Below are 72,089 nucleotides of genomic sequence, written 5' to 3' on the forward strand. Positions count from 1 at the left end.
GCATGAAATATTACAGTGGGAAATTTTGAAATCTCGTCAAATTCGTCACGTTCAAATTATGATGTTTAAAGTTTTGAACAATTTAACACCCAGTTATTTGCAAGAAAATATATCATATGTTGAAAAACCCTATCATTTTCGATACAACAATCTTCCTTTACCAAAACCTCGAACAAATAGTTGTAAACGCACATTTTTTTTTATAAAGGTATAAAGTTGCACAATAGTCTTCCCATTTGTATTCGTAACTGCCCAACAATTGTAACATTTAAGCGATTATTGTTAAACAATTAGACTGAATGAGACTCGTGTCTATTTTATGAACAATTCAAAGATTTTGTCATGTATGATGTTTGTATAATTAATGATTATTTTGATTTGTATATCGATTTTTAATTTGAATGAAAAGATAATATTGAATATCATTATTGTTATTACAAGACGATATTACCCCCTTTCCTCCCACTTTTTTTTCTATATTTTTTTCTTCTTCTTTTTCTTCTTCTTCTTCTGGTCCCCATGGAAGACCAGTGACTCTATAACAGTGTCGCTGAATATGGGTTTTCCAGACGTTTTCCACTATCTCATTTATCACTTTGTCTTTGTTATTATTGTTTCGGTTCGGTGTTTGTAAACTCATACTCGTACCGTTTAATGATATTAATTTTCTTTTGTTTGTATAGTTTGTATAACATTGCATTTCTGTAAACTCTGTTTATTTGTAAAGATATTTCATTTGTATGCTTTATATGACGGGAAATAAAACCAAACCAAACCAACCATCTACGGTTTTATGACACTAAATTTTTATCGGAAATTCGTCAATGGATCTCAACGGTTTTGTTTAGCTGCGGAAAGATAAGATAGCAGGATCTTCAATTTCAACTCTTGAGGCCAATTCGATATTTTGTGTGCCAAATGTCAACCGAAATGGTTTCTTTTTCACTGTTGTTGTTTTGTTTAATGCAGAAATTAATATTCAAATTGGAATGCCACGAGGTCAGTGAACACATCGATACGGCTTGCGCTAGGGATTATATTATTCGCCGATTTCTATTTTTTCCCTTGGGGGGGGGGGGTGGTTTGGTTTATTTCTACATTCTCTTTCTCCAAATACAATAACGAATGAAAACAAAGTGATACAGAGTATGCAAAAAAGAGAGTGTAACATACAAATCAACATAAGAAATGTCAATTTCATAACACATCAGTCTGTAATAACATATGAATGAAAGCAACGTAAAAAGGCATACTGTATTCCTATAATAGGCTTATATTATTAACAAAGGAGAAATCAATACAGGGGACCGACATCATAAGCAGAGCTTGACGTGGATGAGACCATATCCATATAATACGATTATATCACAACACCAATGGATTTACACATAAAACTCTTGATCTTAACGTTATATTCCAAACGCATTTTGCTTAAGAAAAAAAAAAACAATGGAAAAGAAAAAAAAAGCGATTTGGCGCTTTAAAGAAGAAGAATTAAAAAAGCACGCAGCACCATTGACTTATACTGGTATGATAGAAGTGTGGGTATGTGCAAGTGACAGTGCGTCGTGTGTGCAGGTGACAGTGCAAGAGAGTATGAATATTTTAGACGTAAGGTATGCGCTTTACTGAAAGCTACATTTATGCAAATAAATGCCCCTGTAAAGTCATTATCAAAGAAAAGAACGGGAGGGAATGGAAGAAATCGGATAAATTTTGTATGGTTCAGGGCTGACTGAGACTTGGAAAAAAAGAAAAAGAAATACATCATGTGTTGTTTGAAGGTTTGCATGGTGAAGTAAATGAGGAAGAAAGATTTGCGGTGCCACCATGTGTATGTAGTCCTTAATCGGATCGCTGTTTGGCAGAAGAGCCTAGAAAGAGGAGAGACGAAGAGGGAAGCGACATATGGGGGTTGTGAGGAGGGCAGAAAGTGAAGAGTGGGAGACAGTAATGGGCTAGAGGTTGAAGTTGCACTAGTGGAGACGGTAGAGAAAGGAACACAGAGAGTGGTAAGGAAGAATAGTGTGAGAATCAAGCAGGATGTTCGGACATCGTTAGAAGGGGAAAAGATGAAATAGAAGGGAAGAGGAAGAGGAAGGAGTTGAATGTTGGAGAATCATGGAGATAGGGGAGAGCAGTAAAGATTCATGAAACCAAGAGAAGAAAAACGAAGTCGGCGAACAGTGTGGCTATGGAATGCGGAATCAATGGAGAAAGGACGAATAATCCCTCGAAGGAAAGGTAAGTAGAGGAGAGATGAGAATATGTTGATAGAAGGGAGAGAGAGAGAGAGAGAGAGAGGCGGGGGGGGGGGGGGACAAACAAAAGAAGTAGAAAAGAACAAATTGAAATTCAAGACGTAAATCAGAGGGAGCTAGTATGGATCCTAGAATGAAATGCTGCTGAGAAGGAAAAAAAAATTGGAAAGGAAAATTGATGACAGTTAAGTCCTGAAAAGGTTCCTGTGGGAGAAAAGCAAAAATAAGAAATCAATGCGAGAGGAGTTATCTTTTTCTTTTCTTTTTATTGAATGACTCTATACTCTTCCGATTTTGCATGCTATGCCAGTTGAGAGTAAAAGAGGTGTTCTTGTGCTGCCATTTTGTTTGAGGGAGGCCTGCTACTTTTTCACAATGGATATTTGAGTAGCTTTCAAGGATTTCACTATGCCATGGTCTGCTGGTTAAAAAAAAAAACAACACTAAGGAATTGTCATGTGGCATGATTAAATAATGTGAAACATCTGTTTTTTTGTCGAATCCATTTCTTGAAGCTTGCGTAGGGCGTGGTAGGACCTGCATTGATAACTGATAACAAAATGATCACTACAACAATGTGTAGTACATCTTTTAAGATTATAAAAGCGTTTGTCCTTCATGCACAATTTAAAATGTTGACTCTTCCTTTTGCTTCATATCCATGACCTCAACGATAACTTTCCAAGTTACATAAATTATTCATAATTATGTATAGGTGACATATTTCCAGTTGATTTTTAAAAGGCTTCAAGACATTCTCCGGGAGAGCCCCATGATAATAGTACTAGTCAGTTTATTTATATGAAATCTTTACCTTGCAACATTTTCAATATAAGGTTGTAGCAAAGGATATTTTTAACGTGTTTCTTTTTTTAATTGTAAGAAAGATTCCCTTTTTTATGCATCTTTTTTATGCATCTTATTTTTCCTATTTCTCTATTCAATATTTGGGAGGGTTTATCAAAATAAGACAGTGATATCTTTCAGAATGTGACATAGGCAATATTTTGTGTCTGTACAAGGTGATACATCATCTCACGTTTCTGTGATTTAATTATCATTCAATGATGATGTATTTTCTGATGTAAAATTGCTCTTCATTTTACATTTTGCTAGTTTAAGGTAAGAGTGTACATTTTATGTCATCACGAACACACACACACACACACCTGCACATGCACACACCCCAACGGTCTCCCTCTCGATGCAGTTGTAATGTGAACCTGACAAGGCTGGGGCGATGAAAACGACAGGACCCAATGAAAGAACAGTGCTAACACTAATGTGGCTACCCTGGGTGAATGGGAGCCCATTGTCATTGTTTGTTCTGATTTCAATTAAATGTCAATTCATACTTTATTTTCATCCAACAAATGGTAATACATGATGGGAAGTATACATTTCACACACACACACGCAAAAAAATGTTTTGTGAAAAGCATATGACAAAAATGTAATACAAACTATAGCGTACAAAATATACATTGTGAGAGGAAAAAACTCAATTCAACACCTACTAATCATATGCTAATGAAACACGTCTTAAATTTGTTTTTCGCAAAACTGACGAATAGTTAATGAAAAAACGGTAAGAATAGTAATCCTCTGGAAAAAAAAAATAATTAACATACAGTGGGCTGTACAAAGGTAATTACATGATTTTTGTTTTTCTGTTTCTTTCGCTTTGCACGTGCTCCGAGCCTGATTTCGACACCATTCTACACATAAATCATATAATTGTAGTTTATCTCATTGTTTTCTTAGGCAAGCATTTAGATTGATCAATATGAATTCAGAATATTGAAAGAAAATGCTCCAAGAATGGTGCTCATAATATGAAATGCAAAGTTAATTAATAATTGAAGTGTATGAACACACAAACACAAGCTGCAGTGCTATATGTACACCTCGACACACAAACACACCAATTGTCGCCCCCTGAAACAGGCAACAAATAATTGCGCATGGAAATTGTCGCTCGCCCTCGAAGCACATTTCAGGGGGTAATATCATTCTTGACATAATCATTGAAATACACATAACCTACATGGCTACATCCATGCAAACAAGTCATGTAAAAAGTCACGGTGAGGTTTCAAGGAAGTGTGTATGTGCGCGCGCACATGATAATTGAGTGTCCGTTCCTCTGTGTGTGTGTGTGTGTGTGTGTGTGTGTTATTACTGAGAATTATGCAGAATTTCATGTTATTTCTCTTATAAAAACAGGGTATGATTTGGTAAAAATCATTTTGTTGGTGGACATTAATTTTATTGTTAATATGGATTTGATATTGAATGAAACTCAAATAAAGAATATTATTAAAAAAAAAAGTTATTGCATATTATGGAAGAATGTGTGTTGAGGTAGTTTATATGCATTATGAGGATTTGTTCGAATGTTTGTTGGTGCTTGTTTATAAATACATATGTATTCGGGGTGTGCATACGGCAGTTCGTTTGTGCTAAAATCAACTAACGATTGAGAAATTATTTACGGCGTGTCGAAATCATTTGCTCATGTATTCTGGGATAAAAAATAGTGATTATGGAAGTTAAAGTTAAGACTGATGGAAGAAAATGAATGCAGTGAAAAAAAAATGAACAAAGACACATAACATTTAGGGAGGGTACCCCAACCACACAATTCATAGTGCATGGCCGACGACAATTTGTGCAGCTACGTTTCATTTTGCCTGCACGAATTGTCGCCATCGAGTTCAGAAATTGGGAACTGCACAAGCAGCACACAGGCGACAAATTATGGAAGGGCGACAATTCGTGCCGTAACAAACTTTATTTCATTTTTTTTTTCTTTTTGTAAATCTTTCTACTCTTTCAGAATTTGTGAAAATCCATGTTGACGACTTTTTGGAGGTTTGATGACTCAGGGTCCCATACAACTGTATATAATTATAATTTACAAAATACGAAATATGGTTTAATAAATACATGGTTTGGTAAAATAGCTGGAATAATACTTCTCTTCTATCAATTGATTAGTTAAGTGACAAAGAATTACGATAATCCCATCAAACAAATCACACCGAAGAATGAAGATCATCCATTGCTAAAAATGCTATTTACTTTTTTCTAGTTACGCGGATTTATCTACGAGTTTATTTATTTATCTATTCATCTATCTGGCAAACATCATCCAATGTTATGAAATGCAGAACAACTACGAAAAAAAAAATCTGAGTTTGAAAATGAGAGTTCCTTTATTCTCCACCATTACTAATAATGGTTGCTTCTTTTCATTACAATGAGGTTGAATGTGTGCCCAATTGGTTAGAACTAGTAGCGACCACCTGCTCGTTTTTGTTCCTATTTCCTTCTGTCTGACCGAATTTATTCCTAGCCAAGTCTTGCCACATTTTTCTGACTCTTCTGTTGAGACCGAATGACCAGAAGACCAGAATTCCTTGGACAGCCACGGCCAGAGTGAAGACGTAAAAGGCGAAAGAAAGCTGGACCGCAGCCGCAATGAAACTTGTTATCCATCCGAATCCCATCAAGCTTGAGATCTAATTGCAACGCATGGAGAAAATCAGAGCGAAAAACAAGACAAGAAGTATTTCCGTACTTTATTGTATTGTGCAGTCTTTTTTTTTAAATACTGTACATATGAATACCTCTTTCTATGTAATCCACGTTGTAATTTAAATCGTTGAAGAAAGAATTGTACAACAGTATTATATGATCTATTTTGTATAAAATTACATTTAAAAGAAATGTAGTTATATTCAAATGTTATTCATAATTATGATGGGACAATGAATGCCGAATTTCAACAGTGCTTAAAGGCTCGCTAAAATCCTCTATTTCGTTTTTTCATATCAAATTTTTGGGTTCGAAACAAAGCTTATTTAAATGATATTCCTGTCTAGCCATTTGGTCGACTGCTTTGAATATAGTCTTAGAAAGTAAAAAAAAAATGTTAAAGAGAGATGTTCTTCTTGTGCAGCTATTGCAGGTTTTACTCTATCGTGTAAGACATATTTAACCCTTAATTGATAAAAGTGAATTTTGTTTTAGTCATCACCTACCTTTGTGTAAGTAATCAATTCGTGTCTTCGCTCCTTCTTATCATGGTTTGAAGTCAGAATTTCAGAGTTGCTCTTCAGCGCTTTGATTTCACGAACAGTAAGAATGAAGAATACGACATTCAGCGTGAGACTCAAGGCAACCGGTATGAGGAAAACAATGACGTTATCTCTGAAAGGATATATCCAACAGCCTCTACCACCGTACCTCAACGAGAAAACGTCACGCCCCTCAAAATGCACAATAAGACAGAGAGAAACAAAGAGAGCCGGTACACCCCAACCTATCACGCAAAAGCGCAATACGACATCTCGTACTTTCTCACGACTTAGCTTCGATTTGAATTCGGTCAGAGAAAAACTACGCCAAAGGTTCCCGGCCAGAACATTCATCCAGCTAAACGCAGCGAGGAGAAAAAAGTGTGCAAGAACACCGACTGTCTGACAAAGTGCTGGCCATGGATGAAGATGAGTGGTTGGATACTCTATCAGCAATTGTCCAATCAGTAAAGCAATGATCATGTTGAGAACAGATATGCCTTGAATGTTTCGTAGTTGCTCGTGAACGGAATACGTCACCATTGTTGCTAAGAGACATAGTGATGATAAACCAATCACAACATGACCAACGATAGTTTGTGCTTTCGTGAGGGGTGAAAAGTACCACAGTCCGCTGTCAGCTAAATCAGAAGACCAGCATACTATGGCACTCCCGTTCGGCAGTAAGGCGTATTCCCCCTGTGGTACTGACACATCATGACCACTGATCTTCAAACCAGTTCTATTTTCCAGAGTGATAATTTCGAATGTGTCAATCAAAACAAACGGGCAGTCCAGAATATCTTCGCGTTTTCCGCACAGATGAAAATGTGCTGTTGCCTCAAATATAGCAGCTTGAGATACACGGGAGTAGGTTGTGGCATTTTTCCATTTTATCGGATTGATGTAAGTCTCGTTAAACAAAACATAGTTTGATCCGTTGATCTGCACAGGCTGGAAATATTTCGGGGGGCCTGTAAACCATTCTCCTTGACAACCAACACCGGCACTCGCGTCTGAAATGAGGCAAGCCTCCTGAAGCTCTATTTCTATCTCGGGACATGTGTTGTTAAATGTGGCAATGCTGTTTACTATCATAATCATAATTTCACTACGAGGAGGCAAATCTTGCCCAACGATATCGTAGATATATAATGTATCGGCTTCAGACGTTGTGTTCTCAATCCTTTCTGTCAATACTGACTGAATTCCGAGACCTGTAAGGCATCCCACTGCGTCACTGTTCTGTAGGACAGCGTAAGATAAGAGGAGAGACTGACAGGATGGCCACTCTGCGTCTTCGGGTATGCACCGATAGTTTTCAAGAAATAATCCGTTAGGGCATAGTTTTCTCACAAATTGTTCTGGAGCATACACAACAACATTTGCGACTATATGAGGTGAGTCACCTGGTATGCTGGGTGCAAAGAATGTGGCAACCTGTGGGCAAAGTAAGGGTTGATTGAATAAATGTTCATTACCAAGAACTTGGTTACACACTGCACAGTGTTGGTTTTTATAGGGTCTACCATCCACATGTACTACCGATGAAAAGCGTCCACAGGCTTCGGCCGCCATCGGCACACTGTCGTTACTCTCGGGGCATGTCGTGACAATCGAGTTGAATGAAAGAGAGCATTCCCTAGGAGGAGAGACTGAATCGTTCTTCGAAAGTAAGCGGTAGCTACGAAATGTCATTGGACCCTGTGAAGTATTTGTTGTAAAGTTGTCGAAGAAGGCATATTCCTGAAGTAACGATGTGTTTCTGGCCCCGTGACAATCCGCGCAATATTCATTCACATAAAAAACGCCTTGATCATCGGTTAGGATTCTGTCATGTCCAACAAATTCACATTGTTCAATAATCGATGCATTTCCGTGGGCAGATGGACATCTGTTCACAAGTAACCAGTTCTTAAGATGAAATTCTAATGGTACTGTAAGGCAAGACCAATACTCCAAGCGCGGGATTGTATCGGAACTTCCGGGGGACAGGTTTGATGAATTGCTGATGAAGTCTTCGCAACAATCCCCCAGGGACGTGCAGATGGAGTCACAATAGCAGAATGTATGTGCGTTTTGTTGGCATGACTCTGGACAAAGTTTTACCGCCGATGGAACAGGGACCAGAGAACCTTGAGCTGAGAAAGCGTGCGACAATAATTTTTGTGTTTTATTCTTCATTGTTGAAGCATATCGATTACATAATACATAGGTATATTAAGGTATGTTTAGGATGTTTTTATACATTTTGCATATGTATGTATATGTACTGTGTATATATATATATATATATATATCATATATACATTATATGCATAATTCATAGGCCTATTGACCGATTCTGTGACGCGCTATGTGTATTTTTGGCATGGGCAGCGCCATTACTGCGGTGTCTCAGCCGACCCCCCCCCCCCTTCCCACTCCCCACCCCTCTCACGCGCGCTTAATGAGAAACTGATGCATGGTTGTTTTAGCCAATGGGCGTCTCGTACTGAGTGCGCGAATGCTTGCTTAGTGCGCGAACCTTTGTTACAAGTGCGCGATAAACATGTTGCTCTTGGGGTGGGGAGAGCAGGGGGGGGGGGGGGGTCGGCTGAGACACCGCAATTTGAGCTCATGGCTGCGCCCAGTGCCATAAAATGTCTGCTGCCCTCAACGAACCCGAATCGGTCAATATGTCTGGCCGTGCATCACAACAGCAAAAAGTCTCTCATTGATTTTGTGTCATAACTCAAAATAGGTGAGATGGATCAACCAAGTCAATCTCGAGTCTTTCATATTATTTTCTCAAAAATACATTATGGTTAAGTTCGGGATCATAAAACTAATGGGAAATTGTGTTTAACGAACGAAAAATTGTGTTTAACTAATGGAAAATAGTGTTTAACGCCCATCCACCCTCCATGGGTGAATGCTCTCCAGCCAGACAGACTAGACAGTGATTAGGACGAGTCACAGAACTGTTCTCTCCGTGATTTTCACAAGTCCAGTCGAACAGATTTAATTTGCACGCTTTTAGCATACTACCGAATCAAAATCTACATCGATTTAGTTTTTTCTGCAACATTTTTTGTAGAATAGTGTGATTAGGTGTGCCTGACAGTCCCCTTTTCATCTAAAAATAAAACCACAAAAAAAAAAAACCTTTACACATTCTACAATTTCAACTCCAATAACGTTTGAAAGGATAATGCCACAGCTTTAAAAGTTGGCACTGCTCATGGATAGAATGTGTTAACAGAGCATGGTCAATACACTTCAGGACCAGACAGGATATAGAATGGTTTTACCTATTGCACTTGTGCACACGACACCTGCGTCTTCGTTGTGGCTACAGTTGTGTCTGCCGTACCCGTTGTGATGACACTCAAAAATGTTTGGTTCATGCCCTTCGCAAGTCACGTTATCCAATAGGATAGAGCCCGTACCAGGTCCGAATTCGGCAGACGCTGTAGCACGAGCTGCGCCGTGATATCCTAGCATTGAACAAATCACCCGTGCATCTGGTAAGTCCCAGCCATCGTCACAGACAGTGGACCAGGTCCCGTTGTAGAATATCTCCACTCTGCCTTCGTTTGGACCGTTCCCACCAATCAGCCGAAGGCTTATTTCTGTATTGGATACTTTGGGAGGGGAAAAAAATAATAATAATAATAATAATAGTGGCTACTTGTATAGCGCACAGGTCCACTTTTCAGTGCTCATGGCGCTTCAAAAATGAAAAAATATATATTTACATGCATATACATATTCAAACATTTCAGCAAAGAAAAAAAATGGTAAACAAAAGCAAATATATACCAAATAAAGAATACAACATATATCAATTAAAAATACAATATTAATCCAATATTAATGACATACAGCAATTACAGTCCTCAGTATGAAAGGAACAGATAAGTTTTAAGTTTGGATTTGAATGACTCTGTAGATGACAGTTCCCTTAACTGAAGAGGTAACTGATTCCACAATTTTGGTCCCATAACGGAAAAAGCACGATCACCATATCCATGTTTTACTCTGGGTGTTTGGAGTAAGAATGCATCTGATGATGAACGTAGCCTTCGTGTCGGATTGTATTTTTGAACAGAATTACTTATGTATATTGGGGAAAAAGAATGAACTGAATGATGTACTAATAACAGAATCTTGAAAATAATCCTTTTTTCTACAGGTAACCAATGTAAGGAACGGAGAACTGGTGACATGGAATCAAACTTATTAGTAAAAGTTAACAATCGGGCAGCTGAATTTTGCAACCGTTGAAGTTTTGTGACATCTTTTTTTGAAAGATTACACAACAATGAATTCGAAAAATCCAACCGAGAAGAAATCAAAGCATGAATAAGTATCTCAGCTGCAGATTTAGACAAATATTTCCTTATGAAACTTAAATTACGCAACTGATATCGAACATTCCGCTGAATATGAGTTACATGACTTCGAAATGACATTTCCTGATCAAATATGACACCTAAATTACGGGCTGTTTTCGACGGAGTAATGCAAGTGCTACCGATGTTGACATGACATGACTGATAATCAACTTTGCTTAACATATGCTTTGATCCCAATAACAGAAACTCAGATTTATCATCATTTAGTTTAAGGCCATTGGATGTAAGCCAAATTTTCAGGTCTTGCAAACATGCTTCGAGTTTTACAATGGCGGATGACAATGAAGACACAGTGGGTTTAAAAGACAAATAAAGTTGTATATCATCCGCATAACAATGATAACTAATACAATGCTTGCGAAATACTTCACTAATTGGTTGCATATACAGAGAAAAAAGCAGCGGGCCTCCAACAGAACCTTGAGGTACACCAAACTTTGTCATAGTTTTACAAGAGGTAGAATCACCAATTCTGACATAATGAGATCGATCACATAAGTAGGATATAAACCAATCAAGAACAGTTCCTTTGATGCCCAAATATCTCAATCGTTGAATCAGAATAGCATGGTCGACTGTGTCAAAAGCTGAGCTCATATCAAGCATGATAAGAGCAGTGATGTTACCACTATCTAATTCTCTGAACACAATATCTGATAAGTTGACTAACAGTGTTTCTACACTATGACCAGGCTTGTACGCAGATTGAAATGAATCAAGCAATTCATTATCTTGCAGATACATTGTCAGTTGTGAGAAAACAACCTTTTCAAGCAATTTACTTAAATAAGGTAAATTTGAAATTGGACGGTAATTTTTTAAACACTCCTGATCTAAGCCTGCTTTTTTCAAAGTTGGATGAATAACTGCTTTTTTACACACCTGTGGAACTACACCTAATCTCAGGCTAGCATTTATGATTCTTGTGATAACGGGTGCTAAAACTCTGCCACACTTCTTAACCAAATCTGTTGGGATTGGATCAAGTTCACATGATTTGTTAGGTGAGTTCTTAATAAGCTTTTCTATCTCATTAACAGTGACAGACTGAAACTCACTCAATTCTGACTTGACTTCACATACAATGTCATTTGGCTGTTCACAACGAGTTGGGAAACTCCGTTGGATTGCCACAATTTTATCAATGAAATATTGATTAAAACAATTGGCTAACTCAACCTGATCACCATGAGTGAGGTGTTCTGGTAAAGGAGATCGCTGTTTTCGGTAAAGTAAAGCATTAGCAACTTTGTACAACTTCTTTGTATCTTTCCCACAATCCGTAACCTTTTTTGAATGATATTGTAACTTAGCATCTTTAATCAAGGCATTTACACATCGCCTTTGTGCATGATACATCTGCTTGTGAATCTCCAGTTTTGTGGACCTTGACTTCCTTTCTAACTGTCTACGAAGCAGTTTTGCTTGAGCTATTTCTGGGGTATACCATTCCGTATTGGGGTGTATTGTGACCTTGATTCGTTTCTCAGGTGCCAACTTATCAAGGGTGGCAGTGAGTAAGGTGTTATACAAATTCACTTCATCATCAACATTATTAACTTGAGGTTCAGCTGATAAAAGAGACTTAACATGAGTATCAGCAACAAACTCTTGTGGGTTTACAGATTTCAAATTCCGTGTCACAACAAATGTTTTTTTGATACAACGTTTAGGAAGGTTCAATTCACACATTATTGCTGAATGATCTGATATACCTTCCACAACACCGGTATTACAAAGTTGTACAGTGTTACCTTTATGAGTTATAAGCAGATCTAATACATGGCCTCGATTATGAGTTGGTTCATTAATATGTTGAATCATATTAAAGGCTGACAATAATTCAGAGAACAACTTCGAATTCGAAGTTGATGAGTCCACAGGTATATTGAAATCACCTGCAATCAACAAGTCAGACGAGCAGAGAAGCTGTCTATCGAGAACATTAGAAAACTCATCCAAGAAAATCTGAAACTGTACTGAACTGGGTGGACGATATACATTGATGAAATGCAACGATTTCTGCATATAATTCAGAGTCATCTGAATCATTTCAAATGTTGTAACATTTGGGGAATCTACAATTCTGATATCTAAATGACTTTTAAACAACACAGCTATTCCTCCTCCTCGTTTGCCAACTCTGGGAATGTGCTTAAATGTGAAGCCATGTGGTGTCAATTGACCAATCGGAGCAGCATCATTAGGCGTAAGCCATGTTTCACAAATAGCAACAATGTCTAATTCATGATCAAGAATATAATCTACAAACTCAGCGGTTTTGTTCTTCAGCGATCTGGCATTTAACATAGCAAATTTCATATTCATACATGAAATATCAGAATTCACAAATTTTCTTTCGTGTAACAACTTCACAGTTTGATCCCTATTTTGTCTTACTACTCTTTTACCTCTGTGAGTCTTTTTCACTCTGTTAATCTGTAGTGCTGTTATTCGTTGCCATGTCACTTCATTAATCCTAAGGCACTTACAAGAAGGTTGAGTGGAGTAAACATTGTAAGGGTTCAGCTGTAAAAGGTCCGAAATACTATATGCACGTCTTGTATTGTTATCAACAGCATGATCTTTAGTAGCTGACACACTAAATGACGGACCTGGGTTGATTTCAACATCTCCACTGGTAAGCAGTGACATGTGAAAAGTAGAGCTTGCATTCTTATAATACAAAATGCATGCTTTTGAGTAGCCTTTTACTCTGATACCGGTACTAGACATGTTCTTATCATTCTTCACAGTTGGTAGTATAGACCTACTAAAAGCGCATGTGGCTGTACAACAATACATACATGGCAAAAGAGTCAGTATTAGACTCACAACAAACATATTCCTCATTCGTTCCATTATACTGATAATCACTGCATTGTGCAAAACGTACATACAAATTTAAAAAAAAATTAAACAAGCTACAGCTCATTCAAGTATACAACAGTTGAGCGCATGAACACATTAGCGCGTATGACTTCTACGCGCTTAACAGCCCTAGGCTCACATGAGCGCATAAACACATACCCTACCTGAATATGAAGGCTGTGGTGTGGCTCCCGTGCAAATGATATCAAACCCCAAATCCAGTTTGCCGATTTTCAGCCAAATCCTCGAATTACTTAACACAAAAATGGTCCAGGAGATTCACAAAGCACATACAATACAGCTGGCACAGTGACACAAAAATAATATCACAGAACAACACAAAAATCATAAACAACTCAGAGCACAGAAAAGAGGCAACCACGCAGGGCGCTCTCTACGACATGGTATATCAGACAACAAATTAATTAAAAATAACAATGACAACTAGAAAAGTACTCTGAGAGCGCAGACCTCCGCCAAGCACCTACTTTCCACCGATGATCTTGCAAAGAGGTTTTTCTCCTCTCCACCACTGGGGAAAAGCTCTTTGGGCTCTTTCATAGAGATCAGTGATTTACACCCATAGGTATACATGCTGAAAAAATCGCCCGATTTCCCAATATAGAAGCCTTTGTTACGTCATAGACTCTCAACTGCGCGGCGCGCCTCGCCCTCGTAGAAAGTGCGTTTGAAAACCTCAACAATGCGCAGCTTGAAATCCCAAGTTCATTGATCCTGTTACGTGTCAAAATATCAAAAAATCCTTCATATATTCCCCCCAAATCCTCGGATCACCAGCAAAAATTCAATCATTTGTTACTAGTGTCATTCTCAACCTTTCCTGTATGGTTTCATCCAAATCCGTTAACTACTTAGACAAGTTATTTTGCACGCGAACAGACAAACAACAAACAAACGGTAACGAAAACATAACCTCTTCCCTTGGCGAAGGTAATAACCTCACAGCATCCTACACCACTGTTCACCAGGAAAGAAAAATACGACACGATACTAAAAAAATAAAAAAATAAAAAAATAAATAAATAAATAAATATAAAAAAAAAATCATAAAGATATAAGCGACGTTTGCATTCCCAGGGAGAGTTTGTCCTGTCATTGTCATAAAAGTGAGAATTTTAATACACCTCTGCTATCAAACTGATTAAAATGCTCAGTTCACATATTGATACGCGATTTTACATAAAACGCAGCAAATTAGAAAATGCATTAAAGCAGAAATTTATAGAGAATCTAGAAATATGACAAGTTTGATATCTACGGAAAGCTAAGAAGCTAGTTAACAAAACTGGATATCTTTTAGACGATGTAACTTTACCGCCAAACTGTTTTTGAGATTGCAAAAACACCCAATTTCCATGACCACGTAGCTCCGTTCGCTACAAGAAACATCAGATTTGAGCGACGTCACCTAATGTGTATGAGCTGATTTGCCGTACGGCTATGAGACCCGCTCTGGCAGAACCCGAAAACAAATGTGATTTCGCGCTACAGCCCGAAAAAGGTAAAAAAAAAAAAATGACCTACCTCAGGGACCAAAGTGACATTTTGGTATCACGTTGTAGGGGAAATTTTCTAGTTTCTGATTGATATCAACAACATTTCGAAATACAACCTACAAAATGTGGAATTTTGAAGAGAAAAGTGGGATGTCAATCTCAAATGTTGGCCAAAATCTTACGTCTAAAGACCAAATCGCCTTCGCTTACGGCGAAATGACTGTTCTTTTGGCGATCGTGTTTTAGATATTCTGCGTTGAACCCTGACACATTTGGTACCTACAGAAAGCTCTACCTCTGCTTATTCGAAATATGGTCATGACATGATGTCATACTACTCACTTTCATTCATAAATTCGTCTGAAACATGCGTAAGTTTATGCAAATCGTCTCCTAGACGCGTAAACAGCCTTGTTGCTTACCAAGACACGTGATCGAAATACGTGTTCACGATTGGTCAACTGCGCCGAGGACCCCCTTGTTTACAAGCAACCTACGTGTTATACTATGGGGATCGCTGCAGCAGCGGTGCATGCTTGCATGCAACATGTGGCGTGACTGCTGCTCAGCACGGAAATGTTGCAGTTTCCCGCTTTGTTAGACTGTTGTTTTTTTTTTTTAGCAAGTTGAGGTAGAAATTAGAATTTAAACCAACACACAAGAGAAAAAGAAGGTCACATTTATCTAACAAACCTTCATCATGCCATTTCGAAGGAATCAAGCTGAAATCACGGCATCAAGGAATACCTCTTCACTGAAGATTCTGCTGGTACTGTTGTGCGTACACCTGATCACGGCAATCGCGAATCTTGAGCTGATTACGGTAGGTTTTGTGCTTTTCAAACGTCGTATTTCCGTAAATTTATGGGTGTAAAAATGATTTCCAATCAATTACAGCTCTTTGCCTTAGTTATCATCCTTCATGAGAATGTAAGATTACCTCAGCTATGTACGCAATTCCCCCACAATGATCGATTTGTTGTGTCAATAATAACAGCAAATTGTGGCTGTACGAAGGAACAGCTGATCACGGCAATCGTGAATCTTGAGCTGACGATAGGTTTTAAAGCTTTGTTTTTCCGTAAATTTATGGGTGTAAAATATGATTCCAATGAACACAAACAAACAAACAAACAATTTCACGACGTGAATATATAGTTTTGGCGGACGATTTATTCTAGATTGACAACAAATTACACACCAATTTCCTGAAAAGTGCACACAGTTTGCCTATAGATAGGTAAATCCCACTGCGTTGCATACACACGTGGTGACGTCACAGATTTGGCACTTTTCTTAGCCGCATCGAACTTCTTCCAGTGCTCAAATTTGATAAAAATAAAGATTCTTATATTCAAAGCAGAGACAACTTTATTGCATGATTTATGTCAGAAATTAATCAAAATAACATTAAATGATGGAAAACAGTCAATTCATACGATATTATTTCCTATAAATTTCTTCTTTAAAGGAAACCCAAACCTTAGAGAAACGTGGACTGAGTGAAAGGAGCAACATTAGTAGAATACACCAGTGAAAGGTTGAGGAAAAACGGACAATCGATGCAAAAGTTATGAATTTGTAAAGTTTTGGTGTTGGAACCTCTGGATGAGGAGACTTCTAGAGATTATGGTGTCATGTGTGGACAACAATATAAAGAAAATATAAAGGGAGTTACACCCAAAAAAATATTTCATGAAAATTTCACATTCCATCAACTTGATACTGACATAATGTTAAGGATAACAATCATTCCCCTGCTTTCTGAAAGCGGTAAGTCAAGTGATCCTTCATTATGCTAGAAAGGTGATTTGTGTGTGTGTGTGTGTGTGTGTGTGTGTGTGGAATTCTCTTTATATTTTCTTTATAATAATGTTGTCCACAGCATTCTGTGACCTATCTATTCCTCAAACTCTTTTGAAACACTTCAGCTGTTTTTTTTGAATCTGCAAATGATAAATAGCTGTTTTTAGTTGTTTTAAAATAATACCGTACATAAAAGCATACCTGTAGCGTTCGAGCACACAACTCCTGCGTCCTCGTGGTGACCGCAGTTATGAACGCCGATGCCTCCATGTGGACAGGCAAAGATGCTTATTTCACTGCCCCTACACATCAAGTCGTCCAGGAGAATTGGTCCGGTCCCAGGACCAAACTCTGCCTGTGATGAAGCTCGGCTTGCTTGTAGATAGCCCAACATTGAACAGACCACGTTGGCATCAAACATGTCCCAGTCATCGTCGCAGATGGTTGACCAGCTGCCGTCAAAGTGCAGTTCCACCCTACCTTCGTTTGGTTCATTGCCACCGACCAATCGCAAGACTTCGTGAACGTTTGCCGCTGACAGTGGATAAAGGAGAAGAAGTATTCTATCGTACTTCATCTCAATGTCAATCCTTTCTCTTGAATATTTTGTCTGATGTGGTGCGACACATCCTTGTCTCGGTATCTCAAACAAACATACTATTTAAGAAATATGAAAAGTGACCCCTCCCCCACTTGAAATACATGTAGTATGTCTTTCCCACATTATTTGCATTTAAAAATGCAGCTTCTCTATTAAAAAAAAATACCCAGCACGCATACGAGGTTTTACTGTACCTTCTACTGAGTTAAGAACCACGATTACAAATCTTTTTGAATCTCCACTTTTGTTTGAACTGAATCATCTCTAGTGCCACATTTTTGTAACTTTTCTATGTAATGAAGCTGAAAAAGGAGGTTATCAACAATTCATAAATCACTCCCCCCCCCCAAAAAAAAAAAACAAAAAAAAAAAACTGCAACGCATTCAATGAAACGCTTCAAACATTGCTGTCTAGGTTTTTTCAAGCCTACACTACAATGTATTGGATATACTTCATGATTATGATAACATCATGATAATGATGACATTATAATGATAATGATGATCACAATGATAACACTTTGATTCAGATTCAATAAACATACAGTGTGCTATTTCATAAGGTTTAACCACATGATTGATTTCAGTGAAGGGGGAATCTTATGTACTACATATCGAGTGGCAGAAGCAAAAATGATTACATTCGAATATGCATATTTCTGCTCGGAAATGTCATTGGGCGACTATTGATAATTGTTAATTAAATTCCAGAAGAAAAAGAAAAACAGTCAGAAATTGAGCGTCGTGGATACATGAATACTGGAACTGTAACTTCTCGTCTCTCAATAAACGAATATTATTATCATACACTATACGTGTAGATAGACATGATATACAAACCAGAAACTTTATGCATACCAGTCATGTTCAAGCAAACGACACCCGCGTCCTCGTGATGTCCACAATTATGAGTACCAAGTCCGTTGTGGGGGCACTGCAATAAATGAATCTCGTCCCCGTCACAGTTCACATCGTCCAGTAGGATCAGTCCAGTACCTGGTCCAAACTCGGCTCCCAGTGTAGCACGTCTCGCCCCAAGATAGCCGAGCATGGCACACACTACTTGAGCGTCTCGGATACCCCAATTATCGTCACAGACTGTCGACCAGTCGCCGTCATAATAAAGCTCCACTCGCCCTTCGTTCAGACTTTCTCCATCGACCAGCCGCACAGGAGTTGTTTGAACTGCAATCAAGTTAATGCAAAAGATCATGAATTCTAAATGATATATACATTACGTTCTTCTGTCTTTTTTTTTTTTTTTTTTTTGGGGGGGGGGTCTATGATATGGAAGAAATTATCTTAGTTTTATTATGAAGTACTCACTCTTCAGAATTTAAATACACAAATTGCGTCTCAATACTGAAACTCTGGACGGCCCCATTGTTTCATTTATGTTTTTATGGAGATTGAACACCTCTTCTTAATCATTTCATACCAGAAATGTTTAGGCAGACGACGCCCGCATCCTCGTGATGTCCACAATTATGAGTACCAAGTCCATTGTGGGGGCACTGTAATATATCAGTCTCGTCCCCGTCACAGTTCACATCGTCCAGTAGGATCAGCCCTGTGCCTGGTCCAAACTCGGCTCCCGATACAACACGTCCAGCCACAAGATAGCCAAGCATGACACACACAACGTTTGCGTCTCGGATATCCCAGTTATCGTCACAGACTGTCGACCATTCGCCGTCATAATACAGCTCCACTCGCCCTTCGGTTAGACTTCCTCCACCGACCAGCCGCACAGGCGTTGTCTCTTCTGCAAAGGAGTTTGCGTCAAGGCGTTTTGTAATCCAATCTTTTATCAAATTTTCTTATCGAAGAAAGGAACTGTGCTAGTTTCAATAAACGTGTAATGGACTCACCTTGTTACCCTTGAAGACAAGGACGTGCTTAAAGAAACTTTCAAAACATGCGTCATTACAACACGTAAGCATGGCAATGAGTGTGATCTTTGGAAGAACATGGACCTATTACACATGGACTAGAAACGAAGGTCTTTTTTTTTTTAATCCCATCATCACCCCCGCCACCTGATTATTTCCATCTTAATGAGCACATTCAGATGTTCGGACAATGACTATTATGCAATCGTGCATCGCCTCACTGACAAAAGTACCATTTCCCTCATTGCGGTCTTATTTTGCTGAGGTGACTTTTCAGACTCAACTGCCTTTGTATAAACACCAATGAAAGGGAGCAGCAAACCCTAAACATTGCAGTTTTCCTGTCACAAAATTGAAAATTATTGAAGTGGACGCTTCTGGACAAGCATGTAACATGGCTTAATGATAGGACATACATGTCATCTACGGTTACTCTCCATGTTTACTCTTGAACAATGTGCGAAAATGGGGAATATTAGATTACAAATCACAACCAACCTGCTAAAATAATTGCTTTCTCTTGTAAAGTACGCGCATTTCGCAAATGAAATTAATTGAGCGATAATTTCCCAATGTACACTACAACCGCTTGCGCAGTTTTCCTGCGCATGTAGCTTTTAGATTTCTAATGAAACTATTAGTATTATTTTTTTCATATACTTAAAATGTGTTATGTCAGACTTTTCAGTTTTACCTGAACCACTTGTTATCTTTTGTAATCTTTCTTGCAGCGTTTCCATCCGGCAACAATGACACATTGCTATAAAACAATGTGCATGATATATATATATATATATATAATATTATATATACATTATAATCATATAAAAAACAGAGAGCAAAAGTATATAAATAACGCTTTGGCAAAATTCCTGCAGTCTTCTCCGGTTTGTTGAATTAATGGTATTCACTGAATCCACATTACATGTACTTTATGGTTCATTCCACTTTAGTAATGGCATAAAGTTGACACCATTCCAGTAAACAACACTGAACATGCTATGTACATATAAGCCTGGTTACTCTCAGGTTCCTGAACGTACACTCTAGATATTGCCATGTATTGCGTTGTCAACTTTCAATGTTTGAAGGCCGGTGATATGATGGTTGTCCCACGTCTAGAAAAGTTCTAACCGAGCAGAACACTCAAACAAAGAATGGAGGCCATCAAATATTCACAGCTTTGTCAAGGTAGAAACTAAAATATAGATTTGGTCAAGCGCAGCAATGAACTTGAAAGCCAAACAATAATGCAATCTGGGGCGAAGAGAATGAAATGTATTGGTTGAAAGGTATGCTGTGGAGGCAATCGTATTTTTTTTTTTTTTTTTTGTGGTTATCATAGGAACACTGATTTTCTTTGCGTCGATGGCCTCAAAAGGAATGTTGGTATCAATCGTAGGTTGAGTGCACTAACAAAGCATACTCAATATCAGCATAATTCGACAATCTCTTCATTGTTGTTGCTATATGGATTTCACGTCCTGTTTTCTTACTCTTTCACTGCAGAGAGCACGGCTTGGAAAAATCAAGTGCTTGAATAGACCCTTTACTTCAGGGCATCCTTTCTCCGTATACACACTCTTCCAGAACGTGCTTTCTTTCCAATATTTAGACTGGTTAGGACAGTCCACTTGAATTGAGTTGTGCGTAATATTTTAAAGCTTAAAATCTTCCTGCAACTAAAATTCCATGTCTGGTAACTTCTTTTTTTTCCGTTTTGTGATGCAAGGAATGACCGTTTTCTAGGATCAGATCATTTTATTATTGATTTCCTTCGACAGGTACATGATTTCTTAGATTTGTGTACTATGATGAGAGTTTCCAAACGATTCTAGTCTGTAACAACAGTAAACAAAACAAAAAAACACACACACACACACACACACACAAAATGACATTCCTGCAAATTTCAAGGGCACATTTTCCTCCCTTTTTTTTTTTTGCAAAACATTCCGTTCTTTCCAAAGAAGAGAACAATACTGCATTTATGTAGGCCTAGTCAGAATTCCTGTCTCTTATCGAATCAACCCATTCTCATTTTTCTGCCCTACAAAGAATCTATATAGACTGGCATTACCGTAATCACGACTTTGTACTTCTTTCACAAAGACTCACCTTTAAACTTAACAAAAACAACTAACAGCAAATTAGAATTCTTCTTTTGTTATCCAATTGTCCAGAAATCACAATAATGGGCAAATGAGATTTGCCCATGCTCAACATCTAACTTGCCATTTGTATGCCACCTCCAAATGTGAAAAAACGGTTTTATGTATAGAAGATTTATATTGCAACGATGAAATTATTCTTGAAGTAAATACTCACCTGATGAAACAACTGGAAGGCGATAAAGAGAAATTGATAGTCCTGCAACCAATAGGATCCACATGATGTTGTTTCTCAGGTGAAAGATTGAACGCTTGTCTCGATCCCAGTTCTGATCACTCTAGCACAGGTCAGGACAATATTGCAGAGTACGTGCCATTGTGTATCTTTCGTGGTCAGCAAACATCATCCATGGTCGACATGGAAAATAAAAATAATACGAATGAAAATGCAAATGGGAGAAATACGAATACAAAAATGCAGAAGGGCTAAAAAAGAACTTGGAACTCTGTCAAATGACTAATCGCTTAAAAAGAGCGTCACGTACATCCTAATTGCTAGCTACTGTGCCTTGTTGCTTGTATGCCTGGTTGGTGAAGGCAATTAGATTGTTCAGACGCTACTTTACTGATATATCAGTTTCCAAGCACTTGACCTAGAGGGTGCATCTATCGCAGTGTTGACGTTTGATTCTGTGCTTGCACCCATCCAGTGCTACTTTCATAATGCCCTTTTAAGAAGCGATGCATAAATTATTAAGAGCCAGCCAGGGGACTGAAAATTGCTGACATCACAGACAATAAATGGAATCTTCTCTCTTTTTTTTTTTTCTTGGGGGGTTGCCCTCAGAGGTGCCCATTTACTGTGCCGCGATGCACTGCCTTTTTTTATTTCCTACAGTAGTGACGTTTGGTCAGGTATTGTCGAGTCAAAGTGAGTGTATGATGAATTGATAGGTGTTCCGAAATTGCTGTTATAATCATTAATTGAAAAATAAAAGCGCCGTCGTTCTGTTTATAGACACACGCACAGTCAATTTGTTTCAAAAGAAATAGATCGGAATCAATATTCGTTGCGTCGATAAAATTGCAATACCTGTAATGGCCAGGCAAAAATAAGTTTTATTGAATGACATTGGATTTATATCTCTTTACAATATGGCAGTATTACTACAAGATGATATGTATTATACATCTTTTATAAAGAAAGGTGAATTTGCGGGTACATATTGTGGTTTCTAGTCGGAAAGGTTTCGAGAAATTCTAAATGACTGTGCACAATATAACCAGCTTGGACTAAATATTAGTTCATTGCTGTGATTCTTATAAAGGAAAATAAAGACAAATTAACCATTGAAATGTTGTTCGTGTTGGGAACTAATTGGTGTGTCTTCACATTGGTCAGGTATTCATCATTACGGTTTGTCATTCCAAAGTTCTGTCTGAAATATGAAAATACAGTTTGTTATCCCGAAGGCTCGTTATTCCAAAAGTCCGTTAGTCAAAAAACAAATCGTTATTCCAAAGTCCGAAAATGAAATACATGGTCCATAGTCAGATAATCGTATAAAATTCTTTAGACCAAAAATTACACGAGGTTCGTTGATTCGGAAATGAATTGGGGTTCGTAATGCTGAAAATTAATCAAATAAACTTCTTTTAACTTCTTTGGGGGTTAGTCATTACGGTTTGTCATTCCGAAGTTCTGTCTGAAATATGAAAATACAGTTTGTTATCCCGAAGGTTCGTTATTCCAAAAGTCCGTTTGTCAAAAAAAAAAAAAAAAATCGTTATTCCAAAGTCCGAAAATGAAATACATGGTCCATAGTCAGAGAATCGTATAAAATTCGTTAGACCAAAAATGACATGAGGTTCGTTGATTCGGAAATGAAATGGGGTTCGTAATTCTGAAAATTAATCAAATACATTCTTTTGGGGTTCTAAATTTTGACGAAATACTGTTTTGTGAAATGAAATATCTGACTTTGCATTCACCGACCTGCTTTTATGTTTGGACTTACTATCCTTCTAAATAACAAACCTCATTTTATACTAAGACAATCGAGCCATAGGTATTACGCCACAAATGCTCGGATTAAAGAACGCCCTTTCATTTTCGGAATAACGAACCTTGGGGATAAAGAACCCTGTTTCACTTCGGATGAACGAACCTTCGAAACACCACCCTATTAAATTATGCAGCTTAAAATTATTAGCGCCATACGTGACCGTATATGCATTTAGTGCTTATAATACTGCGACAACTAACTGACCGCAAATGGTCATGGACCACCCTACTGGCAGCATTACCCCAACATCCTTATTGAAAGAATTGTGCCCTCGAATAACGAAGCCGACATATACACCGGTATATGGCCAAGAGCTACAAAATACAACTGATCGTCTATATCTCTCCTAGAAAGCTTATTGTTTCAGCAGTATGTCAATAATATTGCTGTTTTGTTGTACCCTCACAATCTCACAGTCATATGACATTGAATAGCATTTTTTTTTCGGACCGTGCGTCAATGGGTCTCAAAGGTTTAGTTTAGTTTTGGAGAGATAAAATAGCAGGATCTTCAACTCTTGACGTCAGTTTCCCCCTATTATGTCAACGAAAGCGATTTTGGATGCTGTTGTTTTTAGTAATACAGAAATCAACGTTTGAATTGAAATGCAACGAAGTCGGTGTACAAAGGGGCACCGTTTGGGAATAAAATAAATGAACCGCGAGTATAGTTTTGTTTAATTTACGACGTTACAACTAACAGAAAAGGACATTCAAAAGCAGCCTCAAGCGTACAATGTAATATTTAAACAATTTAGTGTTATATTTTTAATATAGCTTAAGATTCGCCTATTGCTAACATAGCAACTTTAGGCAAGCTCTTCCCACTGAAAACGAATAATGTATCAGACACTCTACCCTCCTGAAATGTAACATGTGAAAAAAGATCGAGTCTGATGATCTTTTTTCCGCAGAGCTATCAAAGAGAAAACAATTTCTGTTAACCCACTTATCAATTCATACGGTCTACCGCAGGTCGGACGGCTCCCCCACCAAAAAACAAACAAATAAACAAACAAACAAACAAACAACCCCCCCCCCAAAAAAAAAGAAAAAAAAATATATATATACACATACGAATGTACTATAAAATGTATATTCCAATATCAAATTACGCACTGGAGAGTATGGTTGTAAAGAATATTTGTGAAGAATAAGTTTTGCTTAAGAGATTAGAGAAACTGCCTATATTTAAATTTAGGACCAGGCAACCCATGATATTATGCGTCCATTCGGTTCAAGGAGAACAAGATATAAGTGAATACTGGGCAGCATACTGTACGTTCATCAACAGATCGTGAGTTGATATCTGTCATGAAAACATTTGTCACAAGCATGATCAACGAAATCTTAAGCAATGAATACAGTTGAAAAAGTATGAATGTTTACAATACCAATATTTCTTTTCAGAACAAGAGCCGTAGAACAACAAAGAAAAACACACAAAACAGGACCCCAGGCTGTGAAGAACGGCCTAAAAAAAAAATACCGCCAGAGCAAGCAAATCAAACAAAAACACAAGACAATTGACACAAACATTATGATAATAAGGAATTCATCAACCACATCCCCTTGGTGGAAAAATTATGCCCCACATTAATTGACTTTCACAAGGCATTTTTTCCTTCGCGTTTGTCTGCTGTAAACGGGGAGAAACTCTCCATTAAACAGATTCACTCAAAAGTGTCAGCGCGCTATTCTTTCTGGAAAAAAAAAAATTCATGAGGAAATCACTCACTGATATAATATAGCCTTGGCATTATGTACCCGTCATTTTCAAATACGGGTCACTGCCGTAAAAGTGGTTGCGATTGTTTGCCGAAGGTAAATTGAGGAAATATTCTGATCGTCCATTTGTTGTTATAGGCATTTTATTCATGTGTATATACTCTCTCTCTCTCTCTGTGGTCGAAATGGAAAATAAAAATAATACGAATGAAAATGCGAATGGGGGAAATACGAATACAAAAATGCACAAGGGCTGAAAACGAACTTGGAGCTCTGTCAAATGACTATTCGCTTAAAAAAAAAGCGTCACGTACATCCCAATTGCTAGCTACTGTGCCTTGTTGCTTGTATGCCTGGTTGGTGAAGGCCATTCGATAGATTGTTCACACGCTACTTTACTGATATATCAGTTTCCAAGTACTTGACCTAGAGGGTGCATCTACCGCAGTGGTGTCGTTTGATTCTGTTCATGCACCCATCCGGTGCTACTTTCATAATGCCCTTTTGAGAAGCGATGCATAAATTATTATGAGCCAGCTAGGGGACTGAAAATGGCTGACATCACGGACGATGAATGGAATCTTCTCTTTTTTAATCTTTTTTCTTGAGGGGAGGGGGTTGCCCACAGAGGTGCCCATTTACTGTGCCGCGATGCACTGCCTTTTTATTTTCTACAATAGTGACGTTTGGTCAGGCATTGTCGAGTCAAAGTGAGTGTATGATGAATTGATAGGTGTTCCGAAATTGCTGTTATAATCATTAATTGAAAAATAAAAGCGCGGTCGTTCTGTTTATAGACACACGCACAGTCAATTTGTTTCAAAAGAAATAGATCGGAATCAATATTCGTTGCGTCGATAAAATTGCAATACCTGTAATGGCCAGGCAAAAATAAGTTTTATTGAATGACATTGGATTTATATCTCTTTACAATATGGCAGTATTACTACAAGATGATATGTATTATACATATTTTATAAAGAAAGGTGAATTTGCGGGTACATATTGTGGTTTCTAGTCGGAAAGATTTCGATAAATTCTAAATGACTGTGCACAATATAACCAGCTTGGACAAAATATTAGTTCACTGCTGTGATTCTTATAAAGGAAAATAAAGACAAATTAACCATTGAAATGTTGTTCGTGTTGGGAGGTATTCGTCATTACGGTTTGTCATTCCGAAGTTCTGTCTGAAATATGAAAATACAGTTTGTTATCTCAAAGGTTGGTTATCCCGAAGGTTCGTTATTCCAAAAGTCCGTTAGTCAAAAAACAAATCGTTATTCCAAAGTCCGAAAATGAAGTACATGGTCCATAGTCAGATAATCGTATAAAATTCTTTAGACCAAAAATTACACGAGATTCGTTGATTCGGAAATGAATTGGGGTTCGTGATTCTGAAAATTAATCAAATAAACTTCTTTTAACTTCTTTGGGGGTTAGTCATTACGGTTTGTCATTCCGAAGTTCTGTCTGAAATATGAAAATACAGTTTGTTATCCCGAAGGTTCGTTATCACGAAGGTTCGTTATTCCAAAAGTCCGTTTGTCAAAAAAAAAAAAAAATCGTTATTCCAAAGTCCGAAAATGAAATACATGGTCCATAGTCAGAGAAGCGTATAAAATTCGTTAGACCAAAAATGGCATGAGGTTCGTTGATTCGGAAATGAAATGGGGTTCGTACTTCTGAAAATTAATCAAAGACATTCTTTAATTTTAAATTTTTTAGTTTTAAATTTTGACGAAATACTGTTTTCTGAAATGAAATATCTGACCTTGCATTCACCGACCTGCTTTTATGTTTGGACTTACTATCCTTCTAAATAACAAACCTCATTTTATACTAAGACAATCGAGCCATAGGTATTACGCCACAAATGATCGGATTAAAGAACGCCATTTCATTTTCGGAATAACGAACCTTCGGGATAAAGAACCCTGTTTCACTTCGGATGAACGAACCTTCGAAACACCACCCTATTAAATTATGCAGCTTACAATTATTAGCGTCATACGTGACCGTATATGCATTTAGTGCTTATAATACTGCGACAACTAACTGACCGCAAATGGTCATGGACCACCCTATGCACTGGCAGCATTACCCCAACATCCTTATTGAAAGAATTGTGCCCTCGAATAACGAAGCCGACATATACACCGGTATATACAAAATACAACTGATCGCCTATATCTTTCCTGGAAAGCTTATTGTTTCAGCAGTATGTCAATAAATGGCATATTGCTGTTTTGTTGTACCCTCACAATCTCACAGTCATATGACATTGAATAGCATTTTTTTTTCGGACCGTGCGTCAATGGGTCTCAAAGGTTTAGTTTAGTTTTGGAGAGATAAAATAACAGGATCTTCAACTCTTGACGTCAGTTTCCCCCTATTATGTCAACGAAAGCGATTTTGGATGCTGTTGTTTTTAGTAATACAGAAATCAACGTTTGAATTGAAATGCAACGAAGTCGGTGTACAAAGGGGCACTGTTTGGGAATAAAATGAATGAACCGCGACTATTGTTTTGTTTAATTTACGACGTTACAACTAACAGAAAAGGACATTCAAAAGCAGCCTCAAGCGTACAATGTAATTTTTAAACAATTGAAAAAGTATGAATTTTACAATACCAATATTTCTTTTTAGAACAAGAGCCGTAGAACAACAAAGACAAACACACAAAACAGGACCCCTGGCTGTGAAGAACGGTCTAAGAATACAAAAAAAAAAAAGATAAAAAAACAACTGTCGGTGGTAAAATACCGCCAGAGCAAGTAAATCAAACAAAAACACAAGACAATTGACACAGACATTATGATGTAAGGAATTCATCAACCACATCCCCTTGGTGGAAAAATTATGCCCCACATTGACTTTAAGAAGGCCTTTTTCCTCACGTTTGTCTGATGTAAACGGGGAGCAGTGGCGTATCTAGGGGGGGGGGGGGGGAGGGGCAAGGGGGCACGTGCCCCAGGCGCCACTCCTTGGGGGCGCAAAAAATCGAAAAAAAAAACGAAGAAGAAGAAGGAAAAAAAAGGGGAAAAAAAAACGAAGAAGAATAAGAAAAAAAAAAAGAAAAGAAAAGGAGAAGAAGACGAAAAAAAAAAAAAAAAAAAACTCGCCCGGAAGGGGGGAGGGAGATTGGTGAGGGGGGGGGGGGGGACAGAAAATCAAATCAAACAAGATAAAAACAAAACATGATGATGACGCGCACAAAATAACAATGTTTATTGTGTTCACACAAAAATTCCATGTTCGGTGAGCTGAAATACAAAAATTTTCGGCTCGCTCGCTGCGCTCGCTCGCCAAAATTTTTATAAAAAAGAAGGTAAGAACAAAACGTGATGATGACAAAATGACAGTGTCTATTGTGTTCACACAAGGGCGCCGGAAGCGGGGGGGGGGGGGGGGGGCAGGGGTGGCACTTGCCCCCCCAAACAAAATGTTGGGGGGGCAAAACGAGTTTTTGCCCCCCCCCCCCAAAGTGCCCCATGTAACAAATAATTAATCACTGATTTAAAGACCAAAATGAACAATAAAGGCATATTTCTTGTCTAAATGTTGTAATTTCCTAACTGAAATTGCAAAATTTTTCGCCCCTAACGGGGCGAAAGTGCACTAACAACATACATTATTGTATCTATACACTAATAGTAACTTATGAGTAAATTTTGTGCATAGATGGTAGCCTCGTGTCCTCGAGTGTGCCCGCTGAAACATACCTTTAGTAAACCTTACATATTTCATTTTCTTCTTTGCTTTCTAGTAGTATAAGAATATTTTTCATTGTTCGAACGATGCGATCACGTTTAAGCTTTTAATGAGTACATTTCAGATAAATTGCAAAGTGAAAGTGGCTCGCTCTATAAAAGCGACTTTTATACTCTGTTTTTACAAAAAGTCCCTACCGTGGAAGGGGGTATCCCCCTCCCACACCCTCCCCCGCTCGGTCGCTTCGCTCCCTCGACGAGGATCTCACAACATCACATAATATACCCCCGTATGTTATTCATTTTCTTCTTTGCTTTCTAGTAGTATAAGAATATTTTTCATTGTTCGAACGATGCGATCACGTTTAAGCTTTTAATGAGTACATTTCAGATAAATTGCAAAGTGAAAGTGGCTCGCTCTATAAAAGCGACTTTTATACTCTGTTTTTACAAAAAGTCCCTGCCGTGGGAGGGGGTATCCCCCTCCCACACCCTCCCCCGCTCGGTCGCTTCGCTCCCTCGACGAGGATCTCACAACATCACATAATATACCCCCGTATGTTAAGATCATGGTCCTTCCAACTGATTTTTTTCAATATGTTAGTTCCATAGAAATTTGCTTTTAAATGTTCTATAAAGGCGACTTTTATACTCTGTTTTTACAAAAAGTCCCTACCGTGGGAGGGGGTATCCCCCCTCCCACACCCTCTCCCCGCTCGGTCGCTTCGCTCCCTCGCCGAAGATCTCGCACCATCACATTATTAATGTACTCCCGTATGTTATGATCATAGTCCTTCCAACTGATTTTTTCAACATGTTAATTCCCCAGAAATTTGCTTTAATTCTCTATAAACGCGACTTTTATACTCTGTTTTTACAAAAAGTCCCCACCGTGGGAGGGGGTATCCCCCCTCCCACACCCTCCCCCTGCTCGGTCACTTCGCTCCCTCGCCGAGGATCTCACACCATCACATTATTATGTACTCCCGTATGTGATAATCACAGTCCTTCGCACTGATTATTTTCACCATGTTTAATTCCTTAGAAATTTGGTCTATAAACGCGACTTTTGTACCCTGTTTTACAAAAGCTCCCTACAGTGGGGGGGGGGGGGGGGGAGGGGGGGGAGGGGTATCCCCCTTTCCACCCCCCCCCCCCCCGCTCATTCGCTTCGCTCACGCGCCGAGGATCTCACATCGTCACAATGTGCCCCCGTTGAGATTTTGCCCCCCCAAAACCAGAAGTGTTCCGGCGCGCTTGTGTTCACACATGTCATTTTATATTTAGCAGGCAAAATGTTTCACGGAGCAGCGGCTGAAATTTCGTTCTGAAGCGATCGCCAATAAGGATTGGATCAAAAGAAGGCGCCAACGGTTTCGAATATACGGGGGGGGGGGGCGCAAAAAACCCCGAATTAAACAAGATAACAACAAAACGTAATGATGACGCGAAAATATACAAATTTCGGCTCACTCGCTCGTACTAATTTAGAGTATTTTTTTCAAGTCCTCATTTTGTTTGTATAAATCGTTATCTATAAGGCCGTCACTATATCTTGATTAGAATTGTAAGATTTAATAAGCAAAAAATGACAAATGAGTTTCATGATTTGTAAGCTGAAATACAAAAATTTTCGGCTCGCTCGCTGCGCTCGCTCGCCAAAATTTGTATAAAAAAAGAGAAGAAGATAAGAACAAAACGTGACGATGACGCGGACAAAATGATAATGTCTATTGTGTTCATTCATGTCATTGTATATTTAGCAGGAAAAATGTTACACGGAGCAGCGACTGCAATTTCATTCGTTCTGAAGCGATCACCGATTGGATCAAAAGAGGACTCGCCAACGGTTTCGAACATACGGGGGAGGGGGGCGCAAAAAAAAAAAAAATCAAAAAAAGATAAGAAAAAAACGTAATGATGACGCAGAAATATACAAATTTCGGCTCACTCGCTCGTACTAATTTAGAGTATTTTTTCAAGTCCTCATTTTGTTGGTATAAATCGTTATCTATAAGGCCGTCACTATATCTTGATTAGAATTGTAAGATTTAATAAGCACAAAATGACAAATGAGTTTCATGATTTGTAAGCTGATATACAAAAATTTTCGGCTCTCTCGCTGCGCTCGCTCGCCAAAATTTGTATAAAAGAAGAGAAGAAGATAAGAACAAAACGTGACGATGACGCGGACAAAATGATAATGTCTATTGTGTTCATTCATGTCATTGTATATTTAGCAGGAAAAATGTTAGACGGAGCAGCGACTGCAATTTCATTCGTTTTGAAGCGATCACCGATTGGATCAAAAGAGGACTCGCCAACGGTTTCGAACATACGGGGGAGGGGGCGCAAAAAAAATCAAAAAAGATAAGAAAAAAACGTAATGATGACGCAGAAATATACAAATTTCGGCTCACTCGCTCGTACTAATTTAGAGTATTTTTTCAAGTCCTCAGTTTGTTGGTATAAATCGTTATCTATAAGGTCGTCACTATAATTGTGAGATTTGATAAGCAAAAAATGACAAGAATTCCATGTTTTGTAAGCTGAAATACAAAAATTTTCGGCTCGCTCGCTGCGCTCGCTCGCCAAAATGTATATAAAAAAGATAAGAAGGATACGTGATGATGACGAGGACATATACAAATTTCAGCTCACTCGCGCGCACTAATTTAGAGTATTTTTTAAAGTCCTCATTTTTTTTTTTTTTTTGGTATAAATCGTTATCTATAAGGCCGTCACTATATCTTGATTAGAATTGTAAGATTTGGTAAGCAAAAAATGACAAGAATTCCATGTTTTTAAGCTGAAATACAAAAATTTTCGGCTCGCTCGCTGCGCTCGCTCGCCAAAATCTATCAAAATTCATTACATTGAAATCACCCTCAAAAGATCCCTTTTAAGTGCTTGAAAAAGCATCATGTGGACTTTGTTTAAAGTCCCTACCGGGATGGTGTTGGGGTTGAACACTTTTTCAGAAATTAGGGGCGCAATTTTCGTGCTTGCCCCGGGCGCCGTTTTTCCTAGATACGCCACTGACGGGGAGAAACTCTCCATTAGACAGATTCACTCAAAAGTGTCAGCGCGCTATTCTTTCTGGAAAAAAAGTTCATGAGGAAATCACTCACTGATACAATATAGCCTTGGCATTATGTATACCCGTCATTTTCAAATTTACTGCCGTAAAAGTGGTTGCGATTGTTTGCCGAAGGTAAATCGAGGAAATGTTCTGATCGTCCATTTGTTGTAGACATTTTATTCATGTGTGTATACTCTCTCTCTCTCTCTGTGTTTATACAGTTCGCTCTCTCCCCTATAGCTCTGTTGCACTTCTACTCGTATGTCTCTATCCAAACAGTAAGAAATATATATATATATGTTGAGGGAATGAGGGGATCGTGTGACACAAGAGGGAGATTTTCGTATTTTCAGACTTTAAATTCAGAGATCTCGTATACCCCTTGAGTAAAACATTTGATTTTTGTTTCCACCCCCCCCCCAGAAAAAGAAAGAAATAACACATATTACATTCAGAGAAATGCGCGGGATGGGGAAGAGTGTTGGAGAGGGAATACCCCTTTTTACAAGAGGGAGATTTTGTACTATCAGACCCGAAATTCTGAGATATAGTGCACCCCTTTGGTAAGATATTTGATTGCTGTTTCTGTCAAAAAGTGTTGAAAATAAAGACTACAAGTATTCAGAGCAATGTGCGGGGAGGATGTGGAATGGGTGATACCACCCTCCCTCCCACACGAGGGATGCGTTTTTAAGATTGCAGTGTTGCTTACTTTTAGTGGAATATCTGGACATAGGTGTATCCTAACTCAGTCATCATCTTTTGCTCATAATTATTCGGGAAATGGGGGGGGGGGAGGTATAAATTCTGGTTTTGTTTTGTTTTGTTTTGTTTTATGTTGTTTTGTTTGTTTTTCACACGTAAATTTGAAGATGGTCCCGAGTGACGTGCGTCATAGCAGGTATACTGGTATGGTATTATGCGTTCTCAACATCTAAACCATATTAAAGTCCTTATATTTGCCAAACAAACGCTTGAGAAAATTATGTAGGGTCTATACAAATTTTTAAAGGCAGAATACTCGCAGCTCAGCTCTATTTAGCTCTCAAAGAAAAAGGGGGTGGAATCCCGGAAAGTCCTAAAGCCTTTAACTCAGTTTCAAGAAACACTTGGGGACGTGTCCAATATAATATGTTGCACACGTCCCCAAGTTTTTCTTGGGGACGTATATATATTCTATATATATATATATATATATATATATATATATATATATATATATATATATATATATTTATATATACAAATATATATATATATATATATATATATATTTGAGACAATGTAGATAACAGAAGATGTCGCATGTCTTCTGTTATCTACATTGTCTCAACTATAATTTCATTTAAGATGACAGAGGCGTACGGTAGGAATATCAGCATCATCACACTATATATATATATATATATATATATATATATAAGATATAGGATATATTGTGACGAGCTCGCCGTGTCGTCATTGTGAGAGTATTTGACTGCCTGTACAAATACCTCCGCGAGCCGTGTCAGGATAGTCGAGTAGGCATTGGTAGGCGGGGCTCGTTTTATTGCAGATTACAACGATCCCTTTAAATTATCAAAACTACCAGTCTGTGTCTGCGAACTGCCATGTAATATGCTGTATCAGAAACAGCTCACCAACACAAGCGGCACACATAAAAAGTTCACCAACACTTAGATTACGTCACTCCCAAGCTTCACTTGCATGTGGTGTTAAATCGGTACACCAAACTTTGTTACCAACTTTTGTTACCAACTTTTGCTACCAACTCAGTCACGCTAATGTTGTACACCTTTCTCAACCATGTGGTGGCACAAAATAATGTCGTTGGTGGGCACGGGGTAAAATGCTAAATCGCCTCTGGCGACGACTGGAACTAGGATCATGAACACGGGGTATATGAGACAAGTCGCATTGCCAGCTATTCTTCGGTGATGACTGGAACTTGGATTGGGCAGGCGGCATATGTGACAAGTCATATTATCAACTTCTCCCGAATCCAACGATTTGCGGAAATTTCCGGCAGACCGTGGCAGAAGTCGCTCAAATAATTTACAATGATGGCGTAAAACCGAATCGGTTCCACCAAATTTCGTTACAATATTATATATATACATATAACATTTTCACATATACCGTGATACACAATGTCATGTCCGATAGCGCTAGTCGCCATGGCCATGTGCCATAAGCAATAACAAGGGTGCTGTTCGATATTCGTTATAACAATAGTATTCAAATTCATGAAATTCTTCCGCCGAGATGTTTTCATTGCAATTGAATCCTGCTCGAGTATGTACGCCCATGATTGTTATCATGGCTACTACTAAGACACTGATCAATTCAGTGCTTATTACGTCGATGTATGGCAATTTGTCAATCAGTTGCAACAAGTATTGTACCGCCTGTAATAGAGATAATTGAAAAATGCAGTGTTTTCCAAGGACTCCATTTTTTTTCTTATTTTGAATCTTTCACACATGCTTTATTGTTTAAGTATTACTCAGTATTTGTTTATCACATTGTTATCAATCTGCAAACGTAAAATTCCAATATTAAGGAAATTTGACGTGATACCTAAATGCACCTATCTAAAACAAGACATCACAGTCCCCACATATTTCTTTATATTGTAACAAAAAGCGCCTTATGTGTTGCCTTTCAAACTCTTGAACAGGTTGTCAGATTTTCCTCAAACTTTCAGTGATGTATTCTGTTAACATTGCTGCATTCTCTCAATTATGTCCATGAAGATGTTCTTGTCCTTTAATTCTTCGAGACTAAAGTCAATACCCATCAATAAACCAATCTGCCAATAGACACCGATAATAACTATGGTTTTGAATCTACAGTGATTCATGCTAAGAATGCGTTTGTACCAAACAAGGAAGTTAATGTAGTACATTTAAGACTTAGAATAGATTGATTAACCCATCAACCATTACATTCCCATCTCTTTCTTTTCAGAGAGACCACTGGTGGTCGGGAAATTCCTTTGACCCTGTTCCAATCGTCTCTTTAGGGCTGATCGAAACAAGTTTATGTATATTGTGCTCTATCGGAGTTTAGTGTATTCTTCAGGTCTGATGTTGGTCATATTGGTTTTACAGTTTTTATTTCCTGTCACGCAATATTCATGATATTGCTGCCTGTCAAAATGTGTCTTGTCACGTTTGTTGCATTGTAATCACTGTGAAATAGTGGTGAGACTCTTGCCTTTGAAAGGGAGGTCCCGCGTTTGAGTCCTCTCTAGTCTGATTCTGGACTCTTCATCGATTTTTTTTTTTCTGTTGTCAACTATTCGCGTTCAGCCGAGTAATGGCGGGTAAGGAAAATATTAACGTCATTTACCTTCTGTTGAGTGTTTGTAACTCTGCAAATGAGGGATCTGAATGAATTTTGGAACATGAGAAAGTGCATGTACGTATCACTTTCTTTTGTATGTTGATATGATGTAATTGTAATTTATGAGGTTGCCAAGACAATGTTGCAATATGAGATGTACGATAGTATCAGGGAGTTATAAAGCATGCATACAACGTTTATTGGAACATAATACAATATACTCTGATGACTTATAAAACATACCTACATTGCGTGAAATTAATTTCACCAAAGATATGTTGCACATGAATGTTCCATTCCAAATTTTCATTCATTCAAATACCAAAAAACCTAATGTTCCCCTGTTCTTCTCAACTGCACCATTATATTGGGGTGTTGCGTATCTCCATTATTCTTTCTATAATGAAAATGAATGAAATTAGTTCCCTTTTTTTTTTTGTAAATTGAGTGATAATCTATTGCTCTTAAACCATGTAGACAATCTCGGTTATTCAGCATTAAGAGTTCGAAGGAGTAACTGAAAGTTTGAATTAGAACAGAAACTTTTTTCTATCTAATAGAGTGTATCTTAAGTAACAAAGTTGAGTTTAAAATGTCAGTGTTGTACACCAAGAATATAATAAGAGGCCTGAAATAGAGTCTTGTGGGACACTGCATTTTAGAGGCAATAATCCAGAGCTGATTTGTTCATAGTAGACATAAACTTATTGCTTTCTATTTGACAAATAATCTTCAACCGCCTTTTGAATTGAATGCACAAACTTCATAGAACTGTAATTTGTGCATGAAGATATTGTGGTCGAGAGTATCGAATGCCTTGCTTAGGTCCATGAACACACTGATGACACGTGTTTGCTCAGCTGAAGCATTCGACACTTTATCGTGTAATCAGGTTAATGTAATATCCGTGGTATGGACTCGAGTTCCTGATACCATAATGATGGTGGTTTGTTATGTCCTTAAGTCTGTTTAATATAGGCAAATCCTATTAATTTAGGACTAGGAAAGTTAGAGATAGTTATAAACAATGCGAGAGGAGTTATTCTTTTTATATAATTTGAATGACTCTTACGATTTTGCATGCTGTGCCAGTTGAGAGTAAAAGGTTACAATATGTATAGAGGTGTCCTTATACTGTCAACAATTTGTTTTGAGAGAAGCGTGCTACTTTTTCACCATGGATATCTGAGTAGCTTTCAAAGACTTAACAATATCATGGATTTCACTATCCCATGGTGTGTTGAAAAACACTGAGGAATTATCATGTGGTATGACTAAATATTGTGAAACATGTTTGTGTCGAATCCATTTCTTGGAGCTTGCGTAGGCATGGTAGGACATGCATTAATAACAAAATGATATCATTACAACAATGTGCTACATCTTTTAAGATTATAAAAGCATTTGTCCTTCATGCACATGTTATTTGAAATGTTGACACTTCCTTTTGCTACATATCCATGACCTCAACGATAACTTTCCAAGTTACATAAATTATTCATAATTATGTATAGGTGACATATTTCCAGTGGATTATTTTAAAGGCTTCAGTACATTCTCCGAGAGAGCCCCATAATAATAGTACTAGTCAGTTTATTTCTATGAAATCTTTACCTTGCAACATTTTCAATATAAGGGTGTAGCAAAGGATATTTTTAACGTGTTTCTTTTTTTAACTGAAAGAAAATTCCCTTTTTTATGCATGATTTTTTTTCTTTTCTATTTCTCTTTTCAATATTTGGGTTTATCAAAATAAGACAGTAATATCTTCCAGAATGTGACATAGGCAATATTTTGTGTCTGCACAAGGTGATACATCATCTCACGTTTCTGTGATTTAATTATCATTCAATGATGATGTATTTTCTGATGTAAAATTGCTCTTCATCTTACATTTTGCTAGTTTAACATAAGAGTGTACATTTATTATGTCATCACGAATTAACACACACACACACACACACACACGCACACACCTGCACATGCACACACCCCAACGGTCTCCCTCTCGATGCAGTTGTTATGTGAACCTGACAAGGCTGGGGCGATGAAAACGACAGGACCCAATGAAAGAACAGTGCTAACACTAATGTGGCTACCCTGGGTGAATAGGAGCCCATTGTCATTGTTTGTTCTTCTTTCAATTAAATGTCAATTCATACTTTATTTTCATCCAACAAATGGTAATACATGATGGGAAGTATACATTTCACACACACACACGCAAAAATGTTTTGTGAAAAGCATATGTCGAAAATGTAAAACAAACTATAGCGTACAAAATATACATTGTGAGAGGAAAAAACTCAATTCAACACCTACTAATCATATGCTAATGAAACATGTCTTAAATTTGTTTTTCGCAAAACTGACGAATAGTTAATGAAAAAACGGTAAGAATAGTAATCCTCTGGAAAAAAAAATAATTAACATACAGTGGGCTGTACAAAGGTAATTACATGATTTTTGTTTTTCTGTTTCTTTCGCTTTGCACGTGCTCCGAGCCTGATTTCGACACCATTCTACACATAAATCATATAATTGTAGTTTATCTCATTGTTTTCTTAGGCAAGCATTTAGATTGATCAAAGTTAATTAATAATTGAAGTGTATGAACACACAAACACAAGCTGCAGTGCTATATGTACACCTCGACACACAAACACACAAATTGTCGCCCCCTGAAACAGGCAACAAATTGCGCATGGAAATTGTCGCTCGCCCTCGAAGCACATTTCAGGGGGTAATATCATTCTTGACATAATCATTGAAATACACATAACCTACATGGCTACATCCATGCAAACAAGTCATGTAAAAAGTCACGGTGAGGTTTCAAGGAAGTATGTATGTGCGCGCGCACATGATAATTGAGTGTCCGTTCCTCTGTGTGTGTGTGTGTGTGTGTGTGTGTGTGTTATTACTGAGAATTATGCAGAATTTCATGTTATTTCTCTTATAAAAACAGGGTATGATTTGGTAAAAATCATTTTGTTGGTGGACATTAATTTTATTGTTAATATGGATTTGATATTGAATGAAACTCAAATAAAGAATATTATTAAAAAAAAGTTATTGCATATTATGGAAGAATGTGTGTTGAGGTAGTTTATATGCATTATGAGGATTTGTTCGAATGTTTGTTGGTGCTTGTTTATAAATACATATGTATTCGGGGTGTGCATACGGCAGTTCGTTTGTGCTAAAATCAACTAACGATTGAGAAATTATTTACGGCGTGTCGAAATCATTTGCTCATGTATTCTGGGATAAAAAATAGTGATTATGGAAGTTAAAGTTAAGACTGATGGAAGAAAATGAATGCAGTGAAAAAAAAAATGAACAAAGACACATAACATTTAGGGAGGGTACCCCAACCACACAATTCATAGTGCATGGCCGACGACAATTTGTGCAGCTACGTTTCATTTTGCCTGCACGAATTGTCGCCATCGAGTTCAGAAATTGGGAACTGCACAAGCAGCACACAGGCGACAAATTATGGAAGGGCGACAATTTGTGCCGGGGCGACAATTCGTGCCGTAACAAACTTTATTTCATTTTTTTTTCTTTTTGTAAATCTTTCTACTCTTTCAGAATTTGTGAAAATCCATGTTGACGACTTTTTGGAGGTTTGATGACTCAGGGTCCCATACAACTGTATATAATTATAATTTACAAAATACGAAATATGGTTTAATAAATACATGGTTTGGTAAAATAGCTGGAATAATACTTCTCTTCTATCAAATGATTAGTTAAGTGACAAAGAATTACGATAATCCCATCAAACAAATCACACCGAAGAATGAAGATCATCCATTGCTAAAAATGCTATTTACTTTTTTCTAGTTACGCGGATTTATCTACGAGTATATTTATTTATCTATTCATCTATCTGGCAAACATCATCCAATGTTATGAAATGCAGAACAACTACGAAAAAAAAAAAATCTGAGTTTGAAAATGAGAGTTCCTTTATTCTCCACCATTACTAATAATGGTTGCTTCTTTTCATTACAATGAGGTTGAATGTGTGCCCAATTGGTTAGAACTAGTAGCGACCACCTGCTCGTTTTTGTTCCTATTTCCTTCTGTCTGACCGAATTTATTCCTAGCCAAGTCTTGCCACATTTTTCTGACTCTTCTGTTGAGACCGAATGACCAGAAGACCAGAATTCCTTGGACAGCCACGGCCAGAGTGAAGACGTAAAAGGCGAAAGAAAGCTGGACCGCAGCCGCAATGAAACTTGTTATCCATCCGAATCCCATCAAGCTTGAGATCTAATTGCAACGCATGGAGAAAATCAGAGCGAAAAACAAGACAAGAAGTATTTCCGTACTTTATTGTATTGTGCAGTCTTTTTTTTTAAATACTGTACATATGAATACCTCTTTCTATGTAATCCACGTTGTAATTTAAATCGTTGAAGAAAGAATTGTACAACAGTATTATATGATCTATTTTGTATAAAATTACATTTAAAAGAAATGTAGTTATATTCAAATGTTATTCATAATTATGATGGGACAATGAATGCCGAATTTCAACAGTGCTTAAAGGCTCGCTAAAATCCTCTATTTCGTTTTTTCATATCAAATTTTTGGGTTCGAAACAAAGCTTATTTAAATGATATTCCTGTCTAGCCATTTGGTCGACTGCTTTGAATATAGTCTTAGAAAGTAAAAAAAAAAAAATGTTAAAGAGAGATGTTCTTCTTGTGCAGCTATTGCAGGTTTTACTCTATCGTGTAAGACATATTTAACCCTTAATTGATAAAAGTGAATTTTGTTTTAGTCATCACCTACCTTTGTGTAAGTAATCAATTCGTGTCTTCGCTCCTTCTTATCATGGTTTGAAGTCAGAATTTCAGAGTTGCTCTTCAGCGCTTTGATTTCACGAACAGTAAGAATGAAGAATACGACATTCAGCGTGAGACTCAAGGCAACCGGTATGAGGAAAACAATGACGTTATCTCTGAAAGGATATATCCAACAGCCTCTACCACCGTACCTCAACGAGAAAACGTCACGCCCCTCAAAATGCACAATAAGACAGAGAGAAACAAAGAGAGCCGGTACACCCCAACCTATCACGCAAAAGCGCAATACGACATCTCGTACTTTCTCACGACTTAGCTTCGATTTGAATTCGGTCAGAGAAAAACTACGCCAAAGGTTCCCGGCCAGAACATTCATCCAGCTGAACGCAGCGAGGAGAAAGAAGTGTGCAAGAACACCGACTGTCTGACAAAGTGCTGGCCATGGATGAAGATAAGTGGTTGGATACTCTATCAGCAATTGTCCAATCAGTAAAGCAATGATCATGTTGAGAACAGATATGCCTTGAATGTTGCGTAGTTGCTCGTGAACGGAATACGTTACCATTGTTGCTAAGAGACATAGTGATGATACACCAATCACAACATGACCAACAATAGTTTGTGTTTTCGTGAGTGGTGAAAAGTACCACAGTCCGCTGTCAGCTAAATCAGAAGACCAGCATACTAGGGCACTTCCGTTCGGCAGTAGGGCGAATTCCCCCGGTGGTATTGGCACATCATGACCAGTCACCTTCAAACCAGATTTATTTTCCAGAGTGATGATTTTGAATGCGTCAATCAAAACAAACGGGCAGTCCAGAATGTCTTCGCGTTTTCCGCACAGATGAAAATGTGCTGTTGCCTCAAATATAGCAGCTTGAGATATTCGGGTGTAGGTTGTGGCGTTTTTCCATTTCACCGGATTGATGTAAGTCTCGTTAAACAAAACATAGTTTGATCCGTTGACCTGCACTGGCTGGAAAAATCTCGGGGGGCCGGTATACCACTTCTCGGGGCAATCAGCACCGTCACTAACGTCTGAAATGAGACAAGTTTCCTGAAGCTCTATCGCTATCTCGGGACATGTGCTGTTAAATGTGGCAATGTCGTTACCTATCATAATCGTGATTTCACTACGAGGAGGCAAATCTAGCCCAACGATATCGTAGATATATAATGTATCGGCTTCAGACGTTGTGTTCTCAATCCTTTCTGTCAATACTGACTGAATTCCGAGACCTGTAAGGCATCCCACTGCGTCACTGTTCTGTAGGACAGCGTAAGATAAGAGGAGAGACTGACAGGATGGCCACTCTGCGTCTTCGGGTATGCACCGATAGTTTTCAAGAAATAATCCGTTAGGGCACCGTGGTCTTACAATAGTTATTGGTTGTGGAGCATCATTAACAACATCTACGAGTTCACTTGTAACATAAGACGGAATGAGCGGTTCAGAGTATGAGAATGTGGCAAACCAAGGGCAAAGTAAGGGCGAAGCAATTAACTTTTCATTATCAAGAACATGGTTGCACACTGCACAGTGCTCGTTTTTATATGGCGTACCATCCACATGCACTACAGCTGAAAAGCGATCACAAGCTTCGATCGCCAATGGCATACTATCATCACTGCCGGGGCATGTTTTGACCATTAAATTGAATGAAAGAGAGCATTCCCTTGGAGGAGTGAGTGAATTGCTCTTTGAAAGTACGCGGTAACTACGAAAAAACAATGGGCTTAAAGACGCGTTTGTAGAGAAGTTGTCAAAGACAGCATACTCCTGAAGTAACGGCGTGTTTCTGATGCCGTGGCAATCCGCGCAGTACCCATTTACATAGAAAATACCCTGACCGTCGGTCAAGATGCTGTCGTGTCCGACAAATTCACACTGTTCAATAATTGATGTATTTTCGTAGGCAGGTGGGCATCTGTTCACAAGTAACCAGTTTTTAAGGTGAAGTCCTACGGGTAGTGTAAGGCAAGACCAATACTCCAAGGGCGGGATCGTATTGGACCTTCCTGAAGACAAGTTTGAGGAATTGCTGATGAAGTCTTCGCAACAATCCCCAAGGAACGGGCAGATCGAGTCACAGTAGCAGAATGTATGTGCGTTTTGTTGGCATGACTCTGGACAAACTTTTTCTATCGATGGAACAGGGGCCAGAGAACCGTGGGCTGAGAAAAACAAATTTGAAACAATAACGTTTCTATTCTACCATCTTCACACATATAATTATGTGACCCTGCATCACAAAAGCGACAAAAAGAGCAGACTCTAAGTTTTAAAATGATATATACTTCAATTCAAATGAACTCTCCTAACCTATCGAAATATTGGAAAGAAAGCTCACAATCTGGAAAAGTGTGAACTGAGAAAAGAGGCTCTGAAGTACAGAGTCTATTCAAGTGCTTAATCTTTACCAAACAGTGCTAGATTTGCAATGAATGAGACGATAAAAAAAAATGTAAACTATGGGAGTAACAACGATGACGGAATTATCAGATTAATCTGAAATTCAGCGTGCTCTGTTAACACATTATGGTCATGATTAATGATATCTTTCAAAGCAGTAGCATTATCCTTTAAAACGTTATTAGAGTTGAAAGTGAAGAGTTTGCAATTTATTTCATTATAATTTGCATTCAAGGAATGTTATCTGAGCTTTGTCTAAGTTCAATTTAAGGCCAGCATTTTTTTTTTAACGTAAACACTTTCTGAATTGTAAGATTGAGTCTAATATAAACAGAGTTTGAAAACAGAGCAGCAGCATCCGCTTTTAACACTGAGAAATCTTTACTTCAAGTGCAAACGCTTCTTTCCATGTGAAATCACTCACTGATGCCATTGATATTCTTTGGCCTTACATGTGATTTGCATTGAGTTTTACATCTTTTTAAACCTTACAGTCTGCTGTTTCAGAATCTGTCCGTCTCTGTCTGGTAGCTATATATCTATACCTATATATATATATATATATATATATATGATTATATGTGACTGTGCATCACAAAACCAACAAAAAGTCGCACCACATGATTTTACGTGAGGACTCAAAAATGACGAAATGGGTCAATGGGTCAACCGATTCCATATTTTCTTAAAGAGCTACCCTTCTCCTACATTATTCTCGAGTTTGGGATCATAACATGAATGTGAAAGTGTGTTTTCAGCAGTTTTTCTGCAACCGGTTTTGGGGGAAGAATAGAATGATCAGGTGTGTCTTAGAGTCCCCTATTCATTTCTTGAAATCCTTTACACACTCTTCACTTTCAAATCTAATAACTTTTGAAAGGACACCTCTACTGCTTTGAAAGTTAACATTAATCATGGACAGAATGTGTTTTGATAATACAACATTCTCAATTTCAGCTTAATCTGATAATTCCTTCATTGTTGTTGTTCCAGTGGTTTACATCCTGTGTTTTGTCTCTTTCATTGCACAGCTAGCATGGCTTGATAAATATTAAACGCTTGACCCTGTATTTCAGTGCCTCTTTTCTCAGGTCACACTTTTCCAGAGTGTGTGCTTTCTTTCTAGTAATTAGATATGTTAGGGGAGTCCATTTGAATTGAGTTATACATTTTAAAACTTAGAATCTGCTCTTTAAGAATCTGCCCTTAACTGAAAATCCATATCTGGCGACTTTCTGTTGGTTTTGTGATGCAGGGTCACATATGCTATTGCATACAATTTTAACCTTCTGTTTCAAAGATTGTCTTTACAAATATTTCTTCTTCGTGATGTTACCAGATGTCTTACATAGACATCGAGAATTGAAATCACATGTTTCATTTCAGTAAATAAGACATGTCATATACTAAATACCGAGTGGCAGAAACGAAATAGATTATTTTTGAATAATTATGCATATTATTGTTTCTTGGACATGCTCCCCAATTGAATTTAACACCTCAAATGCCATTGTGTGATTGTTGCTATTTTAAATACATATCCCGGAAGAACAAAAAAAGTAAGCAATTGAGTATGAATAAAAGAATACGCAAATATAAGTTCTCAATGAACGAAACGCCATAGATCGAAAGTGCTGATAGGCTTGATATATAAACCAGAAACTTCATGCATACCAGTAATGTTCAGGCAGACGACGCCCGCGTCCTCGTGATGTCCACAATTATGAGTACCAAGTCCGCTGTGGGGGCACTGCAATATATCAACCTCGTCTCCGACACAATTGACATCGTCCAGTAGGATGAGCCCAGTACCTGGTCCAAACTCGGCTCCCGATGTAGCACGTTCAGCTCCCAGATAGCCGAGCATAGCACAAACTACTTGAGCGTCTTGGATATCCCAGTTGTCGTCACAGACTGTCGACCAGTCGCCGTCATAGTACAGCTCCACTCGCCCTTCGTGTTTATTTTCCCCACCGACTAGTCGCACAGTCGCTGTTTGAGCTGCAGTCAAGTTCATGTCAAAAGATCATGAATTCATAATGACAAATACATTACCTTCGTCTGTCGAAATTCTTTTTTGTTTTGGTCTATTAACCCTTACTAGGCCGGGCTATTTAGGTAGACCATAGAGTCGGGGGGGGGGGGGGCCTCCCAGGCCCCCCCCCCCCTCCAGATCTCGGCCGTCGATCGTGCGATCGCGACGAAAATTGGCACACACATTGCCTATGATGTAATCTAAAGTACTACGAAGTTAGATTTTAAAAAAAAAAATTCATTTATGCTAAATTATGCTAATTTATGCATAATGATGCATGAAATCGGACAATTTGGTATAAATCACTCAATAAAGCTCGAAATGGGCACAGGTTTTGTGTAAATATTCTTTTTAGTGTCCTAAGCAAATATAAGAAAAAAAATTGAGCTATCCGAAAAAATTTCTTAAGTATTTTATTGTTTTTTAAATTTCTTATGTATTTCTTTGTTTTTTCGACTTTATGTTTTTCATTGTTTTTCCGATGAAACTTGTCCGTGACATTGTTCCGAACAAGAAAATATGTTATTAATTGATTTTAATCAATAAAACCCCAAACTAATCATGCTTTTATGACATTTGACTGTAAGCACAGTTTCAATTGAAATTGTACACGAATTCACGTTTTTGAGCAATTTTTGGTCTGACATGCATGTACATTTTTATGCGAAACTTCGGAACCGCGCGCCCGGGCATCGCAAATTTGGTGTCAAAAGATGCGGGAGACTCAACAGAAAAAAGTCATGAAACGTCGCGGCGATAGCTTTTCACGTTAGCAATACATCGCGCGGAACGTCGGGGGGGGGGGGGGGGGGGCTCGGAGGCCCCCCCCCCCCGGCCTAGTTAGGGTTAAAAAAGCTATCTAATTTTCATTAACAAGTTCTCACTCTTCAGAATTTACATACACAAATCGCGTCTAGGATTGAATACTGAAGTTTTCATTACGCTTTCATAGCGAATGAACGCCCCTTCTTGAAATCAATAAATTAAGAAATCAGTTTTTCATACCAAAAATGTTCAGGCAGACGACGCCCGCGTCCTCGTAGTGTCCACAATTATGAGTACCAAGTCCGCTGTGGGGGCACTGCAATATATCAACCTCGTCTCCGACACAATTGACATCGTCCAGTAGGATGGGCCCAGTACCTGGTCCAAACTCGGCTCCCGATGCAGCACGTTCAGCCCCAAGATAGCCGAGCATAGCACAAACTACTTGAGCGTCTTGGATATCCCAGCTGTCGTCACAGACTGTCGACCAGTCACCGTCATAGTACAGCTCCACTCGCCCTTCGTGTTTATTTTCTCCACCGACCAGTTGCACAGGCGTTGTTTGAGCTGCAGTCAAGTTCATGTCAAAAGATCATGAATTCATAATGACAAATACATTATCTTCGTCTGTCGAAATTCGTTTTTGTTTTGGTCTATTAAAAAAGCTATCTAATTTTCATTATCAAGTTCTCACTCTTCAGAATTTACATACACAAATCGCGTCTAGGATTGAATACTGGAGTTTTCATTACGCTTTCATGGAGAATGAATGCCCCTTCTTGAAATCAATAAATTAAGAAATCAGTTTTTCATACCAAAAATGTTCAGGCAGACGACGCCCGCGTCCTCGTAGTGTCCACAATTATGAGTACCAAGTCCGCTGTGGGGGCACTGCAATATATCAACCTCGTCTCCGACACAATTGACATCGTCCAGTAGGATGAGCCCTGTACCTGGTCCAAACTCGGCTCCCGATGAAGCACGTTTAGCCTCAAGATAGCCGAGCATAGCACAAACTACTTGAGCGTCTTGGATATCCCAGTTGTCGTCACAGACTGTCGACCAGTCGCCGTCATAGTACAGCTCCACTCGCCCTTCGTGTTTACTCTCTCCACCGACCAGTCGCACAGGCGTTGTTTGAGCTGCAGCCAAGTTCATGTCAAAAGATCATGAATTCATAATGACAAATACATTACTTCGTCTGTCGAAATTCTTTTTTGTTTTGGTCTATTAAAGAAGCTATCTAACTTTCATTAGCAAGTTCTCATTCCTCAGAATTTGCATACACAAATCGCGTCTAGGATTGATTACTGAAGTTTTGGACGGCCGCAGGATTTCATTACACTTTCATGGAGAATGAACGCCCCTTCTTGAAATCAATGAAGTAAGAGATCAATTTTTCATACCAAAAATGTTCAGGCAGACGACGCCCGCGTCCTCGTAGTGTCCACAATTATGAGTACCAAGTCCGTTGTGGGGGCACTGCAATAAATGAACCTCATCTCCGACACAGTTGACATCGTCCAGTAGGATGAGCCCAGTACCTGGTCCAAACTCGGCATCCGATGTAGCACGTTCAGCCCCAAGATAGCCAAGCATGGCACAAACTACTTGAGCGTCTTGGATATCCCAGTTATCATCACAGACTGTCGACCAGTCGCTGTCATAATAAAGCTCCACTCGCCCTTCGTGTGGACTTTCTCCACCGACCAGTCGCACAGGCGTTGTTTGAACTGCAATCAAGTTGATGCAAACAAATCATGAATTCTAAGATACATTACCTTCTTCTGTCGAACTTTTTTTTTTTCCTATGGAAGAAGCTATTCTAGTTTCATTATTAAGTCTTCACTCGTCGGAATTTACATACACAAATTGCGTCTAATACTGAAGCTCTGGACGGCTACAAGGATTCATTTATGTTTTCATGGAGATTAACACCTCTTCTTAATTAAGGAATCAATTTTCATACCAGAAATGTTCAGACAGACGACGCCCGCGTCCTCGTGATGTCCACAGTTATGAGTACCAAGTCCGTTGTGGGGGCACTGCAATATATCAACCTCGTCCCCGGCACAGTTCACCTCGTCCAGTAGGATGAGCCCAGTACCTGGTCCAAACTCGGCTTCCGATGTAGCACGTTCAGCCCCAAGATAGCCAAGCATGGCACAAACTACTTGAGCGTCTTGGATATCCCAGTTATCATCACAGACCGTTGACCAGTCGCTGTCATAATACAGCTCCACTCGCCCTTCGTGTGGACTGTCTCCACCAACCAGCCGCACAGGAGTTGTCTCTACTGCAAAGGAGTTTACGTCAAGCGGTATTACAGTTTAATCTATCATTTTATTTCACTGCGCGCGTGTCCTTACGAAACAAAGTGAGAAACCCGTTCAGTTTGCACGCGCCAGTTCGTTCGTGATCGCCGAGAGCGTTAGACTTCTTTGTCGTTCGTCGGATATTACACGGTAAAATCTGAACATTTTGAGGAAGAAAATCCCCTCATTGAAAGAAAAGACGAATGCCGCAGGGCCCTCGGGCCCTGGCAATGATTCACCTAACATTACTACTGGTGGTAGTAAGGTAAACAGTAATACCAAGTCGAATATCAGCACGACTAGCAAGTTGTCGAAGGGGACTTTTTCGGGGGCGTTGGAGTGCGCACCTACCACTGTAACAGCCACGACGAGCTCCGCGGGGTCGTCTGCGAGAACTAGCGCCGCAGTGGCGAGCAAGAAGGGTGCAGGCAAGAAAAAGCCGCAGACTGTAGTAACTGACACGTCGAAACGGCTTAAGAATTGGAAGAGTGGGTCGCGCAGTCGAAAAAAGAAACAGAAGACATAAAGCACATACTCGAATCGTTGTGCCAGAGGCACAATAAAATCGACAAAGAGAGCATGACTGATGACGACGACCAGTCAACCTACAGTGAGTATCTCGATTATTACGGCGACCGCCATGACAGTGCGTCGTACACACAGACTATCGGGGAAGCCGCGGACCCAAAACTCGTGGGGACAACATCTACGGCTAAACATTCCGGCGTGACCGCTGGACATGCTGAGACAATGCTCTACGTCTAGGGGCACGGATAACGAGGTAGACCGACGCGAGGGAGCGCCTGCCTGCATTGGTTTCGCTTCACGCTTCGCGCTTCCCTCGGAGGAGGGAGAGCCGTTATCGGAAGAGCACGCTTCGAGTGTGAACTACCTCATGACTACCCCATTGGAGGACAAATACCTATCAGAAACATGCGGTAAATACCCAACTCCATCCAACTGCAAGTCCCTGACAGTCCCTAGAGTGAACCCCATAATATGGGATAACCTTTCCTCGCCTGTACGGGCGCTAGATATGAAGTTACAAAGATGCCAACGCCCGCTTGTGAAGGGATTAGCAGCACTCATGAAAGCGACAGATCCGTCACTTCCCCTCACAGAAACGCAGCAAGACGCAATCGCGTTATTCTCCAACGCGAGTTTTGAACTAAACCAGCTGCGAAAGGATTTAATCAAGCCGGATTCAAATTCGCGCTACACTCATCTGTGCAAACCGAACAACAAGACGACTGCCTCTCTCTTCGGAGATGAGCTTCACAAGACAGTTCGAGAATTAGATGAGCAGCAAAAGACAATGGGTGTGATGAAAAAACATGAGAGAAACCAACACAGAGCACAGACATGGCGGGGGCGAACGGGCTTCCACCCGTACCGAGTGCCAATCTCGGGATCTTCCATGCGACCAACAGCTAGTTCGCGACCAAACCGATATCAAGAGGCCGGCTGGACCAGGCGTGCACAAACACAACAGCCTTTTTAGGGCCTCGAGGACATCACCGACCGCCCCCGAGAAGGAGTCGGCCTGCAGCCACTCACTCACGACCACCGCAGGCCCAGTCGAGCCAGCAGTAGCCAACATTTCTCCACCTACGTCTTCACACACGACGCAGCAACACATTTCCACAGTAAGTACCAAACCAGTGGTTATACTGAGTTTGACGTGACATTTGAGAGTGCCTGCATCGCGGGTCGAATACAAAACCATATAGCAGCCTGGCGTAAACTAACATCGGACCCAAACATACTTCAAACGGTACTAGGATACCAGTTGGAATTTGACATGAATACTCCACCAAGCCAGAGTTTTGTTCCCAGACCGTACAAACTATCTCCCGCGCAGAGATTGCGGCTGTAGATTCAGAAATTGACTGGTTACATGACAAAGGGATCATTGAAAGGATTCCCCCCAACAGACAGATTATGTTTCCAACATATTTACCAGACAGAAGAAAGATGGTGGTTATCGAATGATTCTTGATTTGTCAAAGTTAAATAATCACATCGCATACCATCATTTCAAAATGGATACGCTCTATACTGCACTGCAACATGTAACCAAAAATGGCTTCGATCGACCTCCGAGACGCATACTACTCTGTACCCATTGCCATTGATCACAGAAAATACCTGAAATTTCTTTGGAAAGGAAACATGTGGCAATTCAAGGCATTGCCAAACGGGCTTAGCTCGGGGCCACGGGTGTTTACCAAATTACTGAAACCTCCCCTAGCCGAAATGAGAAGTAGAGGCCATATTGTTGTGGCATACATCGATGATACACTTCTGCTGTCAAAGTCGAAACAAGGTCCATCAAAAGCAGTTAAAGAAACTGCTGAACTGCTTTCCCAGCTAGGATTCATAATACATCCTGAAAAATCAGTCTTTGAACCAGTGCAGCACATTAGATTTCCGGGATTCACAGTGAACTCAAATACAATGCAAGTCAGACTAGCTGGGGAAAAAGTAGAAATACAAGACCTGTGTCGTGACCTTTTGAGTCAATCCGCCCCAACAATTCGAACGGTAGCTTCAGTCATAGGTAAATTGGTGGCCACTTTCCCTGGGGTACAGTATGGGCCTCTACACTACCGTGAACTTGAAAAAGCCAAAACTCAAGCCTTGAAAGCAAATAAAGGGCACTATGACAGGAAAATGTTCCTGCCACAGCAAGCACGTGATGAGCTCCATTAGTGGGTAGATAATGTGGCTACTGAATATCGAGACATACATAGACAAGGCTACCCCTACAGTACACATTACTAGTGACGCATCGGGGCTAGGTTGGCGTGCTTCTGATTGTTCCACCCACATTGGTGGCAGATGGAATGAGGAAGAGATGAAACATGCAGAATTCAATGAAATCAACTACCTTGAATTGCGAGCCGCTTTCCTCGCTCTGCGATCCTTTTGTCAGAAGGAGAGAAGTGTACATGTTGCAATGCGACTTGATAACACAACAGCTGTCGCATATATTAACAACATGGGAGGAACAGGGTCAGAAAAGTGCAATAACCTCGCAAAGTCCCTGTGGCAGTGGTGTAGAACTAGGAATATTCATGTTTCCGCAACACACATACCAGGAGTGTTAAATGTCATAGCTGACTCAAAGTCAAGACAATTCAATGACCAGCTAGAATGGATGCTAAATAGGAATGTGTTCCAGCAGCTCTGCGTGCTTTATGGGAAACCAGACATTGACCCGTTTGCCGCTCGCCTTAATGCTCAAATTGACCACTATGTATCCTGGCTGCCAGATCCAGGGGCAGCGGCCATAGATGCCTTTTCCATTCCATGGACTGACACCTTTTTCTATGCATTCCCTCCTTTCTGCCTTATTGGCAGATGCCTGCAAAAAAAAATTGACAAGGAAGAGGCAGAGGGTATCATGATTGTACCGAAATGGCCAACACAAGTCTGGTTTCCTAGATTGCTTGATTTATTGGTAGATAACCCTGTTATCCTCCCCACATCAAAATCACTAGTCACACAACCAAACTCAACTGAGCACCATCCACTTTACAAACGCCTCCACCTCTTGGCTTGCAGGTTATCAGGCAAACCCTCCAGAACTCGGGAGTTTCAACAGCAACATCTGACATCATCCTTGCTGCGTGGCGACCATCAACCAGACACCAATATAGCACCTACCTCAAGCGATGGATGGACTTTTGTAGTGAGAGACACTGTGATCCGTTTGCAGACCTCTGCCCATTGTGTCCTAAATTTCCTCACCAAGCTTTTCCAGAATATTGGATACAGTGCAATGAATACAGCGCGATCTGCATTGTCAACTTTTGTTTTGCTTGATGGTCATCATACGGTCAGTACTCACCCGCTCATAACAAGGTTCATGCGCGGTGTTTTTAACCTAAAGCCTCCAGTTCCACGATACAGAGCAACATGGGAATGAATCAGCCAGTGCTTGAATACTTACGTAGTTTTTCACCAATAGCTATGCTTTCTTTGAAGGAACTAACTTTCAAGACCTGCATGCTGGCAGCATTAGTCACAGCGCAACGTCAGCAGACTTTACACTTACTCAACATTCGTACGATGGATATGACTGAAAATTCTACTACATTTCATGTTACTGAACTGGTTAAGCAAAGTAAGCCAGGAAGGGTAGGATGCGTAGTGAAGCTGAATGCGTACCCTACAGACCCTCGTATTTGTATATATGTACATATGAAAGCTTATATTTTTTTTGGCTCAGACAGAGTCACTACGTGGTACGGAACAATACGTGTTTATCAGCCACAAAAAAAAAAAAAAAACCTCACAAGAGAGTGAGCAGAGATACCATCGGGAGATGGATCAAGCATGTCATGCGGGACTCGGGGATTGATGTATCTGCCTTTAAGCCCCACTCTACTCGAGCGGCATCTGTGTCGAAAGCAAAAGCAGCTGATGTCCCAGTCACAACAATTATGCAGCAAGCAGGATGGAGCACTGAGAGCACATTCCGTAACTTCTATGACAAACCAATCATTCCGTCGAATCCATCCGAATTTGCTGCAAAACTTCTCCAAGATTAAAGGTGCCCACCTTGCAGGTATGAATTGCTTCTCTTAGTCCAATATCAATACTGATTGGATTGTTGAGGCCAGAGTTTCTTTGAAGTCTCACTTTGTTTCGTGAGGACACGCAGTGAAATAAAATGAAAGGATTAAACAAGCAACTACTTACCTTGTGAAGTTTGATCCTCATTTTATGAGGTACGTGGAGTGGAGAAATAAAGTGCCCACCACTCCCTACCCGTATAAAAAAAAAACCTTATCATGGTTCCATTGGTCTTGGATTCTTGTATTCACACAATCCTTAGCAAGGCACATTGGCTATGAAATGCAAACTCTGTCCTCACTTTGAAGTCTGGCGCGTGCGAACTGAACGGGTTTCTCACTTTATTTCTCCACTCCACGTACCTCATAAAATGACGATCAAACTTCACAACGTAAGTACTTGCTCGTTTAATCCTTTCATTTTTATGTTTGTCTACGGGAAAGCTGAGGTAGTTTGAATAATATACATGTAATGGATTACCTTTGGTGTCAATAAATTAACCCTATAAAGCCCGGGGGGGGGGGCACATTGTGCCCCCTTCCAGATTTTCCTTTGCCACTTCTTCGCCCTTGATTTAATCTTAACCAAATTTGACTTTTCCTAAAATCTTATTGCAAACATTTTGATATATAATTAATTCATATTTAATATTGCTAGGTCCCACGGCAACCATAAATTGACAACCATGTCGGTCAGATTTTGCATCTTTTTTCTGTTAACTTCAATCAAAATATTACAGTGTTCAATTAACAATATTACAGTGTATGAAATGGGGGTTTCTTGGCTGAAATTTGCTGAAGAAGCAAAATATGAAGTAGTTATGGTCCTGGAATGGTTTTCTTATTATTTCCTTTGTTTTATGTGACATAGGCATAAAACAATTATAATAGTGACAATTGAAAACAACAGTATTTTCCGAAGTTTGCCCTTCTATTTTGTGCCATGTTATGCCTGTAATATCATGTGTTTATCATGTCAATCTGCAACTCAAAATTCCAATATTATGCAAATATGATATGTGATAACCATACATATACCTATCCTAAACATTTCATTACAAGTCTCATAATGATTGTATTTCTTAATGTTGTTATGAATAGCGCCCCATGTGGTGACAATGAAAATTTTCAACCATGATACCAAATAAGATGCCAGTTGCTTATCATTTATGGCAATTATGAAAATGATTGGTCTATGATAAGACATACGTACTGGAATAAAGAAATTATACAGAAAATCATGTTTTTAGCATATTTTCCATGTATTACTTTATGTTTCGGTAAATAGCGCCCTCCATAGGTGACCTTGAGAAAATGTAAATGTACCGTCATGTAGAGTATGAGTTGTTCTACCCAATGTGCCAAATATGACGATGATATATCAAATGATAAAAAGTTACATGTGCCCCCCCCCCCCCGGGGGGGGGGGGGGGCCTTCGAAGGGTCAAAATAGCTTGGGCTTAATCGGGTTGAGACACGAACGTGCTTAAAAAGTGACATCTAAACATGCGTCATTACAAGACGTAGCGTCGCATGAGTTTAATCACTGGAAAAATTAATTGACGGTAACTTATGAATTAAACATTTTCTGAAGACTATGACTCGGTGTTGGTTGCAGTTAGCAACAGTGACTCAGTGAGATATATGTATCCAAATCATTTATTGCATTCCATATCATCGCGTGATAACTTGCGATTTAATGTATTCAGGGCCCCAAGAAGAACAATGCCTGCCTGCTGATGGGGCTTTAACCCTGTTGAAATAAGATGGAATAGGTAAAAAAAGAAGAAGAAAATATATACTAAACGGTATTGATGACATGATGACGTTAAACTAGTCTTTTCATAGATTGAACTTGTGCTATGTTAATTATGCCAGACGTTTCATTTTTACTCGGAAAACTTCTTAAATTTTGTCATTCTTCCTTCAGCCTTACCCTTCAGCAATGATGACACATTAATATAAAAAAATAACAACAACAATACACACACACAAAGGAGTATTATAACATGTAACGCCGTATATAGCAAAAATCCGGCAGTCCTCTCCGAATTGCTCAATTGATGATATTCACTGAAATCACATTATAATTACATGGTTCATTCTCTGACATGAAGTTAACATTACTGGTAAACAACTCTGAATATAATCATTATCAAAATGCAGTAATATACAATATCATGGACAGTATTAGCCTGATTACGCTTCTTCAAGACCCTGAACGTAGATATTTCTATGTACATGTATCGCATTGCAAACTATCAAGATTTGAAGTTCGATGGTATACTATTTTTTGTTTTTTGTTTTTTAAAATCCAATTGAGCAATCATTCAAACAAAATAAGAACGGAATAAGTAATTGGTTTTTGTCAATCGCGACAATGAAATGCAAATAATTCCATCTTATGTCATGCACTGTGGAGGTTGAAAAGACGTTGCGTATGGGAGAAAACAATGGGGTACTTCGACAAGTACCTATTGCTGCTTTGCGTGAACTTATAATGATTGAAATGTATGCTGTCAAGGCGATTTTGTTAGTTTGTTTGTTTGTTTGTTTGTTTGTTTGGTTTTTTTTTGGGGGGGGGGGTCGGGTAGAGGGAGAGGTTACAGAGGGAAAGAGGGACAGAATTTACGACCCAGCACGAAAGGAAACACACACATTTACTTCTGATATTAAATGAAAATGGTCTTCTCTTAACATAGGTTGGCAAAGCTCAATATCTACAACGCACGAAACTATTAACACCAAAAAGACCCATTTTTTTTGTGTGTAGGGACCTACATAGATAACCTTGTGGAGGAGAAATTCAAATTTTCCTTTAGTTTGAGTATCATTTAGTTTACTTTGTTCATGTTGTTTCTCTCTATTCGATACTTGCACAAAAGATATCATGACAAATCAACAACGATGACATGAAATGTAATTATGAGTGTAATTAAAAGAGTACTTAAAAGAAACAGATAAGATCAGATGTATACATACACAAACAGGAATTTTAAGGTGGAGGAGACCGTTTTCAACATGATTAACAAGTAGTTTACTTGACTGGGATAACGGCCTCTTGGTAAAATGGTATCTTCTGCCTCTCTTTAAGTTTTAGCCATATGAACAAAACACAGACACACAAATGCATGATTTGAACCTAGAGTATTCATATTCTTGATTTAAGAAAAACACCAAAGGAAATGAAACAAGGCAGGGATGAACGTAAAGGATGCACACATAGGGATGGTAGCATTTCTTTTTTTTTGTTTGGAGCAGCTGTATTATATAGTCATAATTACAAAACATGATTTGAAATAAAAAAATACATTTTAATATTTTGATATTGAAGAACTAGATAAGTCAACAGGTACGATAAATATCTGTTTTAGCAATACGAGGAATTGATTTGTAGCCAAGACATTTGATTTAGTCATATACATGATTTAAAAACCTTGTTTACAGATTCAGTATGCACGCAGTTTTTTTTTTTTTTTGTAAACCAAATTGAATAGGACTTAACTGTATTCAATTGAATTCAATCCAATTTAACTTCATTTAATTCAAATCAACTGAGTTAAATGACGATTGCAAGCGCTGAAAAGAATGATGGCCTCTAAGATCATTAGACAATGTCTTATTCAGTTTATACGCCAGCTCCATGATGTCTTATACATCATTCATATATATATATATATATATATATAAACATATATTTACATATTTTACTGCGGCGTACCAATAGAATAAGATACAAAAATGACATTCATGTACATCCCTAGGGCACATATTTCCGTCTTTCCTTGCAAAACACTCTGCTCCCTCCGAAAGAAAAGAACAGTACTACATACATGTATAATAAGCCTACTAAAATAGTCAGAATTTTAGTCTTTTGTCGAATCAACCCTTGTTCATTCTGCTGCCCTAGAAGGAATCTATTAACTAGCACTGCCGTAATCACAACATTTTCATTCTTTCACAAGAACTCGCCTCCAAAATCAATAGCATCAAAACCAGCAGTGAACTCGAATTTTTCTGTCATTATCAAACCGTCCTTCAATTACACTAACGCACGAAGGATATTTGCCTATATGCTAAAAAAACTAACATGTAATGTGTATGTCACTGCCAAATGTAAATGTTACAAGGAAGATTTTTATTGCAATAATGATATTATATACATGTAATAAATATTTACCTGAAGAAGCAGCTGGAAGGCAATAAAGAAAAATAGATATTCCTGCAGCAAATACGATCCACATGATGTTGTTTCTCAGACGAAAGATTTGACGCCCGTCTCGATCCCAGTTTTGATCCTTCTAGCAAAGCTCAGGTCAATATTGTAGAGTCATCGAGGATCTTTGGTAGTCAGCAAAAATCATCCATGGTCGAACGAAATGAAAAATAAATACAAATGAACATGCAAAATGGAGAAATAGAAACTTGGAATTCTGTCAAATTACGAATTTATACGAACTTTGTCACTCCACGACTTTCTGCTGGTTGCTTATTACGCCATGGTCGGGGTAGATAATAAAATAAGTGTTCAGCGCTATTTATCTTTGGTGATGTATCACTTTCAGGCACTATTGACCCAGCGTGCTTCTAATGCCGTGTTGCCATTTGATTATGTTTGAGCACACATGCTACTAAATGTAACTTTCATAACGTCCTTTAACGGCAGATGCATACAGTGTAAATTAGTAAGTGAACCGGTCAGGGAACTGTACATTGCTGTTACGGACGATGAATGGACCCCCCCCCCCCCCCCCCCGGCAGCCTCTGTATTGTGCATTGGTGCGCTGCCTTTTCATTGCCACTGACGTTTCTTCAGCCATTGTCTGGTCAAAGTGCGCATATGACGAATTGATTATAACTACGTTATGTTTCGAAATTGCAGCAACAATGATTACTTGAAAAATTAAAAGGGATCAATCTGTTATGTCAAATCATGTTAAGCGTTACATTCTTTTAAGGCAAGATTGAAAATTATGTTACTGTTTGTTTTACTTTTATCAGATTTTTACCAGTGAATTGGATTTGAAATTATAGTAAACAGTAAATACACACAATATTTCTGTGCCTGCCATTTTATTTTGACACCATCACCTTCATCTTCATGAACACATTTTTCTTATCATCGTCACTCTTTCATCATTGTCATAATTTACCATCTGAGATTATTTATATTAGTATTTATGCACTGGAATATAGAACCCGAATGCATTTTATAATTATTTTCAGATTTTTCTCCATTCTGCTATACTAAATAATGTATACGTAGGTAGGTTTCCTGGGCTGCCACGTATTCAAGCATGCCCCTATTGTGGCAGTCCTTTCTTCTGCACAATCTATTGAATCATTATTTGCAAATTTGGCAATACAATATATTTGGGTAAAGGAATCAATGTACACATTTATCTTTCTCCTTTGAATCATGTAGATCGTAATTTATACAATTAACGTTAACTAAGGTATTACTGAAAATAATTCGAATTCATGTATGAAGTTATGTGATATAATACATCGGCCCCCAGGTGATTCTTCATCTTCATGTAAGTATCTTCTTCATTAGTTGTTTCCGTTGGGGAGTGCTTACCCAAGATGCTCCGTGAACAATATGCAAATCTTATGTTAGTAATATAATAGTAAACTGTAATGACATACATTATACAGTTGTACGCCTGAGGCCGACTTTGAAAGTGGCTCCTTTGTGTAAGTAGTATAATCCAAAGCGCAAACCGATTCGATGTGTTCAATGACTTCTTTGTATTCCAATTATTAAACAAAACAAACACACACGCATACACACACACACACACACACACACGCACACTCAAACACACAAATGATTGACTTTAGGCTGAGTTGTAATCGAAGATCCCAGCTGTTATCTCATCTTTCCACATAAACAAAATTGTTGAGACCCATTGATGCATGCCCGATAAAATTCAGAGTCATGGATTTTGAAATTGTGAGGGTAGAAACTCTCAATAGACTATAGATTGACATTGCCTAAATAATAAGTATCCCAGGGGTGGGATGGGTGCTCTGTTGTAATTGTTCCTCCGAGTCATAATATTATATATAATATATATAGGTATAGATATAATATATATATATATATATATATATATATATATATATATATATATATCATACTGGAGTGTTAACTTGTCTGCGTCCCTCAAAATGAAAGGTAAATTTGAGGGGACATGACAGTAGCAAAGACCCAAGATGAAGTTGAAATACTTCGTGATGGTAATTCGTATTGGTGTGTCATGAAACTCTTTACAGCTCGTTATTCCGAAGGTTCGTAATTCCAAAAGTAAAGTCAGTTTTGTTATTCCGAATTTTCAAAATGAAAGAAGGGTCAATAGTTGGAAAATCAAAAAGGATTCGTTAATCCGTAAGTGACTTATTGTTCGTTTTTTCGAAAGGTTCGTTCATCCTGAAAATAAAGTAAGGACCGTTAGTCAGAAAATATCGTAAGGTTCGTTATAGTCCGAAAATAAAGTGCGGTTCGTTAACCCCCAAATTAAATAGGGTTTTAAATTCTAAACATTAGATACACTTTTTTAAAAGTCTTACTTGATTTAGGGTAGCCACAAAATACGGTTTTGAAAATTGAAATAACTGACTTAATTTGCTTCACGAACAGCGCACTAGGCAGCGCTGAGCAATAAATCCTAATCAAAAGAATAGCGTCATTGAATAACGACTCCGACAAGTTTATACGCCAGTATACATTGCTATATGACCAGAAGGAAGAACAAACAACATATCATCCATCTCTTCCCTGGGATACTTATTGTTTCAGCAATGTCAATTCATAATCAATTGAGAGTTGGTTATATACCCTCACAATTTCACCATCTACGATTTTATCACACTAAAATTTATCGGGAATGCGTCAATGGATCTCAACGGTTTTGTTTAGCTGCGGAAAGATAAGATAGCAGGATCTTCAACTTCAACTCTTGAAGCCAATTCGATATTTTGTGTGCCAAATGTCAACCGAAATGGTTTCTTTTTGTTGTTGTTTTGTTTAATGCAGAGATTGATATTCAAATTGGAATGCCACAAAGTCAGTGAACACATCGACACGGCTTGCGCTGGGATTATATTAGTCGCCGATAACTATTTTTTCCATTTTTTTTTTTTTTTTGGGGGGGGGGGGTGGTTTGGTTTATTTCTACATTCTCTTTCTCCAAATACAAAAACGAATGAAAACAAAGTGATACAGATTATGCCCCCCCCCCCCAAAAAAAAGGAGAGTGTAACATACAAATCAACATAAGAAATGTCAGTTTCATAACATCAGTCTGTAATAACATATGAATGAAAGTAACGTAAAAATGCATACTATATTTATATAATAGGCCTATATGAACAAAGGAGAAAATTTAATCAATACAGAGGGGACCGACATCATAAGCAGAGCTTGACGTGGATGAGACCCTATCTATATAATACGATTATATCACAACACCAGTGGATTTACATATAAAACTCTTAATCTTAACGTTATATACCAAACGCATTTTGCTCTTAAGAAAAAAACAACAACGGAAAAGGGAAAAAAGCGATTTGGCGCTTTAAAGAAAAAGAATTAAAAAAGCACGCAGCACCATTGACTACTGGTATAATAGAAGTGTAGGTGTGTGCAAGTGACAGTGCGTCGTGTGTGCAGGTGACAGTGCAAGAGAGTATGAATGCTAGTACAATGTACGCATATTTTAGGCGTAAGGTATGCGCTTTACTGCAAGCTACAATATGCAAATAAATGCCCCTGTAAAGTCATTATCAAAGAAAAGAACGGGAGGGAATGGAAGAAATCGGATAAAATTTTGTACGGTTCAGGGCTGACTGAGACTTGGAAAAAAAAAGAAAAAGAAATACATCGATCAAAGCCAACTATTGGAAACTGGGAAAAAATTTCGATAACAGATACTTTCTTACATGTATGTAGATGAGCCCTAACGGAAATAAGTGAAGTACGCTGCTTTAGTTGATCAGGTAGGTTGTTCCAGACATCCGGAACGTATTGATTTCTGAGCTAAAACAGTTTTGGGGTTCACAAGGTGATAGTCTGTCGGGTGGCAAGTTGGATATGTGAAGAGCTTGCTTCTAAAAGGCGCTAAATCCATTGAAAATGATGGATTTAGCGCATTTTGGAAGCAAGCTCGTCAAATAAATAAAATTATGATGTGTACGCACCTTCAAGTAATAGTTATGAATTTACTCGTGAACTTTGTGTAAACCACAAAATGAGCCCTTTAAATACTCGACAGGAACCATTAATGTATAATAAAGCGGCCGTGGTCGACACATTAGAGCGGAGTGGTATTAAAGTGTTCATCAAAATAAAGTAACGTAATGGTTAGTCATGTTTTGGAGCTGTCACATTACTAGAGGAGTGATCACAGCAGAGCAGCATGATTAAAGTACAAAAAGAAAATTATATTTCATTTCTCGCGATAAGAGGGGACTAAGTAAGTGAGACTAAGTTGTATGTGAGTGTGTGTAAGCTCCAGATTGGTAGACAGGCTATCACCTGAGAATCGGATTTTTGCTGGCAATAACGCATGAATAAGAAACCATGATACTGTAAGAGCATTGTCAAGCGAAAATCCGACGAATCTTATTAAACCAAGAGTGATTGATTAAGGGGCTATCATAGTGAATTAACAATAACAGTAGCAATGGCATTGGTCCGAACAATGATAAATCAAGTTGTGTATAACTATCTCAGCCCTGGAGAGGTACATAAAAGAATGGAATTTGACTGCAAATAACTTTGCGTATAGTACTGAAATTATTGTGAGCTATTACCAAAGAATCGAAGTGTTGCTAGCAGTAAGTGTGGTTAATGAACTTAAAGAAGCCTGGTGGCTTAAAGTCATTGGATGAGGGTCATCGTACCAGACTAAAACTCCTGCGCATACAATACCTTGTCATGCAGAGGGGAATTTTGACAAATTATATGTAATTTATCCAAATTGGTGTTTGCAGTACACTGTACCAGGGACGGGATAAATGCACTGAAACACTCGTACACAAACGTATTTTCTTTATACACTGTGAAAGTGCTACAGTTGGCGTTTTCACATCAGCCCGATAAAAATCCAAGCTCGAAATATTGTCCGCGATTGCGAATTAGTCAGCTATTTCATTTCTTATTCACATCAGCCCGAAGAGGGGGTAGCCCGAATAGTTAACAATTTTTGAATAGCTAATTCGACAGCCGAGTATGTGCATGGTATGTGCAAACAGCATCAGTAACGTGTGTGCCTCTCAAAAATTCCTCATGATTTGTGTGCAGTTTGCCTCGATCGATCGGGTCACACACGCTAAGCATGATGGGATTCATCGCGCTAATTTCTCGAGTCGTTTTCACATTATCAAATAGCGCGCTACTATCCCGCTATTTCAGAAATTTCCCGAGTTCGAGTCGAGAAATTTTCTCGATCAGAGCGATACAATTAGCGCGCTAATTTGTGTTCACATTATCAAAGAGCGCGCTATTTCGCTATCGGGAAAATTTCCCAAGTCAGAAGATAGCGCGCTATTTCAAAACATCGGGCTGATGTGAAAACGCCTATTGTAGTTGTTTCGTCGCCCTCTCATAATAGAGGGACGTATAAAAGATATGGAACCTGGCTGCAAATGTCTTTGTATATAATGTGGAATGACAATCGAGTTCTCGCCTTTAGAATCGGAATGTTGCTGCGTGGCATTAAACAACATATTGAGTTCAATGCTCCAGTAAAACTGAAGACCAAGAATCATCAACCGTGGGCCAGAATAATATAACACTTGACGTGTTCGCATTACTTTGTCATTCAACAGGCAATTTATTTCTAAGCGATTGAGTTTACTTTGCAAATATGTACCAAGATGGAATAAAGCACTAAGATACTCTCGCTCAAACATCTTGACAATCTGGGCCTGGATGAAAACAAAATTATTTGTAATGGACCTATAATGATTGATACTAAATAGGGGCCGCCACAATGGGCAGTGCATACTGTGAAAGTCCGAGTTATCTCAATACTCTGTCATTTAGAGGGGTACGTGAGAGGAAGGAAACCTTGCCGCAGGCCGTTTCTCTAATAATGCGGAATGACAAACGAGTTTTCACCTGAGAATTGAAATAATGGCAGTAGATAACTTAGTGAGTTGAATAAACCTGCGAAGCCTGGTCGAGCCAGTCTTTAACCGTGGGCCAATGATCAAAGAACACACAGTACGTTGTCATTCAGAGGGGAATTTCTGTCAGATCAAATTCAGTTTGTCTGAATAGATGTTTCCAAATACCAAAGATGGAACAGCGCACATGAACATACTGTCTCTTAGTCTCATTGAACGTTTCTTTTCACAGGCCTATGTGGTAGATAAAAATAGGGGCCAGTCACAATAGGCAATAGGTGCTTTAAAAATCAGAATTATTCCACTACTCTCTCAACTAGAGGGGCTGCAGGTGATTTTGTGTATAATTGCAGAAAAGTAAACATGCTATCACAAGGGAATTGGAGTGTTGCTGACAGTCAACCCCTTAGTGGGTTGAATGATCCTGCCAAACTTGGTGGACCCAGCGTCATTAACCTTGGGCCAAAATAAAAATAAAATGCATGATGTACACACAATACATTATCATTTTAAATGATTATTCTTATGCCAGATTAAGTTGAATGTGTCTAAATAGGTGTTTCCAGAAATCAAAGACGAAAGACGAAACAGAGCACTGAAAACTGTCAGACGTCCATACACTACAAATTGATATTCACAGATATCACGGATAGAGCATGATAATTGAAACACTCGGTCATATACTCTGGCTAGTGAAGCTTCAATGAATGTATCTTTGAGTCGCTTACAATTTTTGGTGCGGAAGAGTTAAGGCTAAAATACTACTATTATACTACTACTACTACTACTACTATTACTAAGACCACTACTACTACTAATAATAAAAATGTGCTTCGTTTATCTCTCGAGTAGAGGGGTACATAAAAATGAAATGGAACTCGGCTGCCTGTGCTTTTGTGTCTGCTGCTAAAAACAAGTTATCACCTATAAGAACTAGGCACTGTAGCCGGCAGGAAATAACTTAGAGAGATGAATGTTGCGGCGGAACTCGGCGGACCCAGAGTCGCTGGCCACGGATTAATACTAAATCTCCTGATGTGAAATTAATTCACTGTCCTGCAGGGGATTATTTCTGACCTATCAAATAGCTTTTGATCAAACGAAAGATGGTTGGTTTCAATGTTAGCAGGTACCAAGGATAAACTCAAGCACTGAAACACCGTGAAAGTGTTATTTGGCAGGAATTCACTTTGTAAGATCGAAATAACGTAGTGGTTACCAAAATTGCCAGTCATCAACTATTAAAGGGACATTCCAGACAATTAATTTCACATTATGTATAAATCGACAACTCCATGTATAGATTTGTGGAATTTATTGTGGTTCTTGAGCAGAGAAACAATACTTTGAAAAAAGGGGACTTTTCTCATCTAAATCGCCTACTGCAGCTCGTCCCATGGAGTCTATATCTGGACCCTGATGACACCAATGCATCCTGGGAAGGATTTTTAGACATCTTTGACGCCGCTGTTAGGGATGCAATTCCCAGAACCAAGAAACGCTCTACCAGATTCAGACCTTGGATTACTAGAGAGATCAAACATATGATCAACAGGAAACGCAAGCTGTTCAGAAGAGCTAGGAGGACTGAGCTCTCGAGTGACTGGTCTGCGTTTCGTGCAATTCGCAACCAGGTGAAATACCACACCAGAGCGTCATATTGGCACTACGTCAACAATATGTTCTCTCTCCCTGACAACCGTAAACGGTTCTTTGCATTTGTCAGGGAAAGGAAAAGACACTCTCCTCCTCCGGTTCTTGTAGTTGACGACCATGTGATCAGGAACCCAGCTGATATTGCAAATGGGTATCTTGCCACTTTTCAAAGATACTTTACTGGAGGCCACGAGGTACCCGCTGAACCTCCAAAGTGCCAGTTTCCCATAAGTTCCATGGAATCACTTGACATATCTGTAGCGGATGTCTACCGGAAACTGCTCACTCTCAAAGCCAAAAAAGTTCCAGGGCCTGATAGGCTCTCGCCAGTCCTACTCAAGGAAACAGCTCCAGTATCAACTCATATTTTGCAGCGGATCTTCTCCATTTCTCTTTCGACTGGTTCTGTTCCAACATCCTGGAAGCGATCAAATATCATACCAGTGTTTAAGACAGGCAACAAATCTGACCCGTCCAACTATCGACCGGTTGCTCTTACCTCAATAGCTAGTAAGATCATGGAGTCCTTGGTGGCCAGAGCTATAGAGGACCATCTCGCTTTAAACTGTCCGATTACAACTGTCCAACACGGATTCAGGAGGGGGAAATCGTGTATTACCCAATTACTGCACTTGACGAACGACTGGCTTCACTCCTTGGAGGGCCCACATGCCTCACCTGTAGATGTTCTGTTCCTCGATTTTTCCCGTGCTTTTGACAAGATGCCTCACGATATTCTCTTACATAAGCTCTCCACTCAGTACAATATCACCGGAAAGCTCTGGCACTGGGCAAAGGATTTCCTCTGCGGACGTGAGCTGCGAGTTTTGTATAGAGGTGTCCATTCTGACTGGTCTCCTGTACCGTCCGGGATCCCCCAAGGAAGTGTTATTGGGCCCCTGTTTTTCAACATGTTCATTAACGATCTTCCTGCCATTGCTTCATCAAAAGTTGCCCTCTTCGCCGATGATACGGTGTTATATCGACCAATTCAATCTGCCAGGGATGTCGAGGAGCTGCAACTTGACCTGAATGACGTGTCATGCTGGTGTACCCGCAACCGTATGGAAATCAATGTCAAGAAAACAAAAGTCATGCGAATCGCTGGAGCAAGGAAAACGAATGTTGCCTTACCTTCGTATTTCATACAGGGAGTCCCAATCGATGTTGCTTCTGAAGTTAAATATCTTGGTGTGGTGATCAATCATAGGTTGTCGTGGGAAAGCCATGTTAATTACATAATTTCTCGCGCCAATAGATTGTTGGGCCTGATTAATTCCATGTCTTCCGGCCTTACATCATCAGCCAGTTTTACCCTGTACAAATCGCTCGTTCTGCCAATCTTGGAGTATGGCTTACCTGCATGGATGCCCTACAATCGGAACTTGTGTGACCGACTTGAGGGCGTCCAACGCCGTGCAACCCGAATGATTCTGAAGCAGCGTAGACAACAAATGCCTTACTCTGAGCGTCTACGTACCTTAAACTGGTCCACATTGGAGTCCCGCCGCACATACCTCCTACTGAGCTTCATCGCCAAAGCCTTGCATCGTCTCATATTGTGTGACGACATCGTGTCTACTATTAAAGTTGTTACTCGACGCCCATATGATGTACGTTTCCAGCATCTGAAAGCTCGCACACAAAGACTTTCAAAGACAGCCATGCACCTTTTTCCCATTTTATGGGATCAGCTGCCCACGGACTTGCGCACAGATTTTGTGCTTGTGAACTTTCCAAACTGGCAACAAAGACTGAAATCACATGTCTCTTCCTTTGATTAGACTATAATATTTGTATATCCAAAGTATGTATTTTTTGTTTGTTTGTAAGGTATCAAATATGGCTCATGTTACCACATCGTGACTATACTATTTGCCTGTACAAAATTGATCTTTCGTCATTGTTACAAAATGTGTAGCCATGTTAACAGCATATTTTGAATGAAAATCATAATGTTATTGTGAATTTATTTAACTCCCTCAGCATTTGAGCAATTTCATTTAAATTTTGGCACATGTGACAGCTATGAAATATATCGTGTAGTTGTGCAAATTTCATTTTCCCCCATATTTTTTATCTTCATATCAAACATTGTGTTGCCATGGTAACAACATTCCTTAATGAAAATCATTGTTTATTCCAATACCTTACTCGGGTTATGAGCACTTGAATTGAGATAATACATGGCACACGTGACTACATGCTTTATTAGTGAGCAGAGTGTACATTTTGTCCAATGTTGAGCGGTACATTGCCATGGTATTCTTTTTTTTTCTCCAATAGAAAACATGCAGATGATCATTACTGGTTGAGCTGTCTCCATGGGTGTTGGGTAGGGGTGTTACTCACGTTGAGAGATAGTTTTAGATATCTATGAATTTATTATTTTTCTCTCTATCTCTCGCTCTTTTTCTCTCTCTCTCTCTCTCTCTCGCAGTTTTGTTTTGATATCTGTCCAAATATAATGAAGTTAAAATGAAATGTTGTAAGGGAATATAGTTTACATGGAAATTTCAAATTCATACATTGTTCATTAACTGTATGCATTTTTACACGCAGTATAGGTTTTGATGCCGGTAGTCATTTAAGAGATGACATACATATATGCAATGTATCATTTTTTTTTCTTAGTAGTATTTTATTTAGAAAATGACCTCTGATATCTGAATGGAATAAGAAAGATTGGTAGGTTCACATATCTCAAATTGACACTTACAAAGAAACAGTTGTTTTGTTTTTGTTTTTTATGTATGCCTGTTGATGAAATTTGTATTTTTTATATTGTAAACTGACTGTTTTGAGTGCACCAGGTGGGTTGGGGAGGATGGCCTGAGGGCCTAAGTCATTTAGTTGGCTCTTTCCAGACCCGGGCTACCCAACCTGGTGCCCCCTTACCACTCCAATGTACAATTTTCTGATTTCGAAAAATGTATTTGTGATTGAAAGCCAAATAAAATAATAATAATAATAATAACCTTAAACAAATTACACTGAACAAGGATGATGACATAGGAGGTTCACATATTTCAGAAATGTAGCAGTGTAATTCCATTGCAATACCGCTTGCTTGTGAGTTCACCTGTGTATAATCTATGCATGCCTTCTTCTTTTGTTCTGCTTCCTTGAGCCCCAACTCGTACATTCTTATGGTGACTCTACCATGTCATCATCCTTGTTCATTGCAATTTGTTCTAAATTTTGAAAATATTCTTATTCTTCACCCCCAATTATTACAAATTCTGAAATTCTGTCCTCAGTATAGCTAATTTATAGCTGTTCAATTGTAAAAATCTGAAAAATCATCCGGAGGTCTCCTTAAGGAAATAGGTTAAAAGATTGCACAAGATGCTAACTACATAAACTATTCCTAATCATAAGTTTTTCCTTACCACTCATTTGAACATAATGTGTACAAAAAAAAAGTGAGAATCGTACAGCATAAAATACAACATAATGTAAGTATCTTGACTTTTGAACTCATACCCTGAATAAAGAATTAGAGTAATCGACCAAAATAATGGCCGAAGAAATCAACATGCTGATATCATCATTTTCAGGGGAGAATTTTGCAGCATAAGGTGAGTAATAAAACTTTGAGCTTATACCATGTACTAGAAACGAAACAATATCCTGATGTTACAGGAATTGACCATTATACCAGTATAAATCATAATATTGTTCATGTCATCATTTTCACGAAAATTTGCAGCATAAGGTAAGTGTCAAGATTTTGATATTCTCACCTCATTGAATAACGAACGATTTGTTTTTTTTAACATAACATTTTGTTGTTATCATGAAATAGAAGCATAGCATATACATCCGTCTGTTAGGTTCAAATGGAGGATTTTTCTCCGGGTTTCAAATCAACAACGAATGCACGACCTTTCTTGATATTCACACTGAGCTAAATGGGGTCATCTGTTAATTCAGAAACTGGTATTTACATTATTGTTTTCATTATTCAACATGCATGACTGTGATGACTTAGTTAATCTTTATAGTTTTTCTACTCACTTGTGCCCTTGTCTTTGAGCTGAGGATCACTCCAGTTCCCTTAACGATGATTCTGGTGGACTTCTTCTTTCTCAGTTAGTAGGCTATCGCTGACAGCGTTCCTCGCCACCCTCGCGGGGCTTTCATTCCGGGGGTAGGTCTGTGCGTACCGAGATCCTTGCCCCGGCGGCGCCACCGTTGGTCACGTGATCACGCACTAGCGGCTTTCTTTCGAAGGCTTCAAGCGACGACAAATCCACGGTCCGTGCGCAAAATCGAGCAGTTGCTATGGTAACAGCGAAGTGACCGCTCAGGCACTGAAATCTAGAACTGTTCTTAGCGAAATTCTCATCCGTCCACATTGAGACCGCAAGTGCGTGATCAGCCAATCAGAATGATCAGCAAGCGCTGTTCTGGTGGAGAAGGTCGCGTGAGCAGGTGTAAGGGACGTGTCACACCTTTCCTGATAAACCTTGCGTGCGACTTGCGAAGAACAATTTTTGCTACCCGGGGGTCCCCGCAGATGACCCGTACATGACAGTACCTAGCACGTATCTCAAACATAGTTTCCTCGAATTTCCCACCCACCCAAGTCCTCCTTACCCGCAGCCAAGTTTTGGCCCTGTCACATCTTTCCGGGCAACATACGCGGCCTTGTTGCGAGTAGGGATTTTCCAGCACGCATAAAAATTTTCTGCGGGCGGAAAACAATGTTTGCGAGTTTTGCACTTGTGTCTTACCTGCTAGACGCGTACTACTTACCTTCTACTTGCGTGTATTCCGTGTGACCTGTGCGAGAGCTTTGAAACCGATCCGTTTTGTGTTATAAGCGACTTACGGGTACTGCGAAGGACCTGCGTTGGAGTTGCCTGCGAGGTGCTGCCGGTAAGGGTCTCCTACAGATGTTCTGCGTGTACCTCTGCGGGCAAAGCCCCGCGAGTCACTCGGAACAAGTTTTGAGCCTGCTCATGACCTTGTCATACCGTATCTTGGGAAGTTTTGCGGGTTGACTTGCGGGGAAACAAATTTGCTACCCGGAGCTGTTCGCAGTTGGTCCGCACCTGACAGTACCTATCGCGTATATCGCCCGTAGTTGCCCGGAGGTGCGCACGCAAGTCCAAATTACCTGCAGCCAAGTTTTGAGCATGACCAAAACTTTTTTTTTTTGTTTCTGGGTGAGTCGAGGGGATTGCCCGCAGAGGTTCACGCAGAACGTCAGTAGGAGGCCCTTAGCAGCAGCACCTCGCAGGCAACTAACACGCAGGTATTTCGCAGTCACCGTATTCAGCCAAGATATTAGGGAGCTTTGGATTTTAGACGCGCGGACGTTCAAAGGGTGAAAAACATGGTCTGAGCGTGCGCAGTAGCGCACGTCAAGTTACTAAAGCTCCCTAATGACATTCTGTGTGACTTCTGCCATTCCTTCAGAGGAATTTCTTTATTTCACTGAGTTGTCAGCCCCCCATGCGCCTGGCACGCAGTCCACACAGAATACCCGCAAGCAGAACTTAAGTAGAACACGTCCAGCAAGTAAGACACATGCAAAACTCGCCTAAATCCTTGTCCTCCCTCAGAAATTGTCCGGTATGCTGAAAAATCCCCACACGCAACAATCCCGCGTAGCTTGCCTGGAAAGGTGTGACAGGGCCTAAGCATGGTTGCGGGTATAAAGGATTTGTGTGCGCACCTTCGGGCGACTACGGGTGAGATACGTGCAATGTACTGTCATGTGCGGGTCATCTGCGGGGTGTGCGGTACGTGTGAAATGGCCTTGAGCATGCTCAAAACTCGTTCCGGGTGAGTCGCGGGGGTTTGCCCGCAGAGGTACAAGCAGAACACCAGTACGGGGCACTTCACTCCCACGCAGGTACTTCGCAGCTGTAACACAGGTATTCCGCAGTCCCCGTATGACGATCGTAGCTGAAAATGGATCGGTTTCAAAGCTCTCACGCAGGTCACACGGAATACACGCAAGTAGCAGGTAAATAGCACGCCTCTAACAGGTAATCAATAGACTCAAAGGCGGCAGGTATGAAATTCCCGAATTGCAGCTCACCTTCACTTTGGCAGTTTGTACATGTGTGCACAGTTGATGGACCAATTTTCACCATGGTCAACTGGCTAGAAATAGTTTCGTTTGTCTATATTTTCAAATATTGGTACATGTACCTCTGCAATGACCTTTCCACATGCTTAGATAATTTTTAGCTACTAAAGTTAGTAAAGCCCCTGTCACACTTTGCCGGATAGGCCCACCGTACAAGAAACGGGCGATATTTTGCTCATCCGTTGTTCAAATCGTCAATCCGGTGGACAGAATGCAAAGTTTCCGTTTTTAGTGGAGCGTACATGCACGGTTTAGGGGCCTGACAAAACGAAGAAACAACGCACCTGGGGGGGGGGGGGTTGTGAACAGGACAGTGGAACGTGAACAAACAAACGAATATGAACTGCTTGCCCACAGGACAAAACGCACGAGGAACAAATAGGTAACAAATGAGACGTACATCGAACGTCAGAGATCCATTGACGTGACGGCTATCGGGCTATAAATTTATTGCATCATCTTGGAGCGTCCACCACTTGGCCAGGTCAGCCTCTTCTAATATGTGTACACTTCACTTCACGTCTCATATCAGCTCCCATTAATTTATGCAAAGGGATCGAAGGCCGAAGACTTAGCCTCCTCCTCAATATGGTGGCTACTTTTGCTAGACCTTTGACACCACTTTCGTCATTTTGGTCCTAAATATCACGTACATGCAGATTAAAGTTTACCTAAAAGTTTCTCACTTGCATATAATATATTTTCATACATGCCTGATGTTCCTTCACAAATCTAACCTTCTCTTTGTTTCTGATTGATATTTTTTCAGATGTTCTTAATGGTGATTAACAGCTTGATGATTCATTGATTTTCTCAAGTAAAGGCACATAATTATTCTTCAATGAACTCATCCATTGTATTTGAAGATCCTGAAGTCATAGAACATAATATTTTGACTGCATTCAGAAAGTCAATGTCAGCGATATATTTGTCAAGTTTGGACAATTGACTCAAGGTTTGAAGCAGTCTCTATTCTCTCAAACAATAATTTCTGTGAACATCAAATCAAAGGCATCAAAGTAAGATTGCTCATTTAGACATCATAATGCTATTCGAACCTTGGCGTCATGGGTTTTAATCTTGATCGTCTCATCGTCTTAATAATAATAATAATGATAATAATAATAATAATAATAATAATAATAATAATAATAATAATAATAATAATGATAATAATAATAATAATCTCTTCAATTCCTCATTATTTACAACAATCTTACAACAGCCATAAACTCACTGAAAATCTTGCTTTTCCGAAAGACTTGTTGTCCTGTCACAGAAGGGTGAGAACTTTTTTCCCCAAGAAGATGATGGTCTTTCCGACCTTGAAATATTATGATGCATTTTGCTTTCTTTTTGATGTGCCTCTCACCTTTTCACCTGAAACACAACATTTGCATGGTAAATTTGGGAAGACTTAACAAAGTAGTTCGAATTTGTTTAGCCTTTACCAAATCTTGTGTCCATGACAATTGGTCATACAAACCAAATTGCCTGCGTCTCTCAGGACCAATTTGGCACTTCTTGGACTGCATCTGCCTTCTCTGTTGCTTGCGTAGTTGCGTTGCCCCCTCCAGGTGGCAATATACTTTTGGAAGGCCATGTTGACATTCTGCAGATTCAGATCTGCCTATAAGGCTGCACTGTATCGATGTATAGCTCGGAGCCGGTGGCAGTCCATCACGACAGAGAGGCATTAATAAGAAGGGCGAGGTCCTTCAGCGTTTTTATGTATTTTTGCAGAAGTCAGTTGCAAGAAGGCCGATACTTATTCGTTAAAAA

General features: G+C 39.1%; 2 protein-coding genes across 2 annotated transcripts; one reads left to right on the plus strand and one right to left on the minus strand.

The window, feature by feature from the left end:
- Positions 1-9,604: 9,604 nt before the first annotated feature.
- Positions 9,605-48,572, minus strand: LOC140233319 (scavenger receptor cysteine-rich domain-containing protein DMBT1-like). Its single transcript, XM_072313429.1, has 11 exons — positions 48,497-48,572; positions 47,501-47,812; positions 46,923-47,249; positions 46,332-46,658; positions 45,757-46,083; positions 44,410-44,717; positions 20,185-20,190; positions 18,977-19,298; positions 18,397-18,723; positions 17,139-17,471; positions 9,605-9,969 (listed from the first exon to the last, which is right to left on the minus strand). The coding sequence occupies exons 1-11, from the start codon at positions 48,570-48,572 to the stop codon at positions 9,605-9,607; spliced, it is 3,030 nt and encodes a 1,009-aa protein (XP_072169530.1).
- On the plus strand, positions 48,571-49,332 carry LOC140233320 (uncharacterized). The gene has a single exon (XM_072313430.1). The coding sequence runs from the start codon at positions 48,571-48,573 to the stop codon at positions 49,330-49,332; it is 762 nt and encodes a 253-aa protein (XP_072169531.1).
- Positions 49,333-72,089: the final 22,757 nt, after the last annotated feature.

This window comes from Diadema setosum, chromosome 9 (genome assembly GCF_964275005.1).
Source record: "Diadema setosum chromosome 9, eeDiaSeto1, whole genome shotgun sequence".
Taxonomy (NCBI): domain Eukaryota; kingdom Metazoa; phylum Echinodermata; class Echinoidea; order Diadematoida; family Diadematidae; genus Diadema; species Diadema setosum.

Excerpts from the sequence above, each read along its gene's own strand:
- LOC140233320 (XM_072313430.1), top strand. The coding sequence starts at position 48,571 with ATGCTGAGACAATGCTCTACGTCTAGGGGCACGGATAACGAGGTAGAC.
- LOC140233319 (XM_072313429.1), bottom strand. The coding sequence starts at position 48,572 with ATGTCCAGCGGTCACGCCGGAATGTTTAGCCGTAGATGTTGTCCCCAC. Across the intron at positions 47,250-47,500 it reads CGAGGACGCGGGCGTCGTCT|TTCAAACAACGCCTGTGCGA; the intron begins GTCTGAACATTT and ends ACTTGATTGCAG. Across the intron at positions 17,472-18,396 it reads CGTTTGCTTGAACATGACTG|CGGCAAACGTTCACGAAGTC; the intron begins GTATGCATAAAG and ends ATCCACTGTCAG.